Genomic DNA, 60,494 nt, shown 5'->3' on the forward strand with positions numbered 1-60,494 from the left:
TGACAGTTCCTGGCCCTCACTGTGGGACTAGCCTGGGCAGAATGTGCACCTGGCTGGGAAGGATAGGGGAGGCTGGCCTGGCGCTGGCTGACTTCACTGGTGTCCCCTGGCCCCCTGCCTCCTAAAGTTCCTTGGGCAAGCCTCCATTCTTCAGGAGCATGGGGCCCCTGGTTTCCTACACTCCATCACTCCCCAGGTCACTGTGATGTCACCCCTCCCCAGAGCCACATGTCCCTGAAGCCCAGGACCAGTATCCTGCAGGGTTAGGGATGGGTACAGCAGAGGTAGGGGTGGATCCTCTGCTCAGAATCTTCAAGTCAATCCCCAGGGGGCTGTGATGTGTAAGGTCACCATGGCAATGGAGTGGGGGCAGGGCACCGAGGGCATGGAGCAGGAGGACTATGGAAGCCACCAAGAAGGTGGGGGGCCCTGATCCATCGGGTCCCCAGGACCACCCCTCAGCCAGCAGCCAGCGCTGGGGAGTGGCCTCGGAGGGTCTCAGGGACCATGGATAAGCTCAGAATCCCTATACTTCAAGCAGGGGTTGTCATTGTCTACCAAGACCATCACTGATGGCGCCTGTGGCCCAGCCTCCCAGGCCCGCATCCCTGGGCCCATTTACCAGCTACTCCAGGATCCTGCTTCGGTTAGCTCCCAGTGCTGCTGTGAGCAGGCCTCCCAGGATGCCCCGAGACTCTCCTCCACTAGCATATCTTCAAGCCCCATTGTGGGAGCCCAACAACATCTCATCATGGAGGATGTGACCCTGACCTTACCAGAGTGCACACGCAGTGACAGCACCAGTGACATAGCCCAGTGTGGACCCTGCCGCCTTTGGCTTCAGGTGCAGAATTTGGCGGAAGGCAAGCCTCCAGCTAAGGTCCTGGTAGGCTGGTGCAAAGGCCCCTGCAGCTCCAACCAGATAGCCTCCTTGGGCAGCAGGAAGAGTCGGTGGCTACCCTTCCTCCTCTCAGGAGAGAATGGTGCTCCCGAAGCCCAAGGTGCTCTTCTGGCTCCAGCTCAGGATCTAGCCCAAGATCAGGACCAGGGTAAGTGTCCAGCTCAGGCTGCTGCCCTAGTTACACATTCTTTTTAAAATTTTTTTCTTTCTTTCTTTTTTTTTTTTTTTGAGATGGAGTTTTGCTCTTGTTGCCCAGGTTGGAGTACAATGGCGTGATCTCAGCTCACTGCAACCTCCGCCTCCCGGGTTCAAGCGATTCTCCTGCCTCAGCCTCCCAAGTAGGTGGGATTACAGGTGCCCGCTATCACACCCAACTACTTTTTGTATTTTTAGTAGAGACTGGGTTTCTCCACGTTGGTCAGGCTGGTCTCGAATTCCCAACTTCAGGTGATCCACCTGCCTTGGCCTCCCGAAGTGTTGGGATTATAGGCGTGAGCCACCGTGCCCGGCCTTACACCTTCTTTTCTGTCACTGACTCCTCCAATTCCAGCTTGGGCTACGACTCCAGCTCTGGATGTTACCCCAACCCCCACTGCAGTTGAAACTGACACCCATACCATTGATCACCCGACTGACACCACTGCAGTCACCAAGGGCCCATCTCAAGACCTCCTTCTCAGGAAGTGTGGCAATCAGTGGTCAACTGTCTTGGAGTCTTCCAAAATAGTCACATCTTGCCAGGACAAAGTGAATCTCCACTCTAAAGAGGAGCCTCCCATCCCAATGCCTACTCTAGAAGAGCGCCCAGACCATGCCCAGGAGGACGAGGTTACCAGAAGGAAGGTGCCAACTGAGGAGGCTGAGAACCCTGTGAAGAAACTTCCAGTCTCTACCTCCAGGCCAAGCAGCCCAGAGCCCCCAGTTATCTCCAAGTCCCAGAGGAGTAGCCAGGAGATCTGTAGCTCTCAGCCACAAAAGAGCTCCCCAATGTCTGTGACAATAGCAGCTCTAATGTGCCACTGTCTGCCTACCAAGTAACCTGCCACAAGCAGTCCCCATTCCAGTCTCCCAAGGAAGCCATGCAGATCCCCCTCTCCAGTGCCCCAACCTGCCAGCTTCGGGAAGCTGTGGAAAACCGTGTGCTGGTGTTTGATATGGCCACAGGCAGCACCAGGATGGGGCTGCTGTGCCATGACCCTGTGGGCTCATGGGCAGTGCTTGTGGGCCTCATGCCCAGCCACCCATCCATCTATGTCCCTGAAAATATGCTGTCCACCCAGCTGTTGGCCAAACCCATCCTGTCTCCTGACAGCAATCACTCCAGCTTTTGGTCTATCACACCCATGCTGTCCAGCCCAGTGCCCTGCAGCCTCTCATCTGGCAGCTACCGAGAGGTAGCCCTGAATCCCAAGGAGGCCAGGCTCAATCTGGAGTCATGGGACTCCCCTGGTACTGAGACACTCATCAGGGTTGGGATGCTCACTGGGCCTGTTCCACTGGGGATGCCCCTCCAATTTGATGAGAGGATACTGACCCATGTCCCTAATACTAGCTGGTCCAAGGCTGATGGTGAAAAAAATGAACCTAGTCATACCATCTGGATGCTAGACCCTTCCATGGCACCCTCTAGGATGCCAGATGCCTCCATAGTCCAGACCAAGAAACTGCAGTGGATGAAATCAGAGCCTGCTGTACCTGCCAATACCCAGGAAATGCCCAGATCCCTCCTCCAGGAAGACATAGGCAGCCACGAAGAGGACATTCCTGCTCACCCTGATAACTCTCAGGCCAGAGATGCTGGACAGGCTCTCCTCACTGGGCAGATCCTCCTTGCTGGACAGCCACCCCTACCTGAGCACCCCCTTACTGATCAATCCCCTCTCACTGGGCAGACACCCCTTGCTAGGAATCCGTCTTTATCTAAAGAACCCCCCATCACCAAAGAGCCCACTTTCAAGATGGTCCCCCAACCCTGGAGAACCTGGCCAGGTCTCCACCCAGGAAGATGAGCCCTTAGGCCTGCCTACTCATGTAGGGGTATTTCAGGTGCCCCTGACCCCTGAGGAGACCTGTATCTATATGAGTAGAGACAAGGTTGGCATCAGTAATACTCAGCACTCCATCATGCATCAGCAGCAACCTGGCAACTCCCCTAGGACCCAGGAGGAGCAGCTTCCCTTGATCACATTTACCACACCTGGCACTGGACGCAAGGTCTTGCCCATGGCCATGGTGGCCACTGAGCCCCAGAGTGCCCCATTGAAGCTGACAGCTGAGGATCTTACACACTTATCAGTGGTTGCACACCTTGGACTGCCCTGCAGGGCCTGCTATGAACTGGTGTCCACCACGGATGCTCTGCCAGTTCGGTCGCCAGTGCTCTGCTGCCACTCACTGGGACCCTTCCAGGACATGGCGGCCGTGGTGATTGATACAGGCACAGGATTCACCAAATGTGGACTGGGCTGGAGAGGACCATGTCCTCAGTGTCATACCCTCACGAGTTCAGCTGCTGCAGCACCCAGCCCAGGGCCAGCCACGGTATGCAGTGCCTGAAAACCAAGAGGGATCCTATTCAGTGCTGAACCGAGGTGTGGTCTATGACTGGGATGCACTAGAGGTGCTATGGCAGCACCTGTTCTATTGCAGGCTGGGTGTGCAGCCCGAGAAGTTGGCTGTGCTCGTAGCCGACTCACCCATCTTACCACACACCAACCGAGAAAAGGTGGCTGAAATACTCTTTGAGCATTTCCATGTCCCAGCCATGCAGACAGTGCATCAGGCCCTGCTGGCGCTCTATGCTTATGGACGTACCACTGGGCTGGTGCTGGGCAGTGGCCATGGCACTTCCTAGGTGGCACCCATCCTCACTGGGGATCTGGCCCCACTTGACACCTACTGGCTGGATGTGGCTGGTGCTGACCTTACTGACTACTTGGCCCAGCTGCTGCAGAGAAGTGGCCACTCACTGCCCCAGGCAGGACTGATCAACCAGATGAAAGAGGCCTGCTGCTACGTGGCCATGGATGTGGCAGCTGAGATGGCCCAAACCCAGGCGCAGGCCCAGGTGGACTTTGTGCTTCCAGACAAGCAGGTTATCACGCTGGGGCCTGAGCGCTTCTGCTGCCCCGAGGCCCTCTTCCAACCCAATCTGATAGGTCTCAACCAGCCGGGCCTTCCACAGCTGGCCCTCCTAAGCATCAGCCGGTTGGAGGCCATGCAGCAGGAGCAGCTACTGGCCAATGTGGTACTGGACGGTGGCAGCACACTCGTGAGTGGCTTCCCCGAACACCTGAGAGAGGAGCTGGGCCCTGGTGCCGCTGTGCTGGGGTCTCCCCACCGTGCAGTTGCTGCCTGGCTTGGGGGCCCCATCATGGCATCCCGGAGTTCTTTCCAGAGCCTGTGGCTCAGCTGCTGGGAGTATGAGGAAGAGGGCCCATGGGCTATCTATAAGTACCAGCTGTGAGCACATAAAAGTTCTGGTTCTGCTTTCTTTAAGCACTGTGGCATGTTTCAGCCACAGGGTGGTGTGGGAAAAGCAGGAGTCCAGGCATGGGGTCATGGATGGGGTCCCTGGCTCTCCCAAGGCATGCCCTGCCTCTGCACTCTGGAACTCCATGGGCCCTGGCAACCTACCCTTTCTAGACAGCCCCGGTGCCCCTTGACTGGCATTGGCTCTGATCTGGCCTGACCTTTACTGCACCCCAAGGGCAACCACAGAGAGTGGCTGCTGTGGGTTTTGCCCCGTTGCCCTGACGACGAGTGCAATTACCCTTGATTGCCAGCTTGTTGCCATGGCAATTTCAAACATAATGTAATAACCCACACAGCCTGGAATGAGTCACAAGGTGGGGGGCGGGGGGCAGCCCCCTCCCCTGGCTCCAGAGGAAAAGACTGCTTGCCCTTCCCCATTGTGGGCCCTCTTCTGGGGGCTGAAGCCAAGCAACTTGCACAACAGTCAGGCAGTTTCAAAGATGGCTGGGGGCCTGGGGTGGGAGGGTTCTGTCAGAGTTCGGGCTTCTTGGGGAGCTGCACTGGTAATCTAGGTACCTCCTAGAGTCTGAACCTTTGCTGGAGCTCTATGCTGGGTTAGCAGGGGCTTCTATCAGCCAGCCAGAATCTAAGGGCATAAGAGTGCCGGCCTTTGGCACCCTAGGGTAGGGAGTTGGGGGCGCATATAAGTCCTGGATCCTGGGTAGGAGGCCCAACCTGAGCTGGGGAATGAAGCTCTGTGGATACTAAGGCTCGCACCTTATTCTGCCCCTCTGACTTTCTAGCTTTGGTGGGAGCCAGAACTATGAACTTGGGCCCTCTTCTCCTCCTCAGCCTCCCAACCTGGCAGCCCCTGTCTTCAGGATACAGGCCTCCTTAGGAGGGTCCTCATAAAGGCTACTAGGCAATGCCAATCTCGATTGCCTCTGCTCTTGTTCCAAACTCTGGTCTGTGCTAAAGGGCCTCCTGCCATCCCTCTGGCCAGTGGAGTGGTGAGAAATCATGTCCCCTGACCCCATCTGGCTTTGAATAGTGGAAGTAAGAACAAAGCTCAGCATTGGTCCAGTCCCTGCCCTGGAAGAGCTAAGAGGATGGCATTCAGCTGATGTTACTATCTCCTGCTTGAAAGGCAGCTGGAGGTTGAAGCCAAAACATTGAAGCCAGTCCTACCCTGCCTGTGCCTTCCTGTCTAGGGGCTGAGGGATAAGCCATGGCTCAATCCTAGCCCTGGGTTCTTGTCTTCAGATTGCCCTCCACAAACGGCAAAGACTTGTCTATCTTCACATACACCAGAGATCAAGGGGCTGCTCTGGTGGGGAGCCTGAAAACAGCCAATGGTGTAGGGTCAGCACAGACCCTGCCCACCCCTGGACATAGTCCAGCCCCCTTCCCATGTCTGGCTCTCAAAGCCTGATTCAGCCTCCACAATCCTGAGACTTGTGTCAGGCAGGAAGGGGACTGATAACTCCAGGGACCAGCTACAGCGTCCACACACACGTGCCAGCAAGCATGCCTGGGTGCACAAAGAATGCAGACACACGTGCCCCTGGGCACCATTGCATGCACTGTGCTGTTGCATCTCCCTCGGCAAAAGAGAACATACACACACGTACACGTGTGCACACACACCCTGCCACGTGCTCTCACCCACATGCACAGAGCGTGCTTAGGACCAAGAAGAGGTGGAGTACTGCCAGCAGCAGGCAGGGCGCTAAGGAGCCACCCCTTCCCCTGCCTAAAAATCCCCATTCCAGCTTCTCTTTGACCCCCGTGCCTGGATAGCCATGACCCTCAGGAAAGACAGAAAACGTGTGTGTGGCATGTGTGGGGTCAGCAAGCCACAGCTTGGCTACACCATAAAACTCAGAGACCCATTGTTTCAAGAATAGTGGGCAGATGGCAGGAAGGACTCAGTGCCAGGCCATTCATTCATTCTGCAGACATCAGCCGAGCATACTGAGATGAGAAACGGGTTCTGCCTTGCAGATACCCAGCCCGCCAGGAGATTCCTACCCAGTGGTGGGGTGGGTCCCATAACCCGAGACCACTCAGAGCCCAGGGACCCCAGAAGTGGTACCAGCCTGGCCTAGAGGAGGTAACCCCAAGCCAGGGAGGAATGTGAAGGGCTCAGTACCCCCTCTGGAGGAAAATTTTGAGGAACCTTGTTTGAGGCGGTCATTTCCTAAGCTAGCCTTCCAGTCTGAGCCCCAGCCCCAGCTTCTGGACTTGGACAGTCCCTCCTGTCATCAGCCATGGGTGGCCATGCAGGGGAGCCTCAAGATGGCTGAGGGTTTGGGGATGACCCCAACTCCCTCTCCCACAGCAGGGTCAAGAGGCTCACTGGGAGGAGTGAGGTGGGATAAAGCCCAGCTCCAGACACTGAGAGGCCTGAGTCTGGCTTTCAGATACTGGCCTTAGGATGGTCCTCAGGTCTTGTGAGGGGTGTGGGTCAGGCTTTGGGTGTGTGAGCCTCACTGACAAGGGACAGAGAAATGGCCGAGGACTTCCTTCAAAGCTTCCTCCTAGTGGTTCTGAGCCTCCTCCCTCTGATTAGCACCCAGGCCAGGTGGGATACCTTGGTGCCACAGTTCTCCTGTGTCCCCATATCCCAGGCCAGGCTACTAGAGTGATGCAACTCATGAAGTGTTTGAGAGTTATTAGACTGAAAAGAAAGCAGAGGCCACACCATGTCACAGGTGACTTTTATAGTTTGGGAAGTTTGGTGCCACACAGGAGCGGGCTGACTCTGCCTGCCACCCTCACTGGGACTTATGGTTGGGAAAGACTCTGGCCTTGCAGGAGTTGGGGATGGGGAGGGATAGGAGACTTTGCTACCAGAGTCTAGGGCCCTCACTGTTTTCACACTGACTACCTGCAAACACACACCTCTGTGTGTTTACTGCTCCTAACTAGGGGATGCCAGTCTGTAGGGGAGCCTGCCCTAGCCCGACTGCCCATCTGGTTTTTCTAAGTTGGTCCTGCCTTTGGGTCGGGTTCGGGGAGCTGGGCAAAGCCCCGGTTCCCTAGAGACTAATGACTGGCAAGCGATCCTATGCAGCTCCAGGACTCAGGCTTACCCCCAACTTTCCACTCCCCAACCCTTACATTGGGCATAGGAGGCCTCCTCCGGCCCCAGGCTGAGGGCCTAAGGGAGCCGTTGAGAACCTTGGCCAGGGCTAAGCAGGGCAGTGCCCACCAGCACCGCTGCCATCCCGCGCGCGCCTGCTCTCCAGTGGGATTCTGCCCTTAAGGCTCCGCCAGGGTCGGGGCGGGGCCGGTTGGGAGGCCCCGCCCCCAGCCCGCCCCCGGCCCGGGGTGCGAATCCGGTGCCGGCAAGCGGCTGGCGATGCTGGAGGTTCGCTAGCCGAAGCGGCTGCATCTGGCGCCGCGTCTGCCCCGCGTGCTCGGAGCGGATTCTGCCCGCCGTCCCCGGAGCCCTCGGCGCCCCGCTGAGCCCGCGATCACTTCCTCCCTGTGACCAACCGGCGCTGCAGGTGCGGGGCGGGCCGGGCTGGGGGCGCTTCCCGAACGCTGGTTGTGGGGCCTTGGGGGATTGTTTCCCTGGCTCGAGGTTCGGGATGCAGAGTGTGCGGGGGCGCAGCGAGGGCTCGAGGTCCTGGCGGGGTCAGAGCGCGCGGGCTTTGCAGATTTGGGGGACGGAGTGCGGGGTCGGGCTAAAGTTCCCCACTACCTCGGACGGCTTGGGGGTTCTGGGGGGAAGCTTCTGCGGCTCGGAATTATGAAAAGATTAACCCTCGAAGATTCGTGGTCCCCCGTGAGGATAGGGGCCGAGAGCTGAGCCGTCCCTCCCCGTTCCCAGAGCCGCCTCCAGCCCCTCCCAACTGTCCCCGGGCCCCTTCCCTCCCGCTTAGCAGTCACTAATTTCCATGACAACGGAGAGTTCTTTATGGGCGACAACCCGGAGGGGGCTGGGCGGGGCTGCCGCGGGGTGGGGGAGGAAGCTCCAAGCCCCTGGGGACCAGCAGCTCCCCAGCCAAAATTCAGCTTCCAAGCCTTCACTTGGGGGCCAGCCGGGGGTCCAGTGCATGGACCCACGTGCACGGTGGGGGTGGGGGCGCACATGTTCCTGCTGGGAGGTGCGGGGCTTGGTGCTCACACGTGTGCTTTCCGCATGTGTGTTGCTGTGCCAGCGGGGGCGAGCCAGCAGCACTTGAGAAAGGGGTCAGGGTGGCACCACGGTGGGGAGCAGGGCCCCTGGCTGGAGGTGGCTGGGATAGTGACAGCGTGAGCTTCTGCCTTCCCCAGCTTGTACTGTCTGGCAGAGACCCTGGGCTCTTGAGCCCCAGCCCCCTCCCCGCATAGCTCTGCCAAATTGCTTTTGTCCGCACCTCCCAGGCAGAGCCTGCTCCACCAGGTTCCTTCCTAAGGATCAGGGCCCTCTGTCCCACACTAAAAGCTCAGAGTCTGCAGTAGTCCAGTCCCTGTGCTGTACTCCCCTTACCCCCAAGTCCAGGCTTTGAGCCCCCAGAACTACCTTCAGAGACCTGGTGCCCTCCCCCACCCTCAGAGTTGATTCCTGGCAGCTCCAGCGACTTCTGAGCCTCAGTTTCCTCAACTGGGGAACTGGTGTCTCCACTCAGAGTCAAGTTGGTTTCCAGGGTGGGGCAAGGGTCTCCCTTTTCTAATATTTGGTGTGGACCCTTCAGGTGCCCTCCTAGGCTGGCTGTTCACATATCTCTGATGGCCGTACTCTCCAGCCCCATGCCCTGGCCACCACTCACAGGCAGGCAAGCAGTCCTCTGCCCTGGGAGAAGGCCAGATTCCATGGTTTCCATTTGGGGAAACTGAGGCATGGGGTGGGGAAGGGCTGTGCAGTTATCCTGTTTCTGGGTTGCTTGTGGTGCCGTTTCTGGCACTCATGGCAGGATCTGCTGTTGGGGGTTGGTGAGAGGGGATTAAGCAGAGCTGTAAGAGGGGCTCTGGGGACCCAAAGCCTGGAAAGGATAGCAGATGGGGGAGGGGTTGGCTGGGAGGGTCTAAGTACAGCTGGGCCAACTGAGAAGAGGGACTATAAAGGGAAGCAGCCAGGCATCCGAGCCTCATTTCCATCCCCCTATGCATCTGCCTTCAACATGTTGGACCAGCTTTACTTAAGCTGCCGTGATGGCAGAGAGACGGGCTGGGAACTGTCCTGACTGGGGGGCTGCAGCAGCTGGCCTCTTCCCCACCAACATGCTCCAAGGAGCTGGCCTCCTTTTGGCTGTGCCTCCTACGCCAAGTCCAGTGTATGTTTGGGGGATACAGGAGGGTGCAGTTTCGAAGGTCCTGGTACCATGGATAGCTCCTGGCCCAGGGATTTAGAGCACATCGCCATGGAGGCCTTAGGGCTCTGCTGGGCACCCATCCGCCCCCTTCAGAACTCCTGTCCACCTCCCCTTTCCTGCCCTTTGTGCCTGTGTCCCTTTTACTTTGTCATCTCCTTGCTCCTCTTCCATCACAGGTTCTGTCTTTGTCTGTGTCTCTGCCCCATTCTCTTTTTTCTAAATTCTCTCCATCTCCCCACCTCCCCTTTCTTGATGGGGACCTGGGTCACAGAACCTTGAAGAAGGAGCCAGGCTAAAGTCTCAGGAAATTCTTGAAGAAGGGACCTGACCAACACATCTCCCCTCCCCCTCCTCTTGTTTTAAAACTTCCATCACCATAGCAACCCTTTACTCTAGTGCCTTCCTCTGCATTTCCCCTCCTCCACCCACAGGGAAGCAGAGCCTCCAGTGGATTCTCCTTCAGGGGTTCAGAGATTTGGACCCCAAGTGCTTGGGAGGAGACAGCTAGCCTTTGGCTCTGCCTGCATGTTGAGAGCTAAACTGTCGGGATGTAGCACTGGACTGCATGCCCACCCCCAAGACTGGAGAGACCTCCCCACAATACTCCCTCATTAGATGGGCAAAATTCAGCTGTAGGAACTTCTACCATGATTTAGCTGGAGCCTGAGGCTCAGTCAGGGCAGCACCTTGACCGGTCCCCTGAAGCAATTGGATGGTGGTCTAGAAGCTTGGCCCTTGTTCCTAACAGACCTTGAGTGAGGTCTTCAGCTCCCCTGGTTCTGTGGGTGACACCTCAGCTGTGAGTTAAGCAGGGCTTGGGCTTCAGCATGTTCATTGCAGCAGGAAACCCAGCCCCAACCCTTGAGAGAGTAGAGCAGCAGAGAGGAGGGGGTGCCTGCAGGCTGGTGTTCACAGCTGCCACTAAATTAGGAGGTGTTGCCTACAGTTGTTGGGAGGCAGCTGGAGGCCTCTTGGGCCCCTCCTGGCCTCCCTAGATTTACTGCAAGCTCTGGAGCCCCACGTGGCAGGGAACCAAGGTAGCAGGAAACTCTGTTTATGTCTATGAAAGGTAGGGCCTGAACCAGGATGATCTCAGCGGAAGAGGGGACAGGACCCCAATGTGGGGCCTCTGGACCTCTTGGCCTTTGTCCCGTTTGGGCTTTCCCTGGGCCAGACTTGCCTAAAGATGCAGTAGAGTCCCTGGGGGACCATTTATCACCAGGGCACCAACAGAGCACCCCTCAGGATTGCTGGAGGCTCAATTCCCTGAGCCCAGTGGTCAGGCCCTGGGAGCAGGACGTAACTGGGGAGTGCTTGGCTCTCAGGCTCCATGAGAGCCAGCTGGAGGGCAATGGCGGCACCAGGGCCTGCACTCCCCACAAGCTCCCTTTGGGCAGCCCGTAGTGCATACTGTTCAGTTCCTCTGCAGAGAGTGGTGGGAGCCATGTCTCCAGGGAAACAGCTGTTGCGGAGCTCCCATGCCCTTCCATGGCCTAAATGTACCTGAGGAAGAGCTCAGATCCTGTGTTGCTGAGAGGAGAGCTCTCCATTGTTGGGTGTTGGGTCTGGGCCATGGGGGTGAGAAATACAAACCCCTTCCACTTGGCCTCCTCTCTTTCTGAGAGCTGTCCCTTGGCTGCTCCTCCCAGGTCTCCTTTGTTGCAAGCAGGTGCCCAGGGCTTGGTGCACACACCCGAAGCCTCCCAGGGAGCAACAGTGGATAGCAGATGGTGGAGTGGGGGTGGGCAGAGGGAATCAAGGTGCTAATTGAAAGCCAGGCCCCTCTTTCTCCTCTCTTTGCCCTGGGGCCAAGTCTGGGGCCCCAAGCCAGTATAGTTAGACTGGTGAGGAGGAGGAGGAGGAGGAGGAGGAGGAGGAGGAGGAGGAGGAGGAGGAGGAGGAGGAGGAGGAGGAGGAGGAGTGACTGGCTGAAATTTGGGCAGCCACAGTAGGGGGCAGGGGAGACAGATCTGTTCCCATCTCAGCCTTGAGGCTGCAGGACATGGCTCCAGGCTGACATTACGGGGTAGAAGCCTAGTTTTCTGTGCCTTTCATGAGACAGACCCCCATGACCAGCCCTGGACCCCAGTGGGCATGAATGCATATGCAGAGCCGAAAGCTGGGGCCAGGATCAGGGACAGTCATGCACAAAACCTCCCACCCACGCCACACTGGCAGAGCTGGGAGCTGTTGGAGTGGGGTGGGGGGTGGGGCATGGAGGTTGTGGAAGGTATCTCAGAAAAGGGCCATTTTGAGTCTGGCCTTGGAGCATCAGGATTGTTTTGGACAATGTGTTGCACAAACCACCTTATGATGTCAGAAATCACAATGAAAGAAGAGATTCAGTTCTGCTTTCAGCACCTCGCTCATGTGGCAGCTGCTCCACAGGAAAGCCAAGGTGGGCAGAGCTCTTGCCAGTGCCCACACTTCCTACCATTGAGTGGACACAGTTGAGCTGGCGAGTCACCTGTTGTTGGACATTTAGGTAGTTGCTGAATTTTTTTAAATGTTATAAATAACTCTGCCGTGACAAATAGGAATCTGACGGGAGGCTTTTGGGGGAAGGGCACTCTTGCCAGAGGGAATGGTGTAAGCAAAGCAACAGAGCTGGGGCACAGGTCCCTCCCAGCCTTCTTGGGATACTGCAGGCTAAGGTACCACCCTCCTGCCCAGTACACGGCCCTCAGTCTGAGATGACTGTTGCAGGCCCCCTCCCGCAGATGTCATGGTGTGAAAATGTGTGGCCGGCAATGGTAACTGGTTATGTCTCTGCTCTCAGCTGTGAGGATGGGATTCTGGCCACATGCTTCTCCCCAGTGGAGGAGTGCAGGGTTGTGGCCATGGTGGCAGACATGCAGTCAGTGAAGATCTTCAAAGCCTCTCCTTTGCCTCTGCTGTGCCTCACAAGACGGCTTAAACCCTGCCTGGAATAACGCTGATGAAATGTGTTTGTATTCCCTGAGCCCAAGCAACCCAGATGAAGGAATGATAGAATTTGTTCCCTAATGCTGAAGGCAAATCTGAGGGAGAATTTCCAGGGCTGTGACTCCTGGGAATCACAGCCTGGTGGCTGGCTTCTGCCTGGGAGGAAGCAAGTAGCAGCCAGGGTTGGCCATGGGGCTTGTTTGGGTCCTGGTCTTTGACTTTGGCTGGCAGGGTTCATCTTGCCAAGCTGCCTCCTCTGCCTCCTCCCTTCTCCACTACCTTGAGACTGTGAGTGCCTTCAGGTCGGGGAGCATCTAGGTACCCCCAGGCCCTAGCTCAGGCCCTGCACACAGCAAGTGCTAATTGGCATGGAGGGAAAACATGCACAGTCAGCAGAGGCAGAGCAATTTCAGCGCAGCGTCAGTGCAGAGCTTGCTGTAGCCCCAGTGTCACACTGACCGGGTATTATGGAGGCACACCCTGGCATCAGATCTGTGAAGGTCTAGTCACTAACCCCCCACCCCCACCTTTGAGCATGGGCTATGAGTGCCTTTTCCTTTGGACACTGGAGTCAGCCCACCTAGCACTACAGATGAGGATTGGGCTGTAATTGGCAGGGTTGCAGACCTGTGGGACACCGTGCCCCAGGTGTAAAGAGTGCCTAGTGCTCACTGAGCCAGCTATATCTGCTCTGTTTGGGGGCCTTGCACCTGGACCTGACAGCCCAGGTCCCCTGTGGGCCCCAGTGGGCATGCATGCATATGCAGAGCCGAAAGCTGGGACCAGGATCAGGCTTGTTTTGCCCTTCCTGCCCAGTACACCTGCATACCTCCTGGCAAATCTTTCCCTATGGAGTCCTAGTGCTGCCTCCAAAGCTTTACCTTGCCTCTCCACCCAGATTATCCCTCTGAGGCACCCAGATTATCCCTCTGAGGAATCACCCAAGCACTGAGCCTGAGTGCAGTATTTACTAAATTCATTGAAGTTATTATAGTAAAATAGTAAAAATTCGCACAGAAAATTAGTAAACAAAAGATATGTCTGCCCTTTTGACATCCAATTCTTTGCCAAGGAGAGAACTCTTATTTCCTTCAGTGTTCTTCCAGAAAAGAGTTTGTGAGGGTACATCAGTATGTAAACTTTAAAAAATTTACCCAAGCCAGGTGTGGCGGCTCATGCCTGTAATCCCAGCACTTTGGGAAGCTGAGGCGGGAGGATCACTTGAGCCCAGGAGTTCAAGACAGCCTGGGCAACATAATGAAATACTGTATCTACAAAAAAATTAGCCAGTGTGGTGGTGTGCACCTATGATCCGGTCCTAGCTACTCAGGAGGCTGAGGTGGGAGGATCGCTTGAGCCCAGGAGGTTGAGGCTGCAGTGTGATCATGCCAATGCATTCCAGCCTGGGTGACAGAACAGCCGGGCATGGTGCGGGTTCCTGTAATCCCAGATGCGGTGGGAGGATCGTTTGAGTTCAGGAGCTCTGGGCTGTCGTGTGCTATGCCAGTTGGGTGTCTACACTAAGTTTGGCATTAGTATGGTGACTTCTTGGGAGCTAGAGATCATCAGGTTGCCTAAAGGAGGGGTGAAGCAACCAAGGTCAGAAACGAAGCAGGTCAAAACTCCTGTGCCGATCAGTAGTGGGCTTGCGCCCGTGAATAGCCACTGCACTCCAGCCTGGGCAACATAGTGAGACTTGTCTCTAAAAAAAGAAAGAAAGAAAAGAAAAATAGGTCTTCCAGAATCCCCCCATGTGTCCTGATTCAATCATAACCCCTCCTTTTCTCTTAGAAGGCACCATTATCTGACTCTGCTTATTTCCTAGCTTTTCTTTATAGCTCTACTGCTGTGTTTGTATCCCCAGTACGGGTTTGTTCTGCCTGTTTGAACTGTCTATCAATAGACTCATACTATATGTATTCTTTTGTGTCTTTTTGCACTTAACACTGTGTAAGAGTCACCAGGTGGTTGGGTATAGCTGTAGCTCCTTTGTTTCCATTGCTATGTAATATTCCATTGTGTGACTCTATCACAGTACATCCTGTTGGTGGTGGTGTTTGGTCTGTTTTCAATTTTTGGTGATTACGTATATGACTACTATGAGCATTGTATGACTGTCCTGATGCACGAACGTGTGCACTTCTGTAGGCACGTATTTAGGAGTGCAATTACTGGTTCATAGGGTATGTTTGTTTGACTTTAGTGGTTTTACCAAATTGCTTTACAAAGGGGAGGTTGCCTTCTCCTAGCAGTGCTCACGTTCTTCATGTATCCACTAACACTTGTTAGCTCTAGACCTTCAGAGATGACTAGCAGGTGGGTGGGTGGTTATAGCCCCCTTCATCTGTAAAATAGCTGAAATTTAAATAAACTGTTTGATAAGTCTTTTTTTTGAGTGTATAGAATACAAAACTATTCCCTTATATATCAGTTTAATACATTTTTTCATATGTAGGCTGTTGTAGTTCAGGTAGCCAAGCTGAGTAGCTGGATGTCTAGCCAGAAAAGCAGGGGTAGGATCTGAGCCTGCCTATCCTCTAGCCCTTCCTGGTATGGTCTCTGCCCCTAGCTTGGCCTGAGCCAGGTTGGGGTCTCCCAAAAGCAGCCCCTATGTTGTGGGGAAGTGGAGAGTAGTACAGCTAAGCCAGACCCCACTGTGCCTACAGGTTAGAGCCTGGCGATGCCGTTTGGGTGTGTGACTCTGGGCGACAAGAAGAACTATAACCAGCCATCGGAGGTGACTGACAGATATGATTTGGGACAGGTCATCAAGACGTGAGTGCCGGGCCTGTCAGGCAGGGCTGGGTGGGCTGGTGGGCAGGGGCTAGGGAAGTGGGAGTGGAGTGCAGCTGATGCTAAGGCCAGGCCTGAGTGGGTGCCTGTCGGCTGCAGTGAGGAGTTCTGTGAAATCTTTCGGGCCAAGGACAAGACGACAGGCAAGCTGCACACCTGCAAGAAGTTCCAGAAGCGGGACGGCCGCAAGGTGCGGAAAGCTGCCAAGAACGAGATAGGCATCCTCAAGATGTGAGTTTGAGGCCTGGGATTGGGGCGGGGTGGGAGGCAGCAGGGAAGGGCTTAGAGGGCAAGTGGCCTCAGGCAGTCCCAGCCTCTGGCCAATTAGTCTGCTGTGGCCACTGTGGCAACCACAGCCTCTCCCAGGGGTTCATCCAGTCCTAACTACTGGCTCCCCTCCCTGTCGCCAGGGTGAAGCATCCCAACATCTTACAGCTGGTGGATGTGTTTGTGACCCGCAAGGAGTACTTTATCTTCCTGGAGCTGTGAGTGTGGGTCTGGGGACCCAAGATTCCCCAGCACCCAGGGCTTTCACCTGTCCCACCCTCTGCAGCTAAGGAAACCCCCTTTCTGGACCCTTGGCGTCCCAGGTCCCTGTGCCTTGCTCAGCCAGCTGCCTGGCGCAAGCAGCTCACCCAAGTGCTCCTGCCCTACCCCTGATTCTGCCCACGCCAGGCTCAGGGGCTGGTGTCCCTCAGGGCCACGGGGAGGGAGGTGTTTGACTGGATCCTGGACCAGGGCTACTACTCGGAGCGAGACACAAGCAACGTGGTACGGCAGGTCCTGGAGGCCGTGGCCTATTTGCACTCACTCAAGATCGTGCACAGGAATCTCAAGGTGAGGCCAGAGCCAGAGTCAAAGGGCCAGTTGGCAGCTGGGCTGGTGCTGGGGTGGGCAGCACCTCAGGGCCTTGGTCTAATCTCTAAGGTCCTCGTGGTGTCTTCTGCTCACCCACATGCTATTCTCACACCACAGCTGGAGAACCTGGTTTACTACAACCGGCTGAAGAACTCGAAGATTGTCATCAGTGACTTCCATCTGGCTAAGCTAGAAAATGGCCTCATCAAGGAGCCCTGTGGGACCCCCGAGTATCTGGGCAAGCAGGGGGTGGGGCAGGGGCAGGGGGATAATGGGGGGCAGCCTTTAGGGAGCTGCTCTGGGCACGGGGAAAATGTGCTCATCTCAGGAAGCTGGTGTGGATGGTACTGGACCTGGCTAGGCCTGATACTGACCAGCAGATGGACACTGTGTTTGTAGCCCCAGAGGTGGTAGGCCGGCAGCGGTATGGACGCCCTGTGGACTGCTGGGCCATTGGAGTCATCATGTACATCCTGTGAGTGGACAGATGGACAAGCAGGCTTGCAGTCAGATGGGGTGGGGGCATGTGTCTGTGGCCTTTCTGTGTGACCTTTCCCCCATGCAGTCTTTCAGGCAACCCACCTTTCTATGAGGAGGTGGAAGAAGATGATTATGAGAACCATGACAAGAATCTCTTCCGCAAGATCCTGGCTGGTGACTATGAGTTTGACTCTCCATATTGGGATGATATTTCGCAGGCAGGTGAGGAGGTGCCTGCCCAGCACTTGGTAGAACGCAAGGGAGTGGGGAGGGTGTCCTGCTCTCAGCTTCCTCTGTGGTATTCTGCTTCTGTCCCCCAGCCCATTTATCACCTCTAGACATTGAGATGGGGTGCCCATGACTATCCCCTCCTTGGTTTTGTCCACAGCCAAAGACCTGGTCACAAGGCTGATGGAGGTTGAGCAAGACCAGCGGATCACTGCAGAAGAGGCCATCTCCCATGAGTGGTGAGCAGGGTCCAGGGGAGGGTGGGAGAGGCCAGGGTCCCCCTCACACCTAGCAGCCCCATCTTTGAGGCCTAGAAGGGGTGCAGGCACCTAGAGCTCAGGCCAGCCCAGAGCTTCTGCCTGGTAGTCCCTGGATGCCTCATAGAAGGGCTGGGCAGAGTCTCCACAAAGGCTCATTCTCTCAGATCCAGACACACTTGCACCCTTTCCAGGATTTCTGGCAATGCTGCTTCTGATAAGAACATCAAGGATGGTGTCTGTGCCCAGATTGAAAAGAACTTTGCCAGGGCCAAGTGGAAGGTAAGGCTTGGATAACTCCCTTCTTGGCTCTATCCCAAGTATTCCTTCTGGCACTCAGTTTCTTGCCTGCATCACACCCCTGCAGCCACACACAAGCTTTTCTCAGGCCATCAGGTGTGGGTGTAGCCACTGTGATTACCCTAAGTAGGAGTGCTGAGCAGCTGAGTACTTGGCCCTGGGGTGGATGGAGGTGGCCAGGGGTACTATGGAAGGAGTTTGGTTTGGTCACTGCCAAGCAATGGATCCAGCAAGCCTCACCCTTAGCCTTTCTCCACTGTGCTCCTTTCAGAAGGCTGTCCGAGTGACCACCCTCATGAAACGGCTCCGGGCACCAGAGCAGTCCAGCACGGCTGCAGCCCAGTTGGCCTCAGCCACAGACACTGCCACCCCCGGGGCTGCAGGTGGGGCCACAGCTGCAGCTGCGAGTGGAGCTACCTCAGCCCCTGAGGGTGATGCTGCTCGTGCTGCAAAGAGTGATAATGTGGCCCCCACAGACCGTAGTGCCACCCCAGCCACAGATGGAAGTGCCACCCCAGCCACTGATGGCAGTGTCACCCCAGCCACCGATGGAAGCATCACTCCAGCCACTGATGGGAGTGTCACCCCAGCCACTGACAGGAGCGCTACTCCAGCCACTGATGGGAGAGCCACACCAGCCACAGAAGAGAGCACTGTGCCCACCACCCAAAGCAGTGCCACACTGGCCACCAAGGCCGCTGCCACCCCTGAGCCGGCTATGGCCCAGCCGGACAGCACAGCCCCAGAGGGCACCACAGGCCAGGCTCCACCCTCTAGTAAAGGGGAAGAGGCTGCTGGTTATGCCCAGGAGTCTCAAAGGGAGGAGGCCAGCTGAGTAGGCAGCCTGGTCAGGGGGGGCGGGGGATGGGCAGGAGGGTGGGAGAGTGGATGAGGGGCTTCTCACTGTACATAGAGTCACTGGCATGATGCCCTCGCTCCCCTATGCCCCCGCATCCCAGTGGGGCATACCTAGGGGTCACGGGAGAGCAGTCTCGTCTCCTGTGTGTATGTGTGTGAGTGGTGGGCAGGCCAGTGGCAGGGCCGGCCCCAGCCCCTGCATGGATTCCTTGTGGCTTTTCTGTCTTTTGCTAGCTTCACCAGTTTCTGTTCCTTGTGGGATGCTGCTCTAGGGATACTCAGGGGGCTCCTGCTCTCCTTCCCCTTCCCTTCTTGCCTCACCATTCCCCTAGGCAGGCCCTGCAGGTCCCACAGGTCCCACACTCTCCCAGGCCCTAAACTTGGGTGGCCTTGCCCTGAGAGCTGGTCCTCCAGCGAGGCCCTGTCAGTGGTCTTAGGCTCCTGCACATGAAGGTGTGTGCCTGTGGTGTGTGGGCTGCTCTAGGAGCAGATACAGGCTGGTATAGAGGATGCAGAAAGGTAGGGCAGTATGTTTAAGTCCAGACTGGGCACATGGCTAGGGACACTGCTCACTAGCTGTGGGGGTCCTCAGGAGTGGAGAGAATGAGTAGGAGGGCAGAAGCTTCCACTTTTGTCCCTCCTAAGACCCTGTTATTTGTGTTATTTTCTGCCCTTCCGAGTCCTGCAGTGGGCGGCCCTGTACCCTGAGCCTCATGAGCCTCTAAGGGAAAGGAGGAACAATTAGGACATGGCAATGAGACCTGGCAGGGCAGAGTACAGGCCCAGCACCCAGTGTCCCAGCCTTACTGGGTCCTTACCCTGGGCCAGACAGGGAGGGCTGATATCTCCTTGCTCTTCCTAGATGCCCACCCCCTACAATCTCAGTCCACAAGTCCTCTCCACCCTAGGGGGCTTGCTGCATGGCAATAACCCATAATCTGATTTGGGAGTTTGCCCTTTACAGGGGCAGATTTTCTGCTCAGTTCAACAATGAAATGAAGAGGAACTCCCTCTATTTCTACAGCTCACTTCTATCAGAGGCCCAGGTGCCTCAGAGCCACATTGAGTTGCTTTTTCTGGGATGAGGAAGTAGAGTTAAACTCCCCAGTTTCCTGAGGGAGGCTCCTGACAGGTGCCCTTTGTCAGACCCTACCACAGCCTGGACAGGCAGCCACACTGGTCCTCGCCGTTGCTCGGCACTCCGTGGTGGTCCTGTCCTTCTCCCTGCATGCCTGTGGGTCTGCTCTGGTGTGTGAAGGTCGGTGGGTTAACTGTGTGCCTGCTGAACCTGGCAAATAAACATCACCCTGCAAAGCCTCTGGCCACCCTCTCGCCTTTGCTTCCTCTGTCCTACTGGGGAGGAGCCCCTGGAAGGCAGTGGGGAGGGGAGAGGCTGGGAGCAGGTTCACAAGTAGTGGCTGGGAGTAGTAGTGAACAGTGCCCTGTGGATTTCTTGGGCTGAGAGTGAAGATCATCCTCACCACAGTGTATTCCTCAAAGGTGGTGGTGGTGGGGGGGGGTCTTCTGGATTCTAGAAATCCATGTGAGTAGTGGGTCTTGGGCTGCATTTGGACCAAGGAATACTCCCTGGGCTGAGAGCTCAAGTAAGGGCTGCTGTTTTTGACTCCTGTTGACCAAGGAGCCTTACTCTCGATTTAGGCATAGAGCTGGAATCTACCTGGGCCAGCCACCACAAGGACAGACCCTGCTCATAGCCAAAGATAGCTTGCCTGAGCTGGGGAGAGGGTGTAGGGTGAGCAATGCACAAAGATTCTATGCTGCTCTGTGTTGATTCCTTCTTTCTGTGAACACCTGTGCTTTCCACCTATGCCCCAAATGAAATCTCACTCTGGGTCTATTTCAGCTGGAGCAGATCAGCTTTATATTATGGGGCTATGCACAGGGTTTCTTCTGGGTAGAGGGAGTAACATTGCCACAGATACTAAGCCTAAAAACCCAAAAGTTGACTTACTCCAGCCCAGGTGGGCCTGGGTGAACTCACCAGGGATGCTGCTCTCTGTGAGGACCTCAAAGATAACCTCTGATGTGGGAATAATAAAAAGGATTTGTTAGTCTCTAGTCTTTGAAGCATCTGGGCCTCCAAAATTCCAACCCTACTACAGTCCCAAGCATAACTGATCCTCCTGAGAGCTAAGAGCTAAAGTCAGGGTACTGGCCCTACTGTCTCCAAACTCAAGGATAGTCATATCTTACTTGGATGAAGCCAAGGTTGGCCTGGGGTGACCTGAGGGACTGGGGCCTATGTGTCCATCTTTCCAGAATCGCCCGGAACTGAGGACTGAGAGGGTAGAGTATTTTGGTCTATGGGAACTATGGACCATAGCGCATGGTCCAGCACTGTCCAGAGCCCAAGGGACCCATCGGGACCATTGTTCTATTCCCTTGCGGCTGCGGTTTTCTCTGCCTTGGCCCAGTCTGCTTCGCGCCAGCTCTGGCGTGGGACCACAATGCGCTGCCTTGCCCTGGAAAAGGGTCCAGCTGGCAGCCTCGCTGCTCCCCGCCTTGATATAACGCTGCGCTCTCAAGCGGCAGGTCGAGTCCTCCCAGATGACGCCTGAGAGCGACGGCGCTCCGCCCAGGAGTCTCTACGGCCTCGGGGCTGCTAAGCCTCGCCCCTAGTTCCGCCCACCCGAGGATTTGCCCAATCCAGACGAAGTATTCACGCTCCGCCCAAAGTTTTGTGTTGTCACTTCCGGCACGCTCCAGGAAGTCGTGCTGCGGAGCCAAATTTGAAGCGAGCGGAGGCGCGGGGGCGCGTCTACGAAGCTGGACCTGTAGCAGTTTCTTTGGCTGCCTGGGCCCCTTGAGTCCAGCCATCATGCCTATCCGTGCTCTGTGCACTATCTGCTCCGACTTCTTCGATCACTCCCGCGACGTGGCCGCCATCCACTGCGGCCACACCTTCCACTTGCAGTGGTGAGTGACTGCAGTGTTGGGGCCCGGTGTTTGCCCGGGTACCGCTTCAGGGCCGTGAGGTGTCGGGCCTCCAGGCGGTCCATCCCCAGAATCCAGACAAGTGATGAGAACCTTCCTCCTAGACGAGGCCCCACGGGAGCTTCCAAACCTGGGCAGAAGTGGGTCAGGACAGGCTTTCTGGCAGAGGTGATAGCTGAGCTAAGCCTGAGGGGGACTAAGATGGCTCAGTGAAGATAGATGCTTCCTTGATCACATATACAAACAGATGTGATTTCAAAACCGTTAGCCTGGGCAAGGGTGAGCTTTCACCACGTCAACAAGTCCTTTTATTTCTTCCAGATAGAAACCTGCTAGGCTTCTGGCTACCCAAGAGGGTTTGCTGTGCCTTACTTGATGGTTTGGAATTATTCTACCCAGAGTCATCTCACTGTCCAGACACCCCAATGTATTCGCCATGTCAGCAAACCCGTTTAACACGGGGAAGGCAAGGAGATGCTCCCCTATACAGAGGTCCTGCTGACCGTGTAGGGCCATTCTGTTGAGTGTACAGCTAGTGGGGAAAAATTCCCCTAGCAGATATGGACAGGCTGGTTTGGACCTCCTAGCAAAAGAAATAAGGCAGCGTTACCCCTGGGAATGGTGGGTGATAATAATCACAGGGTCTTGTGGGGCTAAAGGCCCTAGGAAGCAGAGCGGCAGGCATGACCCTGATGGCTCCTGGCTTACTTGCAAAGCTTTGTTTAGGCCTGTGTTGCTGACAGCCTGAGCTCCATGCTGAGGGAGCCACTGCTGTTTGGTTAGACTAGAAATTAAGCTCGCCTCTAAGAGTACTGTACTTTATTTTCTGTTTGCCTACTCTGTTTTCTTCTATCCTTTTACTTTATTTATTTATTTATTTATTTTTATTTTATTTTATTTTTGAGATGGAATCTCGCTCCTGTCGTGTAGGCTGGAGTGCAGTGGCGCGATCTCGGCTCACTGCAACCTCCACCTCCTGGGTTCAAGTGATTCTCCTTCCTCAGCCTGCCAAGTAGCTGACATTACAGGCGTGCGCCACCACGCCCAGCTAATTTTTGTATTTTTAGTAGAGACAGGGTTTCTCCATGTTGGCCAGGCTGGTCTCGAACTCCTGACTTCAGGTGATCCACCCGCCTTGGCCTCCCAAAATGCTAGGGCCTATCCTTTTACTTTAAACTTTTCTGTGTCCTTGTGTTTTACATGTATCCCTTGAAAACAGCATTTATTTCTTTTTTTATATATTAAAAAGTACTTTAGCTTACCGCAAAGATCTTTATTTTATTTTATTTTGAGACAGGGTCTCACTCTGTTACACAGGCTGCAGTGCAGTGGTGCCATCTCGGCTCACTGCAGCCTCGACCTCTTGGGCTAAGGTGATTCTCCCATCTTAGCCTCCCAAGTAGCTGGGACTACAGGCGCCTGCCACCATGCTTGACTATTTTTTTTTTTTTTTGTATTTGTAGTAGAGATGGGGTCTTGCTATGTTGCCCAGGCTGGTCTCGAACCCACCCCTGGACTCAAGCAATCCACCCACCTCTGCCTCCCAAAGTGCTAGGATTACAGGCGTGAACCACCACACCCAGCCTGGGAAAACAGCATTTAGTTGGACTTTTAAAAATCCAGTCTGATAATCTTTGTATTTAACTGGACCATTTAGTCTACTTAAAATTGTTGCAATTACTGATTAAATGAAGAGTAAATATATTGTCTTTAGTGGATTCTGTTTTGTCTTGCCTATTATATCTTACTCTCTCCTTTCTTGCCTTGGTGGGAATTGGTTAAATATTCTGTATTTCTCCATTTTTCGCTCAGTTAGTTTGGTCGTTATGTACCCCATTTCCATTTATAAGTGGTTATCCTAGAAATTAAGGTATGTATCCTTAACTTACCAATTTCAAGGTTAATCAATACCTTTCTCATTTTCCCAGGCAACTCAAAGAGCTTAGAATACTAACACTCTCTTCCCACTTCTACATTATTATTGAATATTTTAATTGTGTGTATGTGTGGTATTTTTTTTTTTGTTGGTGGTGTTTTTGAGATAGAGTCCTGCTCTCTTGCCCAAGCTGGTCTGCAGTGGTGCAATCTCTGCTCACTGCAGCCTTGACCTCCTGGACTCAAGCAATCCTTCTGCCTCAGCCTCACAGCTAGCTGGGGCTATAGGTGCATGTCACCATGCCCAGCTAATTTTTGTTTTTTGTAGAGACAGGATTTCGCCATGCTGCCCAGGCTGGTTTGAAACTCCTCTACTCAAGCGATCCACCCTCCTTGGCCTGCCAAAGTGCTGGGGTTTACAGGCATAAGCCACCACAACTGGCCAATTGTATGTTTTTAAGTAAAGTTATTGTTTGGAATAATTTTTTTTTTTTTTTGAAACAGGATCGTGCTGTGTCGCCCAGGCTGGAGTTTATAATTGTTTCTTCTTGCAGGATTGAACTTTTTTTAATGTTCTTCTTTGTCCTTCTTTGTCTCTTGTAACTTTAATTCAAAGCCTATCTTGTCTAATTTTTTTTTCTTTTTTTTTGAGATGGAGTCTCGTTCTGTGGCCCGGACTGGAGTGCAGTGGCGCAATCTTGGCTCACTGCAACCTCTGCCACCTGGGTTCACGTCACGTGATGCTCGTGCCTCAGCCTCCCAAGTAGCTGGGATTACAGGTGCACACCACCGTGCCTGGCTAATTTTTTTTTTGTATTTTTAGTAGAGGCAGGGTTTCACTGTGTTGGCCAGACTGGTCTCAAACTCCTGACCTCGTGATCCGCCCACCTTGGCCTCCCAAGGTGCTGGGATTACAGGTGTGAGCTACCATGCCTGGCCTATCTTGGCTAATTTAAAGTCCATTTTATCTGCTATTAGTATAGCCACTTCAGCTGTCTTTTGGTGACTGCGTGGTATATCTTTTTTCATCTGTTTTATTTTATTTTATTACTGTTTTTAGAGACAAGGTCTCGCTACATTAGCCAGGCTGGTCTCAAACTCCTGGCCTAAAGCAATCCTCCTGCCTTGGCCTTCCAAAGTGCTGGGAATACAGGTGTGAGCCACCACACTCGGCCTTTATCCAACTTCTAGCTTCCGTTGTAGCTATTGAAGTCAGATTTTAGTTTATCAGTTACTCCTTTAAGCATACTTTGGAACATTATCCTCAGACTCTCATTACCTTTAGAATTTTCTTTGATTTTGGCTTTCTGCAGTTTTAGCATAGTGTATCCAATATGAATTTCTTTTTACCTTTTTTTTTTTCTTTTTGAGACAGTCTTGCTCTGTTGCCCAGGCTGGAGCGCAATGGGACAATCTCAACTCACTGCAACCTCCACCTCCCTGGTTCAAGCAATTCTCCTGCCTCAGCCTCCTGAGTAGCTGGGACTAAAGGCATATGTCATCATGCCCGGCTAAATTTTGTACTTGTAGCAGAGACAGGGTTTCACCATGTTGGCCAGGCTGGTCTCGAACTCCTGACCTCAGGTAATCTTCCCACCTTGGTCTCCCAAAGTGCCGGCATTACAGCCATGAGCCACTGTGCCTGGCCGAATTTCTTTTTACAAATTCTGCTTGGGATTCATTAGATTTCTTTTAACGTGTAGAGCAATTTCTTTCTTTCTTTCTTTCTTTCTTTCTTTTTTTTGAGATGGAGTCTCGCTCTGTTGCCCAGGCTGGAGTGCAGTGGCGTGATCTTGGCTCACTGCAAGCTCTGCCTCCCAGGTTCACGCCATTCTCCTGCCTCAGCCTCCCGAGTAGCTGGGACTACAGGCGCCTGCTGCCATGCCTGGCTAATTTTTTGTATTTTTAGTAGAGATGGGGTTTCACTGTGTTAGTCAGGATGGTCTTGATCTCCTGACCTCGTGATCCGCCTGCCTCGGCCTCCCAAAGTGCTGGGATTACAGGTGTGAGCCACCGCACCTGGCTGTGTGGAGCAATTTCTTTAATCAGTTCTGGAAAATTATCAGCCATTATCTCTTCATATATTGCCTCTATTCCATTAGCTTTTTTATCCTGTGTTATTATTTATTTTTGAGGCAGAGTCTCACTCTGTCACCCAGGCTGGAGTGCAATGGTCCGAACTCGGCTCACTGCAACCTCCACCTCCTGGGTTCAAGCAATTCTCCTGCATCAACCTCCCGAGTAGCTGGGATTACAGGCGCTCGCCACCATGCCCGGCTAATTTTTATATTTTTAGTAGAGACGGAGTTTCGCCCTGTTGGCCAGGCTGGTCTTGAACTCCTGACCTCATGATCTGCCCACCTCGGCTTCTCACAGTGCTGGGATTACAGGTGTGAGCCACCGCACCTGGCCTACCTAAAGTCTTTGTGGGCATTTCTTCTGGTTTGTTTTCATAGTGCTTTTTTTCTTGTGTACCTGTTTACTTAAAAAAATGTTTTTTTGGCCGGTCGCGGTGGCTCACGACTGTAATCCCAGCACTTTGGGAGGCCGAGGCTGGTGGATCACGAGGTCAGGAGATTGAGACCATCCTGGCTAACATGGTGAAACCCCGTCTCTACTAAAAATACAAAAAAATTAACTGGGTGTGGTGTCACGCGCCTCTAGTCCCAGCTACTTGGGAGGCTGAGGCAGGAGAATCGCTTGAACTCAGGAGGCGGAGGTTGCAGTGAGCCGAGATCATGCCACCGAACTCCAGCCTGGGTGACAGAGCAAGACTCTGTTTCAAAAAAAAAAAAAAAACAAAACAGCAGGCTATTATCAACTCTAGAAACCTCCTTATATGCTCTTCCAACCCCTACCAACCCCTCCCTCCACGTCCCCATGTTAAGATAGCTACTGTCTTGACTTTGAGAGCATAGATGAATTTTGCCTACTTTTTTTTTTTGAGACGGAGTCTCACTCTGTCCCCCACGCTGGAGTGCAGTGGCGCCATCTCGGCTCACTACAACCTACACCTCCCAGGTTCAAACAATTCTTCTGCCTCAGTCTCCCAAGTAGCTGGGATTACAGGCATGCGCCACCACACCCGGCTAATCTTTCTATTTTTAGTAGAGACGGGATTTCACCATGTTGGTCAGGCTGGTCTCAAACTCCTGACCTCATGATCCACCCGCCTCGACCTCCCAAAGTGCTGGGATTACAGACATGAGCCACTGGGCCTGGACTGCCTACTTTTAAACTCTGTGTAAATAGAATCATACAGAATATAACTTTTTGTGTCTGGCTTCTCTTCCTCAGTGTTATGTTTTTGTGATTTATTCATAATATTGTTCTTAGTTGTAGACTCATTTATTCTTGCTGTGTAGTATTCCACTGCTCCTGGTTACTCTTGATTATATGTTGTACATGGTATTTGAAAACTTACAGGAATTTTAGCTGGGAGTGGTGGTGCACTCCTGTGGTCCCAGCTACTCGGGAGGCTGAGGTGGGAGGATCGCTTGAGCCTGGGAGGCGAAGGTTGCAGTAAGCCAAGATCACACCACTGCGCTCCAGCCTGGGTGACAGATTGAGACCCCAACTCAAAAAAAAAAAAAAAAAAAAGAAAAAAGAAAAGAAAAGAAAATGTACTTATAGGAATATTTGAGGCCAGGATAATGGTATCATTTTCCAGAGAGGACTTACTTTCTCCCTGGTCCCTAGGAGTAGGGGAGTCTACTAGTAGGAGACTAATTAAAGTTTAAGGCTTGAGCTTTGCTGGACCACCTGCATAGATGATGCAAAGCTTGGCTGTGTTTTGCTTTTACCACTACTTACTTTTTTTTTTTTTGAGATGGAGTCTCGCTCTGTCGCCCAGGCTGGAGTGTAGTGGCACAATCTCAGCTCACTGCAAGCTCCGCCTCCCAGGTTCACACCATTCTCCTGCCTCAGCCTCCCAAGTAGCTGGGACTACAGGCGCCCGCCACCACGTCCGGCTAATGTTTTGTATTTTTAGTAGAGATGGGGTTTCACCATGTTAGTCAGGATGGTCTCAATTTCCTGAACTTGTGATCTGCCCACCTCGGCCTCCCAAAGTGCTGGGATTACAGGTGTGAGCCACTGCGCCCGGCCACTTTTTTTTTTTTTTTTAATTAAAAATTTTTTGACTGGGCGCAGTGGCTTATGCCAGTAGTTTCACCACTTTGGGAGGCTGAGGTGGGAGGAGCACTTAAGCTCAGGAGTTGAGACCAGCTTGGGCAGCACAGTGAGACCCTGCCTCTATTCTGTAAAAAACAAACAAAAAAAAAACCAAAAAATTTAATTAAAAAAATTTTATGGCTGGGTATGGTGGCTCATACCTGTAATCCCAGCACTTTGGGAGGCTGAGGCAGGTGGATCACTTGAGGTCAGGAGTTCAAGACCAGCCTGGCCAACATGGTGAAACCCTGTCTCTACTAAAAACAAAAATTAGCTGGGCGTGGTCACACATGCCTGTAATCCCAGCTACTTGGGAGGCTGAAGTAGGAGAATCGTTTGAACCAAGGAGGCGGAGTTTGCAGTGAACCAAGATCGCGCCACTGCACTCCAGCCTGGGCAACAGAGCAAGACTCTGCCTCAAAAAAAAAAAAAAAGTTAGGAGTACACAGTAGGTATAAATATTTATGGGGTTTATGAGATATTTTGATGCAGGGATACGCTGTAATAATCACTTCAGGGTAAATGGAGTAGCCATCACCTCAAGCATTTATCATTTTTTTGTGTTATAAACATTCCTATTCTTTTAGTTAGTTTAAAATGTACAGTAGATTATTGTTGACTGTAATCACTCTGTTGTGCTATCAAATACTAGATTTTATTCATTATATCTAACTTTATTTTTGTACCCTTACTTACTTTTATTTCTGGTTGATCCTCACCTTGAAAGTGTAGTCTCTGGGATTCCAGCTTAAAATGGGGGTGTTATCAGAGTCCTCATCTCTGAGGGCCCCTGAGCTTTGACTATCGTCTCTCCCAACCCCAGTCAAAGCCCAGAATGTTGCCTGAAGGACAGCTTTTGGCCAAGCCAACAGGGCCAAAAAAAGGGCCAGCTGGTTGGAGTCCTGAGTACCCGTCAGGCCTTGCGGGAGGTGCTATAACTGCCTATGCTACTGTCCTCTTATTTGGGCAGGCATTGGGTCAAGGAGGAGCAGAACAGACCCTTTCGTGGTCAGAATGTTTGCCTGGCTTATGTCCCCAGACAAACCAGGGCTCATCAATCTATTGTTCTGCTTTTCATTCCAGCCTAATTCAGTGGTTTGAGACAGCACCAAGTCGGACCTGCCCACAGTGCCGAATCCAGGTGAGAGTATTGGGGTGGGACCACCTCAACTGAAGAGATCTCCTTAGCAGAGAGCAGGAATGTGAAAAGAGCTCTGAAACTGCAGTATCTCTGACCTTTTTGGACCCTCCTGGTTTAAGGCCAGTTGAGTCTCACTTGTGCCCTTGAGTGGTTGGGAGGCCTGCTTACACTCACAGGTAGCTGGCAGATGGACTTGTTGCCTGGCCAGTTTTCACTTGGGTAGATTTGGCTGGCCTCCTTCCCTGTCTTTTCATCAATGACTCCGCACCTAGAGTTCAGATATCTTTTGAGCACTTAACCATGTAGGTCTCTATTAATATGACTTCAGTGACCACAAAACCAGCAGCCCCAACTTGGGGTACCTGCAGGAGTAAAGAGGTCTTTTGACTCTAAAGGATGTACTTTGAAAAATTAGGTCTGAGAACAGGCCTGACATGCATGTCAGGCAGGTAGTCAGACCCATGTACAACACTCTCCTCCTTGCGCATGGCCCAGCTACACAGTCATATTCTTATCTTGTTCTCCTATCCAGGTTGGCAAAAGAACCATTATCAATAAGCTCTTCTTTGATCTTGCCCAGGAGGAGGAGAATGTCTTGGATGCAGAATTCTTAAAGGTACCCAGAATTTATCTGATTCTACTGAACTCCAAGCCTTCTGGGAGTTCTCTTTCTTTCTTTCTTTCTTTCTTTCTTTCTTTCTTTCTTTCTTTCTTTCTTTCTTTCTTTCTTTTTCTTTTTTAAGAGACAGGGTCTTACTCTGTTGCCCACACTGGAGTGCAGGGGTGCAATCATAGCTCACTATAACCTTAAACTCCTGAGTTCAAGGGGTCTCCCCACCTCAGCCTACCTAATAGCTAGGACTATAGGGGTGCACTACCATGCTCGATTAATTTTTTTTATTTTATTTATTTATTTATTTATTTTGAGATGAAGTCTCACTCTGTCACTCAGACTGGAGTGTAGTGGTGTGATCTTAGCTCACTGCAACCTCTGCCTCCTGGGTTAAAGCAATTCTCCTGCTTCAGCTTCCCGAGTAGCTGGGACTACAGGCACGTGCCATCATACCCGGCTAGTTTTGTGTTTTTAGTACAGACTTTAGTACAGACCTTGTTGGCCAGGCTGGTCTCGAACTCCAGACCTGAAGTGATCCACCCACCTTGACCTCCCAAAGTGCTGAGATTACAGGCATGAGCCACCGTGCCCAGCCCTAATTTATAAAAAAAAATTTTTATAGAGATAGGGCCTTGCTATGTTACCCAGGCTGGTCTTGAACTCTTGGGCTTGAGCAATCCTCCCACCTTGGCCTCCCAAAGGGCTGAGATTACAGGCATGAGCCACTGTGCCTGGCCTGGGAGTTCACTTTCTATTTCCACATAAGTGGAGGGTTCCTGGAGTATGGAGATGAAGTTATAGAGGTGAGACTTGGTACAGTTTTCAAGGTGGGGACACAAAAATCAGAGGACAAGTGATGAGACACAGTCATCAGAGAAATGCACTGTGAGGGAGGAGGGGAGCTGTTTGACTGTAAACTCTCCCCTTGGGATTTCAGGTCAATTCCAACCTGAATTCTCTCCTGCGGTCTTGTCTCCTCATGTTTTAAAGAACCTATAGCCATCCTGTACAGCCCACTTTGCTGCTTGGATAGTTAGTGACAGATTAGAAAACTCTTCTACTCCCCAGCCACGGGAGATTTTTGGATTCAGTGTTCCCTAGCCTGCCTGTGCCTCAAAATTGCCTGGGGAGGCTGGGCGTGATGGCTCACGCCTGTAATCCCAGCAATTTGGGAGGCCAAGGTGGGCAGATCACTTGAGCCCAGGAGTTTAAGACCAGCCTGGGCAACAGGGACCCCATCTCTATTAAATAAAAAAAAAAGAAAAAAATTTGCCTAGGGAGCTTGGTATAAAGTCGGATGCCTGGGCCTTCCCCAGACCAGAGCTCTTGGAATCAAGATTTGCAGCTCAGGTGGGAATGGATATATTAGGGGAAAGTGGGTAGTTTCCCTCCTATACGTCTACTGCTTCCCCTCCTAATCTAAAATTTAGCTTTTTGTGTGTGCAAGCAGGCTGCGTTGGCAGAGAACTCTTGAGGAAGTTGGATTGGGGTTCACAAATGATCCCTGGACTCTGAGGGTTAATTTGCTAGGTATCTGTCAGATCAGAGTTCATTTGGCTCTGGCCCCAGGGTGTCATGATGTCCTTGGAACCTCACTGCTTCAGGAACGTGGAGCTTTTGTGCTTAGAGCAAGCATGTTCATCGTCATGGTAACTGCTCCCGGTTTTAAGTAGTGTCTTGCCTGTGATGAAAGCAACAAAGGCAGTTTCATTTATTTCCAGCTTTCAAAGCCAGGTTTGTGAGACAGGTAGCAACATCTTGGGTAGTTTGGAGCAAGGGCTTGGAAGCCCCTGCTGGAGTGTGGAAGAAGCCAGGGGACTATGGGCAGTGGTGCAGCAGCCATGGCCTGGTATCTGTTCTCAGGCAGCCCTTGTGTGCTCTTCCTTACCCACCACTTCCACTCCCAGCTGTTCAGCCTATACTAACCAGCCCAGCCACCAGAAGCTCTTGCCCCCAGAGTCCTGGGTGGAGAGTTTGACAGCAGGGGCTTGTTTACCTACTGGGCCTGGGCCATACTATTGGTCACATGTGAAATTCTGAGTTTTCTGTTGACCTTAGACGAGTGATCTACAGTAAGGTTTGCCTGGATTCCATCTAGCTACCACCATAGACCCTTGGTCAAGCGTTTCTGTTTTGTAAAACCTTGGCTTTCTTTGTTATAGAGCAGGCACTTCTCTTGCTCATGGGGATGTTGAGTTCTGTGGCATCCTGAATAGGAACTGGGTTCAATTCTGCCACAGCTTCTCAGTGATTCTGTGGCATGGCTGTGAAACATTTGCAAGGGCTTTGAGAGGCTCACTTGATCCTCACAACAGTCTAGTTAGAGACTAGACACATGGGAGGTTTCATCCAGGGGTACAAGGCTGTCCTGCCGTAGCTACCTCTATTGGATCCTAGGTCTGGAAGGTCTGTGGTACACAGAGCCAGTTCAGAGCTTGGAGGAAAGTCAACTATGAATCAGGAAGACTCAGGGTGGAGAGGAGGAGTAGTCGCCCAAGGTCCTTGGCCATTCCTATTGTGTGTCCCTGGTGAGGCAGTTGATGCCCAGAGGGAATGAGACCAACACAGAGCAACGAGGCCAAGGAAGTGATAGAAGCTTCTGCTATGGAGACTGATCATAGGGGCCCTACTTTACTTCCCTTCCACTATTCTACCTCTTTACCTGTCCTGGGGCCTTGCGCCTGAGATTGTTTTCCTCCATCCTTTTCAAAAGGGCACATAGAGCTACAGCAGTGCTTATCTTTCCATTGTTAGCTTAGCTTGGCCTTGAGGCACTGCAGGATTCATGCCCTAGAAGGCCTCATTGTTCAATCCTGGGGCTCCCCACAGCCTTATGGGAGACCACGTGGAGGTCAGCTATGATGCTTTCCTGCTGCTTATTGTGGGTATTGCCTTTCAGAATGAACTGGACAATATCAGAGCCCAGCTTTCCCAGAAAGGTGAGTTAGCAAGAGACAAGGGGTTCTGGGAAGCCCCTGACTTGGATGCTGGAGGACGGGGGCCCTAGGAGGAAGGTTTCAAACCGTTTGGGAGAGCCAGGGCCTTTCCCTGCTTTGTATGTCCAAGAGTCCTGCTAGCTCTTGTGGTGGGCAGAAAAAGAGAGGGAAGGGAGGTGACTGAAGCTGTTCACCTAGACCAGGTGAACCTCTTGTCTCTGAGTACAGCTTCTTGCCCAGGAACCAAGATGGGAGGGGGCTACCTGATGGGACTGAATATCTTTGGGAGAGGGCTCAGCTGCTGAGTTTGGCTGGAACCTGCTTGAGTCCTGGGATGATGAACTAACTGGACCCATGGGGGGTAGGGAGTGGGCAGTAAAATATTTTCCTAAGTAGTTCAAGCAGCAGAAGGTGGGCTTTTCCCTGAATGAAGGCTCTGACTCAGCTTCTCTGGTTTGGCACATACCAGAGAAAGAAGCGGGCCACCCAGCTTTCAGGCCTGAGCCTTGTTTCTCACCTGCCTAAGGGATGAGGCACTGAAGCCAAGGGCCCAAGTTCTTATGCTGATGGATGGACAGGACTTTCCCTTTCCCCCGCCCTCTACCCCTGCTCCAGACAAGGAGAAACGAGACAGCCAGGTCATCATCGACACTCTGCGGGATACGCTGGAAGAACGCAATGCTACTGTGGTATCTCTGCAGCAGGCCTTGGGCAAGGCCGAGATGCTGTGCTCCACACTGAAAGTAGGTCCTCAGGTTTTATGTGTACAGAATTGGTAGGGAGGTATTGCCCCAGAACTGGACTCCCCATTCTGGGCTTATCTTCTGGTTCTGCTCCAGTCAATACCTTGGTTTGGGGAGTTGTAAAATAGAGGCAAATCACTTCTTCCCCTTGCCCTCGCATACTGTACCCATCCATCCGATAAGAAAAGGGCCATATTGGCTATACTTGTGGGTTTTGTACTAGGTAGTTTGAAGAGGCAAGGCCTTCCCAGTACCTCACAGAGGGGATGCTCAACTAAGACCTCAGTGAGGCTGGGCCATATTTCCAAAAGTGGTTCATACTCTACTGATGAGGCCAGCCTGAAGAACCTTCCACTAGCACTCCAGTCCTTGGCTGGGCTGCTCTCCTGAGCCAGATCAAACAGCATCCTAGGGAGGAGCAAGGGCCTTTGAAGTCAGCTATGCTGAGCTGACCAGCCAGATCAAAGCCTGCAGAGTGAACAGCCTTAGACCCAGATGAATTTTGCATCAGCCTGGGTTGGTGAGCCTCTTGCTCTCCAAGGGCATGAGAGGCGATTGATCTGAACCCACGATTGATATTCTGGCCTTGTAGGCAGGAGCAGTCCTTGCTGGATGCCATTTGAAAGGGAAAGGGAGCCATCCTTGTGAATAGACAAGGCCCCAGGATATTCATTGTCTCTGTTCCTGCTTTGGGGCTTGGCTGGATCACATGGTCTTGCTGGTGGGAGGAAGCAAACTGGCACCTGGCTGCAGAGCAGGAGTCTCTCATGGTATTCTCAGGTCAGAGACAAGTGGTCTTAGGCCGAAGGCAGCCTGGTCAGCTTCCCCTGGCTCAATTCTTCATTCTTGGCAACTGTCCATGGGTCTGGGTGGTGGATGGTGAGGCCTGGGTTTGTGCTCTGGACTTCTTCAGCCGCCTGCACAGCATGTACCATGAGGCCCAGACCACTGGACCTTGGCAGCCCACAGTGGGCCTGTAAATGCTGGCAGTGGGCTGTGCCTACTGTAAGATACCTTTCAGGAGGAAGCAGGCAGGGAGGTGAAGAAGCAGCTGGCTTAGAGCCTTTTAGCAGAAGAAGCACAAGCGAGAGTGGGACCCAGGAGCTTTACCTCCTGGGGTTTGGGAGTACATGGTTATCAGCATTTTCAAAACATAAGCTGCAGAGAGTTCTGGAGCAGAGTTTTCCTAGTGACTTTAGCAATGGCTCCTGAGGGCCTCCAAGCATCAGGTATGGGTGTATTTGCTCTTCAGAAGCAGATGAAGTACTTAGAGCAGCAGCAGGATGAGACCAAACAAGCGCAAGAGGAGGCCCGCCGACTCAGGAGCAAGATGAAGACCATGGAGCAGTGAGTTTGGAGCTGGGTCCTGCACTGTGCCTTTGCCCCCAGGGCCTGCAAGCGGTACAGTTCTTAGGACTGCAGCAGGGAGTGGGATTGGGTCATGTCCGAGGCTCAAATCTCCATAGGCCGTGGAGGGCTCAGGTCAGCTGGGTGTGGGCACAGATCTTAGCCTCTATGAACTCTTCCACCATTCCAAGGAATGGGAGCCCTTGCCACATTCCTCCCTGTCTCTGTTGCCTGTGGCCAGATGACCTGGTGGGTCTTTCCCTCCAGGAACCTCTCTCCAGTAAATCCCTGACCTTGAGACCCTCTTTCAGCACCTCTTCCCTCTCAGCAGCATCCTTGGAGCTATGCTCATCTCTGCCATAGGGCCTTTCCTTGGGCACACCCACCTACTAAAGCATCCTAGCAGCCTAGCCTGTTGCCTTAGCAACGGCAGCAAAGGAAGGCAGAGCTGCACTGGGTACCTACCCATCAGCCTCCAGATTGCAAATGCCGTGGGCCGGGTGTGTTTTTCAGGATTGAGCTTCTACTCCAGAGCCAGCGCCCTGAGGTGGAGGAGATGATCCGAGACATGGGTGTGGGACAGTCAGCGGTGGAACAGCTGGCTGTGTACTGTGTGTCTCTCAAGAAGTGCGTACTGTGGCCCCTCTCAGCAAACACAGGAGATAGGCCATGGGTCCCCAGCCATGTCATTGCTCCCCATCTCTTGTAAAGTAGATGGAGCTAAGGGGCAAACTCTGGAGCCATGCTGCCTTTGTTTGAACCCTGATTCCACCTCTCAGCAACTATGTGGCCTAGTGCCAGTTTCTTGGCCTCTTTGACCCTCAACTTCCTGAATGGAGATAGTAGTAGACTTGCCTCATAGGATTGTTGAGGACTGAGTGTGAATCTTAAGTGCTGTTTCTAAGGGAGTTGACCTAGCTCTCTGGGCTATAAGCCCCATTGTGATTGATATGTAGAGCCTGTTCCCCATTAGCACTATGATCCTGCCTGGCTTGGATCAAACTCTACTCATATTCTTCACTCTGGTGGGTGTAAGGTTGGCAGGAAGGATGCAGGGCCACTTAGCTGAGAGGCATAGAGGGTCCAAGATGCCTCCTTTAAGACCAGGTGGTTTAGGGGGCCCCCTAGTGAGACTGGGGCTTTCTGCATGCCCTCTCAAGTCACCAGTGCCTGCAGGACAGGCAGGAGGAAATAGTCACTTCCTTGCAGTCTCTGCAGGACCCTCCACAGTGCCACCTGTTACTTATTGGGCTCAGGTGTCAAAGTAGGAATGAGAGTGAGTTGAGGGGTTGGGCAGTGCTTTGTGTTAGATTAGTGCTGTGGCTCAGTCTGACCTGCAGGTGTTCTTTTCTGGCATCTCTTTCCATGGCCATGTTGCAGAGAGTATGAGAATCTAAAAGAGGCACGGAAGGCCTCAGGGGAGCTGGCTGACAAGCTGAGGAAGGATTTGTTTTCCTCCAGAAGCAAGGTAACTTAGCAGTGAACAGAGGTTGAAGGAGAAGTGGCTCTCCTTTTGTCATGTTCATTCTGGTCTCCTGAGCAAGGCCGTGGGACCTGATGGCACAGCTGACTCCCTGGGGCAGCTGGAGGACTTACAGAGATTTGTTACCAGTCCTTACTGGGCATTGGCCTGAATATGTGGCTTGTCCACTAGAGGTGGACAGATCACAGAGGTATCCCCCAACATGTGGACACTGATGCTCTCCTCTGCTCTTCCTGGCTCCTGGGTACCTCTCGGCTGGCTGGAGAGCACAGGCCCCAAATGTGACAGTGTCAGAGGCCTATTTTTGTACCACATCTGGAGTAGGAGGGCTCCTGGAACCTGATTCGGTCAGCACAGCTGCTTTTACTTCTGGCATGGTGCATCCACAGGCTGCAGGATGTAGGAAGCAGCCTTTGCTTCTAGGCAGCTCCGGATGTGCATTGCCAGACTGAGGCCTAGCATCAGAGAGCTGGGATCTCTTCCCATATCCCTAGTCTCTTCTGGGCTACCTTGATCACTCCCTGGGGAGCAGCAGGAGAGGGCAGGGCACAAGGCTACCACTTGGCTTGTCCTTCACTCCCTACACTTTCTTATAGTTGCAGACAGTCTACTCTGAATTGGATCAGGCCAAGTTAGAACTGAAGTCAGCCCAGAAGGACTTACAGAGTGCTGACAAGGAAATCATGGTGAGGGACTTCCCTGGCTTGACAGGAATGAGGGGTGGTTTGTGTGCCCTCCCAGAACAGGGCTGGGCTATCTTTGCCCAAGACCCTAGCACCAGTCAGTGGTGGTTCTGGGCCCCTGCATCCTCCTGGGTCAGGGTGTGCCCCTTGGCCCTGGTCCAGACTGGAGCCTAGGCCTCCTCAACAGAGGGCAGATAGAACCATGAGTCTTCCCTCATAGTCTGTCCTGCACTTACATCCCTGAGGTCCCTTATCAGAGGAGGGGCTCTACCTGGGGCTTGGCCTCCTGAGCCTAATGATGAGTTATCAGGCCTTGCTCTGTTCCCAGTGGGCCAGCCTTTCATGCATGCTGCTCATGTCCTCTGCATTATCTCTGGACTTGATGCCTCAGCCATTTCTCACACACTTTTCTTTCCCTCCGCAAGAGCCTGAAAAAGAAGCTAACGATGCTGCAGGAAACCTTGAACCTGCCACCAGTGGCCAGTGAGACTGTCGACCGCCTGGTTTTAGAGAGGTTTGTTGAGCCTTGGGCAGTACAGGGGTCACAAGGTGGGAGAGCTTTCTGGTAACAGTCTTTACTCCTCCTGGCTTTGGTGGGGTGGGTGACCTTTGTGGACCTGAGGTCTGCAGACAGCCTGCCCTGGGAGCCAGCCAAGACTTAGCTGGCAAGCAGCCTTGAAGCAAATTAGGCTCTGACACAGAGAGGCCAGAGAAGGCCAGAGGACCTAGAAGTGGTCTGAGAATAGGACAGGAGCACTGACTGTCTTGGGGCCTCCTGTTTATGGAGTAGCTCCCCACGTGTATCTGTCCACCCCAGATTTTGAAACAAATATGAAACCACTGTAAAATAATTCCGCTAGTGCCAGAAGTGCGTGCTTTAAAGCTGCCAGCAGAGGGAGCCAAGAGGCAGAAGGATTGGTGTCCCTGCAAGCATGGGCATCCATTTCTGCTCCTGGGAGTTTCACAGAAGCAGACTAGCTGACAGCATCCTCAAGGCTACCTCCTGCCTGCCGAAAGTCCCCAGCAAGGACCCAGACAGAAAGCACACAACTCCTGTCAGTGGCCCCAGTCTTTTTTTTTCTTTTTTTTTTTAATGGAGTCTTACTCTGTTGCCAGGCTGGAGTGCAGTGACACTATCTCAGCTCACTGCAATCTCCGCCTCCTGGATTCAAGCGATTCTCCTGCCTCAGCCTCCTGAGTAGCTGGGATTACAGGCGCGCACCACCACGCCTGGCTAATTTGTATTTTAGTAAAGACGGGGTTTCACCATGTTGGCCAGGATGGCCTCGATCTCCTGACCTCGTGATCCATCTGCCTCGGCCTCCCAGTGTGCTGGGATTACAGGCGTGAGCCACTGCGCCCGGCCCAGTCTTTAATCTTTTTTTTTTTTTTTTTTTTTTAGATGGAGTCTCACTCTGTTTCCCAGGCTGGAGTACAGTGGTGGGATCTCGGCTCATTGCAACCTCCACCTCCCAGGTTCAAGCGATTCTCCTGCCTCAGCCTCCTGAGTAGCTGGGATTACAGGCGTGTGTCACCACGCCCAGCTAATTTTTGTATTTTTTGATAGAGACGGGTTTCACCATGTTGGCCAGGCTGGTCTGGAACTCCTGACCTCAAGCAATCTGCCCACTTCGGCCTCCCAAAGTGCTGGGATTACAGGCGTGAGCCACCGTGCCTGGTTGCTTTTGTTTACTTTCTTTAGCTCTTCAGGGTGCTGGAAGGCCTGGACTCCTACAGCAGGTCCTTGATGAGTGCCCACTGCATGGCAGACCCTGTCTATTCTCTTGGAGCTTATGTTCCAGTGGGATAGATGAGCTAGGAGTTTAGATGGCTAAGCCCACAGCCCACTAGCTATATATTACATTATAGAATCTGGTCTGTAGCTCCCAGTTTGGGACGGGCCCACCTCATTCTGAGTAAGCTTCATGCCAGGGCCTGCAGCCCATCTTGGTACAGGGAGGACAACAATGGTTTCCCTTGGCTTTCAGGCCAGCAGGACACTAAACTTGACAAGCCTTCTTTTGTAAGCTGGGCTGGGCTTTTCATCAAGCCACATGAGGATGACTTCATTCATTTTTGTCTCCAGTATTTTTCTGGGCATAAATATTGAAGTGGTTGGCTGGGTGCCTTGACCCATACCTGTAATCTCAGTGCTTTGGGAGGCCAAGGTGGGAGGATTGCTTGAGTCCAGGAGTTCAAGACCAGCCTGGGCAACATAGTGAGACCGTGTATCAAAAAACTTAAAACTTAGCCAAGCATGGTGGCACACACTTGTAGTTCTAGCTACTCAGGAGGCCAAGGCAGGAGGATCACTTGAGCCCAAGAGTGATCAATTGAGCTATGATTGTGCCACTGCACTCCAGCCTGGGAGACAGAGTAAGACCCTGTCTCTCTCGGGAAAAAAAAAAAAAAGGCCAGGCGTGGTGGCTCACACCTGTAGCCCCAGCACTTTGGGAGGCTGAGGTGAGTGGATCACCTGAGGTCAGGAGTTCGAGATCAGCCTGACCAATACGATGAAACCTCGTCTCTACTAAAAATACAAAAATTAGCTGGGTGTGGTGGCAGGCACCTGTAATCCCAGTTAACTCGAGAGGCTGAGGCAGAACAATCGCTTGACCCTGTGAGGTGGAGGTTGCAGTGAGCCGAGATTGCGTCACTGCACTCCAGCCTGGGTGACAGAGAGACTCTGTCTCAAGAAAAAACAAAAAAAATTATGGTGGCAGGTCTGTTTGTTTTTAGCAAAAGCCCTTCTTTTAACTAGGCATTACGCAGCACCAGCACAATCCATTCTTGTGTTTGTTTGTTTGTTTGTTTGTTTGTTTTGAGATAGGGTCTCATTCTGTTGCCCAGGCTAGAGTGCAGTGGTGTGATCACAGCTCACTGCAGCCTCGACCTCCTGGGCTCAGGTGATGTGATCCTCCTGCCTTAGCCTCCTGGGTAGCTGGGACTAAAGTGCTGGGATTAGGAATGTGAGCCACCATGCCCAGCCTAGGCACAGCCTCTTATAAACTCATAGCCTCAAGCTCTCAAAAATAGTTGTTGAATCATCAGCAACAGCATTGCCCTGTCTTCTTTGTGTTCTGATGGCGAGACCCTCACAACTACAAGTGACCTCAAAGACTCTGCCTCTACCTTTCTCCTGTGACTGCTAATGTGTTACTACAGAGGTCTGGAAGAAGTCTTAAGTTTTCTTGGGCCACCTATTCGGGAGGCTCAGGTGAGAGGATCACTTGAGCCTGGGAGGTCAAGGCTGCAGTAAGTAATGATCACGCCACTGCACTCTAGTCTGGGCGACAGAGTGAGACCTGTCTCAAAAAAAAAAAAAAAAAGTCATGTCAAGGAAGATGGAAGAGTAGAAAGCTCCAGGAATCCATCTCTCCATGGCAACCGTTGAGCTGGTTGAAACCATCGGAAGTAACCAGTTTGAAAATCTGGTCCAGTAGAACATTTCCAGCATCCAGGGGAGAGGTTGATGAAGAAGCTGGTAAACTTCAGTAAATTTTCACTGTTCTCATAGCAGCTCCACCTCCTGGGCTCAAGTGATCCTCCTGCCTCAATCTCCTGAGTAGCTGGGATTGACTACAGGCATGCACCACCACGCCCAACTAATTTTTTGTAGAGGCAGGGTTTCACTTATTGCCCAGGCTGGTCTTGAACTCGTGGCCTCAAGCGATCCTCCTGCCTGGGCTTCCCAAAGTGCTGGGATTACAGGCGTGAGCCACCGTTTTTCTTTTCTTTTTTCTTTTTTTTTTCCTTTTCTTTTCTTTTTTTTGAAACACTGTCTTGCGCTGTCGCCCAGGCTGGAGTGGTGCAATCTTGGCTCACTGCAACCTCCGCTTCCCTGGTTGAAGCAATTCTCCTGCCTCAACCTCCCCGGTAGCTGGGATTATAGGCACGCACCACCATGCCCAGCTAGTTTTTTGTATTTTTAGTAGAGACGGGGTTTCACCATGTTGGCCAGGCTGGTCTTTAATTCCTGATCTCAAGTTATCTTCCCACCTTGGCCTCCCAAAGTGCTGGGATTACAGATGTGAGCCACCATGCCTAGCCATCACCATTTCTTAATTTAAAATTAGGAAAATTAAGAAATCTCTGGCTGGATATGGTGGCTGTACTAAAAATACAAATATTAGCCAGGTGTGGTGGTACACGCCTATAATCCCAGCTACTTGGGAGGCTGACGCATGAGAATGGCTTGAACCCAGGAGGTGGAGGTTGCAGTGAGCCAGGATCGTGCTACTGTACTCCAGCCTGGATGACAGAGCGAGACTGTAGCAAAAACGAAAACAAAAAATAATTAAGAAGTTTTTTTTTTTTTTTTTGAGACGGAGTCTCGCTCTGTAGCCCAGGCTGGAGTGCAGTGGCGCGATCTCGGCTCACTGCAAGCTCCGCCTCCCGGGTTCACGCCATTCTCCTGCCTCAGCCTCCCGAGTAGCTGGGACTACAGGCGCCCGCCACCACGCCCGGCTGATTTTTTGTATTTTTAGTAGAGACGGGGTTTCACCATGTTAGCCAGGATGGTCTCGATCTCCTGACCTCGTGATCCGCTCACCTCGGCCTCCCAAAGTGCTGGGATTACAGGCGTGTGCCACCATGCCCAGCCAAGAAGTTTCTTAAGTTTTTTAAGAAACTTCTGCCAGGCGCGGTGGCTCACGCCTGTAATCCCAGCACTTTGGGAGGCTAAGGCGGGCGGATCACGAGGTCAGGAGATCGAGACCATCCTGGCTAACATGGTGAAACCCCGTCTCTACTAAAAATACAAAAAATCAGCCGGGCGTGGTGGCGGGCGCCTGTAGTCCCAGCTACTCCAGAGGCTGAGGCAGGAGAATGGCGTGAACCCGGCAGGCGGAGCTTGCAGTGAGCCGAGATCGCGCCACTGCACTCCAGCCTGGGCGACAGAGCGAGACTCCGTCTCAAAAAAAAAAAAAAAACACACACAGAAACTTCTTAATTTTTATAACTTTTTACTGCAGCAGTATTTTTTATTGTAGTAAAATATAAACAAAACTCATTACTGTAACCATTTTTAAGTACATTTCTGTGGCATCAAGTACATTTACTTGCTGTGCAACCATCACCACCATCCCACTCCAGAATGTTTTCATCTTCCCAAAGTGAAATTCTATACCCATTAAACAATAACTCCCCTTTCCCCTTTCTCCTCAGCTCCTTCACTTACCATGCTACTTTCTGTCTCTATCAATTTGACTACTTTAGGAGCCTCATATAAGTGGACTCACAATATTTGTCCTTTTATTACTGGCTTATTTCACTTAGCATAATGTCTTCAAGGTTTATCCATGTAGCATGTATTAGAATTTTCTTCCTTTTTAAGGCTGAATCAGTAATCATATTTAATTTTTTTTTGAGACAGGGTCTTGCTGTGTTGCCCAGGCTGAAGTGCAGTGGCACGATCTCGGCTCACTGCAACCTCCACCCCCTGGGTTGAAGGGATCCTCCCACTTCAGCCTTCCAAGTAGCTGAGATTACAGGCATGTGCCACAATGCCCAGTTAATTATTTAATTTTATTTTTTGTAGAGACAGAGTCTCAATATGTTGCCCAGGTCAGTATTGAACTCTTGGCCTCAAGCCATCCTCCCACCTCAGCCTCCCAAATTGTTGGTATTACAGGCGTGAGCTACTATGCCTGGCAGTATTCATGTTTTAAATTTGCAAGCATTCTTTTTTGCTCTTTGAGTATGTCTGTTTTGCAAAGCATCATGTTCTTGTTTTATGGTCTCATATTTCTGTTTGTCTCAGAGTCAGTGTTTGTGCACCGTGGACTTTCTCCTGGGCTACCCTCCCATACCTGGTGGTCCTTGGCTACTTTGGAGGCCAACCTATGTGGGTAGGGTTTGGAGGGGATGTGCAGACAGCTGGCATCATGTTGAGTCTTACCTGAACCCAGGATGCAGAAGGCTTTACTATTGGGTCCAATAATATTGGCTGCCCTAGGTCATTGTACATGGTTTGTTTAGTGTCTTTGAGAAAAGCTCTTCTATTTATTGGCCCAGGGCAGCAGCCTGACTGCCTAGTGTTCTACCAATGCAGATTAGGATGGGGTGGAGCCAAGCTCACAATTTCATCAGTGTTCCAGTTTTCAGGCCTGTTTCATGCTTTTGCAAGGCCCTCCCTTGCCTTCATGGACCCCCTCCTTGTGGGTTCTGGCTGCTGTGTCAGTCTCTTGTCCCCTGGCCATGCTTTGTCTCCCAGAATTTTTTGGAAATCTCTGGGGGCTGATGGTGGTTGCCCCTTCTACTTGTTGCAGTAGGATTACCCTTCATACCTGTCATTTTAGGGAGGCATCAGCATGTAGCCACCACCCCCAACTACAGAGTCAGTGTTAGGAAGATCTCTCTCATGGGCCCCAAGGGCCCCTGAACTCCAGGCTAGAGACAGCCAGGGAGACCTTTCCTTAGGGTAAGGTAAGGCCGCCATGAGTTCATGGAGGAGACGTTGACTAATCCCATGCCACGCAGGCAATGGGCTGCTCAAGGCCTTAGCTCTGTTCTGGAAAGGGGAACTTTGAGTGTCTTGCCTGGCCCCCTGAGGCCTCTGGCATGAAGCCCTGTAAGTTGACCATGGGTGGGTGTCCCAAGGGTGATAGTGTCACTCAGGAGGGCCTCAAGCCAGCCTCAACCAGTGAGAGAAGGACTACTGAGCCCTAGGTTCTTTCTCCTTGTAGGACAAACAGAAAGTGGGAAGGAAAGAAAGTGGACCCCTGGCAGAAAGGGAAATAGGCTTCAAGCTCATAAAGGAAGAAGAATATAGAAACAGTCTAAGACAAGGCCGGGCACGGTGGCTCACGCCTCTAATCCCAGCACTTTGGGAGGCCGAGGTGGGTGGATCATGAGGTCAGGAGATCGAGACCATCCTGGCTAACATGGTGAAACCCCGTGTCTACTAAAAATACAAAAAATTAGCTGGGCGTGGTGGCGGGTGCCTGTAGCCCCAGCTACTCGGGAGGCTAAGGCAGGAGAATGGCTTGAACCCGGAAGGCGGAGCTTGCAGTGAGCCGAGATTGCACCACTGCACTCCAGCCTGGGCAACAGAGCGAGATTCCGTCTCAAAAAAAAAAAAGAAACAGTCTAAGAGAAGAAGAAATGTGTCCATATGATCCAGATGTGGATATGCGGAGTGAGGGAGGCACCGTGAGAACCTCCAGAGTCTTGAGTTTAGTATTGTGGATGACCAGGAGGTGCAAGTGAATAAGCCTGGCTTGCCTTGAGCTTGGGCACCACTAGGCAATGCCTTAGGGGATGGCTGGGAGTAGAAAGTCCTGCCTTGAGCCACCTGGAGGGTAAAATTTACAGGACTCAGCGAGATCCTGCCTGCCTCTTGAGTTTACCTTTCCTAACCTGAGCCTCAACTTGCTGGGGTTGGTAAATGGTGACAGAATATGGATACTGCAAAAAAGTTGGCATGAGTGGTCCTGGCTGCCGTGGTTCCCAGAGGAGGAAGCAAAGCAGCCAGCCTAGAGTTGGTTTGAGGTGGGTTTGTGCAGCCTTCATTTTCACTTGCAGGCGGGGACAGAAGTAGAGCTTCTAGGGTCCTGGACAGGGAAAGGAAGAAATAGTCCAGGCTACCTGGATTGCTTAGCCACCCAGATCAATGCAGGTAGCCTTCCTCCCTCTGATGGGTACACCCCAGTGGGAGTGGGATTGTGGTGCAGCTCTGAAAAGTTCCTGAGGAAGGAAAGCGAGAAGGCATCTTTGGAGCTACCCTTGCCATTCCCCAGGGTTCTCCTTGTATGACAGGAGGTGGGGAGCCCTGCCAGGTCTGGGTGGGCTGGAAGAATCCTGTCGGCTGTAGTTTTTAATAGAATAAAACTTCACTCCCCCCCACCCACCCACCCGTTATAAAAGTAAAAACACACTCATTGAGAATTTGGAAAATAGGGAGTTATCATAGAGGTAGTTACAGTTGACATGTAGAATATTTCCTTCTCCTTTTTCTGCATGTGGGGGTGGGGCTGGGAGTGGTGGGGGGGGTGCCAAATCATGTAATTGCACTATACATGGAGTTTTGTGTGCTTTTTAAATTAAATTAAATTTAAACTTTTTTTTTTTTTTTTTTTTTTTTTGAGACAGAGTCTGGCTCTGTCGCCCAGGCTGGAGTGCAGTGGTGCAATCTCGGCTCACCACAAGCTCTGCCTCCCGAGTTCAAGTGATTCTTCTGCCTCAGCCTCCCGAGTAGCTGGGACTACAGACATGAGCCACCACGCCCAGCTAATTTTTGTGTTTTTAGTAGAGACGGGGTTTCATCATGTTAGCCAGGGTGGTCTTGATCTCTTGACCTCTTGATCCACCCGCCTCGGCCTCCCAAAGTGCTGGGATTACAAGCGTGAGCCACTGTGCCTGGCCGAGAGTAGGGCTTTCTTGAGGGGTGGCCTTGAGTCAGGAGTGGGCTCCAGGTCCCTGGAGCTGAGTTATCTCTGATGCTTCAGGAGCTGTTGTCCTGGGTTACCACTGTGGCCCCAAGTAACCAGGTCATCTCTGCCTTCAGCCCAGCCCCTGTGGAGGTGAATCTGAAGCTCCGCCAGCCATCCTTCCGTGATGATATTGATCTCAATGCTACCTTTGATGTGGATACTCCCCCAGCTCGGCCCTCCAGCTCCCAGCATGGTTACTCCAAAAAACTTTGCCTAGAGAAGTCACAGTGAGTGGTAGTCCCTGGCACTGTCCATGGGCTGGTAGGGGGATAGCTAAGACAGCTCTGCAGGCCCTGTTCTGTTACCTCTGAGTGGCTGATGGGGCAGTGAGGGCTGCCTAGGCTTGGCCATGGCTTTGGTTCCAGCTACCTCTTGTTCCCTCACCTGAGTGCTCAATCTGTGCAAACCCCTTCTCTTGTCTCATTATTCCTCACCATCACCTTTCAAGGCAAAGGTATTGGAATGCAAGTTAGAGAGAATGCAGGGATGCCAGAAGGGGCGGGTCTGGGCTGGTGGAGTTGGAGAGGGTGCTCCCAATACCTTGAAGGCCTGCCCACGAGAGTCTTGAGCCAGGGACTCTGAACTTCCTCTTCTATGTTTGCCTCTGAGGCTCATGCCTGAGGGAGCATCATCTCAAACCACGGAGCCCAGGGCCTTACCACCCAAGGGGGTGACCCACAGGGGCAGGCATGAGAAGCTGTCCGGAACTCCAGTGGGGCAGGTGGAACCTGCTCTGGGGTACAGTGGGACCAGAAAAAGGGAGGCTCTCTCCTTGGCCAGGTTTGCCAAGTGTAATTCACTGTGGAGACAAGGACTATACTCATTCATACAGGTACTGTTCAGGTGAGGCTGGTCAAGGGCTGGGCAGGTTTCCTCTTATTCAAAGACTTTGTACAGAGAGAAAGAAGAGAAAGAGAAAGAAATTGAGATGCTAGACAGTGGAGGTGGAAGGGAGCAAGAGAGCAAGCTAGCTGGGCTGTCTTACCGCCCAAACCTCAGGGGGCATGGGCACCCCTGTTGTAGAGGGCCAGGCCTGGTAGCAATGAGAAACAAACCTAGGACCCGTGAGCTGTAGTCCTCAGGGATCCTGTCAGTGTCTGCTGTGTACTCTGGCTTCCTCCCATTGCCCCTCTTCCGCTATAAAGGTTGAAGGTGGACACCTGGGTTCTTCAGGCTGCCAGGCCTTTCAGAGACATTTCCACCACCTTCATGGCCTGTGGAGGTAGTGAAGGAGGTAGTGAAGTTCAGAGTCCCTAACTCAGCTCGTCCTTCCTCGAGCTTTGGTTGTCATGTAGCCTTACCACAGGCCGTTAGGGCAGGAGCAGAGGAGTCAGTCACCAGGCCCTGATCCCACTCTTGTCCTTATGGCTTGAGAAGCCACAGGGCCAGCCTTAGATCACCATCTTTTCACCCACCAGGGAAAATGCCAGGAGAGGGTATCCAGCTGCTGGGTTCCCCAGGAATTGGATGGAAATACAGTTTCTGGCTCTGGGGCTGGGATTGGGAGGCCAGGGCCTGGGGCCATGCGCTATTCTGCCCCAGGCCCTTCTTAGACACACTCTCTAGGGAGATGGCTTGGCCCTGTGTTCTGAGAGGATTTTGTGGGCTACTTTACTGAAAGGCTAACTTACTGAGGCTCTCGTGGAGGTAGTGTCCCCTCTCTGGGAAGACAGGACTAGGCCTGAGCTCATTAGATTTCTTTTGCTCATATCAGGGCATGACTGGCTTTCCTCCCGTGGGTGGTGAGTCGATTGGGCCCTTCAGCCCCATACAGAGCCTGGGACATGGTGAGGTGCCCAAGGACTTGAGGAGCATTGGAACTTGGCCTTGAGTGGAAGCCACAGGATTGGGACATGGTCCAGTCATCCCCAGTCATCCCTGTCTCTGCCACCCTACTGGCTGTGGCTGTCCAGCTGTTAACAGACCTGCACTTGGGGTGGGATCACTGAGGTGCCTTGCCCGGAATGCAGTTATGGCAGCAGCAGTGCCACACGGTAACTCCCCAAGGGGTGTGTGCTGAGCCTGGTTCACCTGCCCCCATGTCTTGCTTACCTACCCCTTGCCTTCTCTCTCATTCTTGTAGCTCCCCAATTCAGGATGTCCCCAAGAAGATATGCAAAGGCCCCAAGAAGGTAAGAGCTTTCTAGAAGAAGCACAGTCTAACCGTTGGCAGGACTGGACTTTTGGGAGGGCATGGTCTTGCCAGAGCCTTGTCACTCCTGGTCCAGGACTGAGGTACTTCGGAGCCACCCTTGGGATTCTACTCATTATCCCTCCTGCCTCCTAGTGAGGCATCAGAGATCCTGATTTTGTTCCACCACCACTACCCTCCCTCCTTTGCTGACATCCAAGTCATCAAGTCTGGCCCTGGGGTCTTCCCTGCAGAAGTCCCAGCTCTCACCGGGTGGCCAGAGCTGTGCAGGAGAGCCAGATGAGGAACTGGTTGGTGCCTTCCCTATTTTTGTCCGGAATGCCATCCTGGGCCAGAAACAGCCCAAGAGGCCCAGGTCAGAGTCCTCTTGCAGCAAAGATGTGGTGAGTATGGCTTCCCACAGTGGCAGGAGCCAGCCCTCTTGGGTAGAAATGGGTGGCCAGCCGCCTAACCCATTAGCCTGGCCCACTCATCTCTTCCTTCCACCCTAGGTAAGGACAGGCTTCGATGGGCTTGGTGGCCGGACAAAATTCATCCAGCCTGTATCCTTTTTCTGTGATGTTGAGCTGAGCTGAGCTGTGGAGCCCATACTATGCCTCACCTATACCCCCAGCCTACCAGTGCCAACAGCCTCAGGTGTGCAGCGCTGGGCCTCATTCTGTGTACCAGGGCTGCCCACCCCCGGCTCTGAGCCTCTCTTGCCCTGCTTTGCAGTCCTTTCTCCAAGCCTCTTCCTTGACAGCTCCTCCAGACTGACACAGTCATGATCCGCCCATTGCCCGTTAAGCCCAAGACCAAGGCTAAGCAGAGAGTGAGGGTGAAGACAGTGCCTTCTCTCTCCCAGGCCAAGCTGGACACCTTCCTGTGGTCGTGAGAACAGTGAGTCTGACCAGTGGCCAGACACATGCCTGCAACTTGTAGGTCAAGGACTCTCCAGGCAGGGGGTTTTGTGGGCAGAGCCCCACTTTCAGGACCAGCCTGAGGCGTAAGGGCAGACAAACAGGTGAGGGTGAGTGTGACACCCAGAGACTGCTCTTCCTGCCCTCACCCTGCCCCACTCCTATGACTGGGAGCTGACATGACCAGCCCACTGATCCTGTGAGCAGGGCCTGCTCCTGTTGCCAGGCTCCTGTTTATAGCCATGATCAGATGTGGTCAGACTCTTTCTGGGCCTGGAGACCACGGTCACTTGTTGACTGTCTCTGTGGACCAGAGTGCTTGAGGCATCTCAGGCAGCCTCAGCCTGAGCTTCTACCTGCCTTTGACTTGCTTCTAGGCACAGGCCAAGCAGGGTGGGGAATGGAGGATAGCATGGGATGTATGGAGAGGATGGAAGATTTTCATGTAAAATAAAATAAAAAAAAAAAAAAAAAGAATCTCTTCTTCCTGGTTCTGAGAGTGTAAATTTGCACCAACACTTTAGAAAACTGTTTGGCATGACTTTCTAAAGCAGGAACATCACCTAGCCTCAGATCCAGCAGTTCCTTCCCTAGGCATATGCCTTCTCATGGGGCACAGGAAGACTCTAGCAAGAATGAGATCACTGCAGCTTTTCTCACAATCTCTAACCTGGGCACAGCCTAAAGGCCATAAGTAGGAAAGTGAATGAGTAAATGGAAATCTATCTATACAGTGTACTCACAGCAAATAACCAGAGACCACTACCTTCCGTTCCTACCCACGTTTAAACACTACCAGCCAAATTGCTAGCTTTTGACTTTTGGCTGCAAAGGCACTTTCTTTCTTTTTTTTTTTTTCTTTTTGCAACAGGGTCTCCCTCTGTCTCCCAGGCTGGAGTGCAGTGGCACAATCACAGTTCACTGCAGCCTCGACCTCCCAGGCTCAGGTGATCCTCCCACCTCAGCCTCCTGAGTAGCTGGGACTGCAGGTACGTGCCACCACGCCTGGCTAATTTTTTTATTTTTATTTTTTGTAGAGACAAGGTCCTGCTATGTTGCCCAGGCTGGTCTCAAACTCCTGAGCTCAAGCGATCCTCCTGCCTTGGCCTCCCAAAGTGCTGGAATTATAGGTGTGAGCCACCACACCCAGCCAAGGGCACTTTCTTCTAAAGTGCTTCCCTTCTTGACCCCCAGCCTGGGTGAAGTCCCCTAAATTTCCCTCTCCCACTATTAGGTAGGAGTTCACCTGTTTTTCCAGGACCCAGCATGGGCCTGGCACAGGGAGTAAGAGGCACAGGGAGTGAGTGAGTGCTGCAGTGGAGGTTGCCTAGCTGATCTCTAGCATATCTGGAGGAGTATGGGGCTTTGTGGCAAGGAGGTGCCATTCTTGGTTATGAGTTTTCGCCCCTCTGCAGCTGACTTGAGCCAAGGAGGTTTAGTGATGCGAAGCGAAGCATCAGGTTAAGAGTGTGGGGGCTGGCTGCTAGCACCGTCCTTACCAGCTGAGTGATCTTAGGTAAATTACCTGGCCTCTCTGTGCTCAGCTTTTTTTTTTTTTTTTTTTTTTTGAGACATAGTCTCAGTCTGTTACCCAGGCTGGAGTACAGTGGCATGATCTCAGCTCACTGCAACCTCCACTTCCCGGGTTCAAGTGATTCTCCTGCCTCAGTCTCCTGAGTAGCTGGGACTACAGGCACGTGCCACCATGCCCGGCTAATTTTTGTATTTATAGTAGAGATGGGGTTTCACCATGTTGGCCAGGCTGGTCTCGAACTCCTGACCTCAGGTGATCCACCCACCTTGGCCTCCCAAAGTGGTGGGATTACAGGCATGAGCCACCGTGCCTGGCCCGTGCTCAGCTTCTTTATCTGTAAAGTGGGGATCTGGGCCAGGCGTGGTGGCTCACACCCATAATCCCAGCACTTTGGGAGGCCAAGGCAGGTAGATTGCTTGAGCCCAGCAGTTCGAGACCAGCCTGGCCAACATGGTGAAACCCCATCTCTCCCAAAATTCAAAAATTAGCTGGGCATGGTGGTGTGCACCTGTAGTCCCAGCTACTTGGGAGGCTGAGGTGGGAAGATCACGTGACCCTGGGAGGCAAAGGTTGCAGTGAGCCGAGATCATTGCACTGCACTCCAGCCTGGGCGACAGAGCGAGACTCCCAAAAATAAAAATAAAGTGGGGATCTTTTTTGCGTATAGGTTAAGAACTTATGGCAGCTAGGTGAAATAAGCCAAACACAAAAAGACAACTATTGTATGATTCCACTTACATGAGGTGTCTAGAACAGACAAGTTCACAGAGACAGAATAGAAGTTAGCATGGGATAGAGGGAGGGGGCAGGGGAATTATTGCTTGATGATCACAGAGTTTCTGCCTAGGGTGATGCAAAAGTTTTGGAAATAGATAGGTGTGATGATTACCAAAAAATGAACTTGTGACCTGAATACATGGACATCTTGTGTTTGTGGATTGGAAGACTTAATATTAAGATGGCAATAACCCCCAAAGCATTCTACAGTTCAATACAATCCCTATCAAAATTCCAATGGCCTTTTATTTTTTTTGCAGAAATTTGAAAACTGATTCTCAAATTTATATGGAATTGCAAGAGGCTCTGAATAGCCAAAACATTTTTTAAAATTGTTTTAAAGAAAAGATAAAAGTTGTTCCCAATTTAAAAACTTAACTACAAAGCTATAGTAATCAAAAGAGTGTGGAGCCAAGGCATGCATAATGGTGGAATTGGAAGCTCTAGGGATTGGTTCCTGGATCAAAGCAACCATTGAGCTGAAAAGAGCAGTGATTGTAATCAACTGTTTCAGAACTCAGAAATGTAACAAGGGGGTTGCTGGATGAAGAGAGTAGTGTGAATCAAGCAGCTACTTCTCCCATTCCTCAGCCCCCACCCGGCTATGGGGATAGCAGCACCAGTTCTGAAAGCAGCTGACTGGTGCCAGAACAGGCATGGGAACCTTGCCCTCCAAAAATGTTGGGGTTGTGCGCTTTGATGGACCTGGAGGTACTCTGAGATGCTTGCCTTGGTTTCATTCAGCCTGTTAGATGCAATTCCTGCATTAATACCCCACCCCACCCCACCTTGGCAACATATCAGAAGATTTAAAGGACTCGTGCCTTTTTTTGTTTGTTTTTTAAGCCAGAAAATCTTTGTCAGCTCACTCACTAGCTGACTACAGAGATAATAGAGGCCGGGCACAGCAGCTCACACTTTGGAAGGCTGAGGCAGGAGAAATACTTGAACCTAGGAGTTCGAGACCAGCTTGAGCAAAATAGTAGGACCCTGTCTCCACAAAAAATTTTAAAAATTAGACAGGTGTGGTGGTGCATGCCTGCAGACTCCCCACTACTAGGGAGTCTGAGGTAGGAGAATTGCTTGATTCCAGGAGTTGGAGACTGCAGTAAGCAGTGATTACACCACTGCAGTTCAGCCGGGGCAACAGAGTGAGACCCTGTCTCATAAATAAATAAAAAATAAAATATTAGATTGGTGCAAAAGTAATTGTGGTTTTTACCATTACTTTATAAGAGATAACAAACTTCAGTGACCACACACACTTTGCATAAACAGTTTGGAAAAATCACAGATGGCTCCAGCCCTCAACAAGCAAAAATTTAGGCCAGGCACAGTGGCTCACACCTGTAATCTCAGCACTTTGGGAGCCCGAGGCAGGCAGATCACCTGAGGTCAGGAGTTCTAGACCATCTGAGCCAACATGGTGAAACCCCGTCTCTACCAAAAATACAAAAAATTAGCCGGGCGTGGTGGCACATGCCTGTAATCCCATCTACTCAGGAGGCTGAGGCAGGAGAATCACTTGAACCTGGAAGGCAGAGGTTGTAGTGAGCCGAGATAGCACCACTGCACTCCAGCCTGGGCAACAGAGTTGCCAGTGTCAAAAAAAAAAAAATTAACAATCCCTGAGGAGTGGGAGAATAAGATTTCCAGAGTTACCACAAAAAAATACTCAGAATATTCAGTTTTGGGTGGTTTTTTGTTGTTCCATTTTTATTGTTTTTTTTTTATTGTTTTATTTTTTGAGACAGGGTGTGTCACCCAGGCTACAGTCTCCCGAGTAGCTGGGACTACAGGCATGCGCCACCACTTCTGGCAATTTTTTTTTTTTTTGAAACGGAGTTTCGCTCTTGTTGCCTAGGCTGGAGTGCAACTGGCGCAATCTCAGCTCACTGCAACCTCTGCCTCCCAGGTTCAAGTAATTCTCCTGCCTCAGCCTCCCGAGTAGCTGGGATTACAGGCATGCACCACCACGCCTGGCTAATTGTTGTTGTTGAGACGGAGTCTCGCTCTGTCGCCCAGGCTGGAGTGCAGTGGTGCAATCTTGGCTCACTGCAACCTTTGCCTCCCAGGTTCAATCAGTTCCCTGCTTCAGCCTCCCGAGTAGCTGGGATTACAGGTGCCTGCCACCGCACCTGGCTAATTTTTGTATTTTTTTTTTTTTAGTAGAGATGGGGTTTCACCATCTTGGCCAGGCTGGTCTTGAACTCCTGACCTCGTGATCCACTCGACTCAGCCTCCCAAAGTACTGGGATTACAGGCGTGAGCCACTGCACCTGGCCTCATTTTGTATTTTTAGTAGAGATGGGGTTTCTCCATGTTGATCAGGCTGGTCTTGAACTCCCGACCTTAGGTGATCTGCCTGCCTCGGCCTCCCAAAGTGCTGGAATTACAGGTGTGAGCCACTGCGCCTGGCCTAATTCTTTTTGTAGTTTTAGTAGATATGGAGTTTCACCATATTGCCCAGACTGTTCTCAAACTTCTGGTCTCAAGGGATCCACGCACCTCAGCCTCTCAAAGTGCTAGGATTACAGGTGTTAGCCACTGTGCCTGGCCAGAATATTCAGTTCTCAAAAAAATCATAAAGCATATGAAGAAACAGGGAAGTATATGGCCCACTCACAGGGAGAATTTTTTTTTTTTTTTTTTTTGAGATGGAGTTTTGCTCTTGTTGCCCAGGCTGGAGTGCAATGGCACGTCCTCTGCTCACCACAACCTCCGCCTCCTGGGTTCAAGCAATTCTCCTGCCTCAGCCTGCCGAGTAGCTGGGATTACAGGCATGCGCCACTATGCCCGGCTAATTTTGTATTTTTAGTAGAGACAGGGTTTCTCTATGTTGGTCAGGCTGGTCTCGAACTCCCAACCTCAGGTGATCCACCTGCCTCGGCCTCCCAAAGGGCTGGGATTATAGGCGTGAGCCACCGCGCCCAGCCACAGGAAGAATTTTTTTGACAAACTATCCCTGACAAACTGAAGCTGAAAAGTAAATAGGTTTTCAGTGAGCCAAGATTGCGCTACTGCACTCCAGCCTGGGTGACAGAGCAAGACTCTGTCTCCAAAAAAAAAAAGAAGAAAAAAGTCATCACCAAACCACGGTCACCTAGATTTTCCCCTGTGTTATCTTTTAGGAGTTTTATAAGTTTTGTATTTTACATTTAGGTCTATGACCCATTTTGAGTTAATTTTTGTGAAAGGTCTAAGATGTGTCTAGATTTTTATTTTGATTTTTGCATATGGATGGCCAATTGTTCCAGGACTATTTGTGAAACGACTACTCTTTCTCAATTGAATTGCCTTTGCTCCTTTGTCAAAGATCAGTTGACTATATTTGTGTGGGTCTGCTTCTGGGCTCTATTCTGTTTCATTGGTCTATTTATGCTGACACCATACTGTCTTGATTTTCTTTCCTTCTTTTTTTTCTCTTTTTTTTTTTTTTTTTTTTTTTTTTTGAGATGAAGTCTCACTCTGTTGCCCAGGCTGGAGTGCAGTGGCGCAATCTCAGCTCACTGCAACCTCCACATCCCGGGTTCAAGCAGTTCTCCTGCCTAAGCCTCCCAAGTAGCTGGGGTTACAGGCAGCATGCCACCATGCCCAGCTAATTTTTGTATTTTTAGTAGAAACAGGGTTTTACCATGTTGGCCAGGCTGATCTCAAACTCCTGACCTCAGGTGATTTGCCTGCCTCAGCCTTCCAAAGTGCTGGGATTACAGACATGAGCTGCCACACCTGGCTCCCCCCCCCTTTTTTTTTCTTTTTAAATAGAGACCAGGTCTCACATGTAGCCAGGTTGGTCTCAAACTCCTGGGTTCAAGTGATCCTCCTGCCTCAGCCCCGCAGTGTTGGGATTACAGGTGTAAGCCACCATGTCCAGTCCTTACTGTCTTGATTACTGTAGCTTTATAGTAAGTCTTGAAGTCAGGAAGTGTCACTCCTCTGACTTTGCTCTTCTTCAATATTGTGTTGGCTATTCTTGGCCTTTTGCTTTTCCATATAAACTTTGGAATTAGACTGGGTGCAGTGGCTCACATCTGTAATCTCAGCACTTTTAGAGGCTGAGGCAGGAGGATCGCCTGAACCAAGGAGTTTGAAACCAGCCTGGGCAACATGGTGAAACCCCATCTCTAAGAAAAAATACAGGCTGGGCACTGTGGCTCACGCCTGTAATTCCAGCACTTTGGGAGGCCAAGGCAGGCGGATCATGAGGTCAGGAGTTCGAGACCAGCCTGACCAACATGGTGAAACCCCATCTCTAATAAAAATACAAAAATTAGCTGGGTTTGGTGGCGGGCGCCTGTAATCCCAGCTGCTTGGGAGGCTGAGGCAGGAGAATTGCTTGAACCCGGGAGGCGGAGGTTGCAGTGAGCCGAGATAGCGCCATTTTACTCCAGCCTGGCCGACAAAGTGAGACTTTGTTTCAAAAAAAAAAAAGGAAAACAACGCAAATTTTATTTTTATTTATTTATTCATTTTGAGACAAGGTCTCTCTATGTCACCCAGGCTGGAGTGCAGTGGTGTGATCTCAGCTCACTGCAACCTCCACCTCCCAGGTTCAAGCGATTCTTGTGCCTCAGCCCCCTGGGTAGCTGGGATTACAGGTGTGCTCCACCACGCCCATCTAATTTTTGGCATTTTTAGTAGAGATGGGGTTTCGTCATGTTAGCCAAGTTGGTCTCAAACTCCTGGCCTCAAGTAATTCTCCCACATTGGCCTCTCAAAGTGCTGGGATTACAGGTGTGAGCCACTGCGCCTGGCCATATCATCCAATTTTTTAAATGGGCAAAGATCTGAATACACATCTCACCAAAGAAGATATACAGATGGCAAGTAGGGATATGAAAAGATGTTTAACATCATATGTCATCAGAGAACTGCAAACTAAAACAGTAAGATAGCACTACTTACCTATTAGAATGGCTAAAATCCAAAACACTGACACCACCAAATGCTGGCAAGATGTGAAGCAATAGGAATTCTCATTCATTGCTGGTAGGAATGCAAAGTGGTATATAGCCATTTTGGAAGACACTTTGGCAGTTGCTTGTTTGTTTGTTTGTTTTGAGACCGAGTCTTGCTCTGTAGCCCAGGCTGGAGTGCAGTGGGGTGATCTCACCTTACTGCAAACTCCACCTCCGGGGCTCAAGTGATTCTCCTGCCTCAGCCTCCCGAGTAGCTGGGATTACAGATGCTTGCCACCACACCTGAACAATTTTTGTATTTTTATTTATTTATTTGAGAGGGAGTCTCACTCTTGTCACCCAGGCTTGAGTGCAGTGGCGTGATCTCGGTTCACTGCAACCTCCATCTCCCAAGTTCAAGTGATTCTCCTGCTTTAGCCTCTCGAGTAGCTGGGATTACAGGTTCCTGCCACCAGACCTGGCTAAATTTTGTATTTTTAGTAGAGACAGGGTTTCACCATGTTGGCCAGGCTGGTCTCGAACTCCTGACCTTAGGTGATCTGCCTTCCTCCACCTCCCAAAGTGCTGGGATTACACTGCGCTCGGCCCTGTATTTTTTTTTATTATTATTATTATCTGAGACAGAGTCTCACTCTGTCACCCAGGCTGGAGTGCAGTGGCCCGATTTAGGCTCACTGCAACCCCTGCCTCCCGGGTTCAAGTGATTCTCCCGTCTCAGCCTCCCGAGTAGCTGGGACTATAGGCGCACACCACCACGCCCGGCTAATTTTTTTGTATTTTTAGAAGAGATGGGATTTTCACCATGCTGCCCAGGCTGGTCTCAAACTCCTGAGCTCAGACAATCCGCCCACCTAGGCCTCCCAAAGTGCTGGAATTACAGGTGTGACCCACTGTGCCCGACATAGCCACTACATCCAAGGCATTTTTACAAAGCTAAACGTAGTCTTAATCCCGACATAGCCACCACACCCACGGCATTCTTACAAAGCTAAATGTAGTCTTAATACAGCAATTGTGCTTTTCATTATTTTCCAAAGACCAAATGATGTTTGTTTGTTTGTTTGTTTTTGAGACAGAGTCTTGCTCTGTTGCCCAGGCTGGAGTGCAATGGCGTGATCTCAGCTCACTGCAACCTCCGCCTCTTGGGTTCAAGCAATTCTCCCTGCCTCAGCCTCCCGAATTACAGGCACTTGCTACCATGCCCGGCTAATTTTTGTATTTTTAGTAGAGATGGGGTTTCGCCATGTTGGCTAGGCTGGTCTTGAACTCCTGACCTCAGGTGATCTGCCCGCCTCAGCCTCCCAAAGTGCTGGGATTACAGGCGTGAGCCACTGCGCTGGGCCCCAAATGAGTTTTTAAAAACCCAAAGCTAGCAAATGAGTTTAAAAAAATGATGTTCACACAACACTCAGTACATAAATATTTATGGCAGCTGTATTTATAATTGCCAAAACTTGGGAGCAACTTCAATAGGGGAAACTATGTGTGTGTAGAGGAAGGGGTCTATAGGAGCTCTCCATGTAGATGCTTATCACTGGACTGGAGGCAGCAGCTGCTATGAGAAAAGTGAAAATTTACTGAAGTTTACCAGCCTCTTCATCAACCTCTCCCCTGGATGCTGAAAATGTTCTACTAGACCAAATTTCCAAAATGGTTGCTTCAGATAATTTCAACCAGCTCAATTTTTGCTGTGGAGAGATGGATTCCTGGAACTCTCTGCTCCTCCATCCTCCTTGATAAGACTTTATTTTATTTTGTTTTTGAGACAAGATCTCACTCTGTCACACAGGCTGGAGTGCAGTGGCATGATCATGGCTTACTGCAATCTCGACCTCCTGGGCTCAAGCGATCCTCCCACCTCAACCTCCTGAATAGCTGGGACTAGTGGTGCACACCACCACACCTGGCTAGAGGGTTTTTTGTTGTTGTTTGTTTGTAGGGACAGGTTCCCACTATATTGCACAGAGCGGTCTTGGACTCCTGGGTTCAAGTCACCTTCCTGCCTCAGCCTCCCATGGTGCTGGGATTACAGGTGTGAGCCAGCATGCCCAGCTCAACATGACTTTCAAACAACACATCCTTAAACAATCAATAGGTCAAAGAAGAAATCAAAAGGGAAATTAATAACACTTTGAGATGAATGAAAATGAAAATACACCAAAATTTGTGGGATGCTGTAAAAGATGAACTGAGAGGGAAATTTATAACTGTAAAAACCTGTATTTTAAAAAAAGATCTGGCTGGGTGCAGTGGCTCATGCCTGTAATCCTAGCACTTTGGGACGCCAAGATGAGAGGATCACTTGTGCCCAGGAGTTTGAGACCAGCCTGGGCAACATGGTGAACCCCCCATCTCTACCAAAATAAATATACAAAAATTATCCTGGTGTGGTGGTGCAGGCCTATAGTCCCAGCTACTTGGGAGGCTGAGGTGGGAGGATCACCTGAGCCCGGGACACAGAATTTGCAGTGAGCAGTGATCATGCCACTGCACTCCAGCCTGGGCTACAAAGTGAGGCCCTGTCTCAAAAAGCAAACAACAAAAAGATCTCAAATCAGTAATCTCACTGTATACCTGAAGGAACTAGAAGAACAACAAACTAGGCAAGGTGGTTCACACCTGTAATGCCAACACTTTAGGAGGCTGAGGCAGGCGGATTACTTGAGTCCAGGAGTTGGAGACTAGCCTGGCCAACATGGTGAAACCCCAACTCTACTAAAAATACTAAAATTAGCTGGGCATGGTGGCACGGGCCTGTAGTCCCAGCTACTCAAGAGGCTGGGGTGGGAGGGTTGCTTGAGCCCAGGAGGTTGAGGCTGCAGTAAGCTGTGATCGTGCCACTGCACTCCAGCCTGAGTGACAGAGCGAGACCCTGTCTCAAAAAAAAAGAATTATAAGAGGATATGATGAAAATTCTATGCCAACAAATTATATAACATAGTCGAAATGGATAAATTCCTAGAAACACAAAAATTAAACAAACTGTCTCAAAGAAGAAATAGAATACCTTACTATAACTAGTAAGGGTATTGAATCAGTCACACAAAATCTCAGCCGGGCACAGTGGCTCACGCCTGTAATCCCAGCATTTTGGGAGGCCGAGGCAGGCAGATCACTTGAGGTCAGGAGTTCGAGACCAGCCTAGCCAACATGGTAAAACCCCCGTCTCTACTAAAAATACAAAAATATTAACCAGGCGTGGTGGCGCATGCCTATAATCCCAGCTACTTGGGAGACTGAGGCAGGAGAACCACTTGAACCAGGGAGGTGGAAGTTTCAGTGAGCCGAGATTGCGCCACTATACTCCAGCCTGGGCAACAGACCGAGACTCTGTCTCAAAACAAAAAAAAGAAAAAAAAAATCTTTGCTGAGCATGGTGGCTCACGCCTGTAATCCCAGCACTTTGGAAGGCCAAGATGGGAGGATCACTTGCTTTCAAGAATTTGAGGCCAGCCTGGACAACATGGTAAGACCCCGTCTCTATAAAATTTTTAAAAATTGGCTGGGCATGGTGGTGCATGCCTGTGGTCTCAGCTACTTGGGAGGCTGAAGTAGGAGAATTCCTTGAGCCCAGGAGGCTGCAGTGAGCCATGTTTGCACCATTGCACTCCAGCTTGGGAGACAGAGTGAGACCCTGTCTCAAAAAAAAAAAAAAAAGAGAAAAGAAAAATTTATTTGGCTTACAGATGTCTGGGCTGTACAAGAAGAGTGGCAGCAGCATCTGCTTCTGGTGAAGGCATTAGGCTCCTTCTACTCAGCAGAAGACAACATGGAGCTGGCATGTGCAGAGACCACATGGTAAGAGAAGAAGCCAATGGGGGGATGCAATGGGAGGATGGGGAGAGACACACTTTTTTTTTTTTTTTTTGAGATGGAGTCTCGCTCTGTCACCCAGGCTGGAGTGCAGTGGCGCGATCTCGGCTCACTGCAAGCTCCACCTCCCGGGTTCACGCCATTCTCTTGCCTCAGCCTCCCGAGTAGCTGGGACTACAGGTGCCCGCCACCACACCTGGCTAATTTTTTGTATTTTTAGTAGAGACGGGGTTTCTTTTTTTTTTTTTTTTTTTTTTTTGAGACGGAGTCTTGCTGTGTCACCCAGGCTGGAGTGCAGTGGCACGATCTCGGCTCACTGCAAGCTCCACCTCCCGGGTTCAGGCCATTCTCCTGCCTCAGCCTCCCGAGGAGCTGGGACTACAGGCGCCCGCCAACACGCCCGGCTAATTTTTTGTATTTTTAGTAGAGACAGGGTTTCACCGTGTTAGCCAGGATGGTCTCGATCTCCTGACCTCGTGATCCGCCCGCCTCGGCCTCCCAAAGTGCTGGGATTACAGGCTTGAGCCACCGCGCCCGGCCGAGACGGGGTTTCACCATGTTAGCCAGGATGGTCTCGATCTCCTGACCTCGTGATCTGCCTGCCTTGGCTTCCCAAAGTGCTGGGATTACAGGCATGAGCCACCATGCCTGTCCCTTTTTTTTTTGAGGCAGGGGCTGTCACCCAGGCTGGAGTGCACTGGCATGGTCATGGCTCATTGCACCTTTCACCTCTTGGGCTCAAGAGACCCTCCTACCTCAGTCTCCTCAGTAGCTGGGACTAAGGAAGCACACCACCATGCCCAGCTAATTTTTTTTTTTGAGATGCAGTCTCTGTTGCCCAGGCTGCAGTGCAGTGGTACAGTCTCAGCTCACTGCAACCTCCGCCTCCTGGGTTCAAGTGATTCTCTTGCTTCAGCCTCCTGAGTAACTGGGATTACAGATGCCCGTCACCAGGCCCGGCTAATTTTTGTATTTTTAGTAGATACGGGGTTTCGCCATGTTGGCCAGGCTGGTCTCAAACTCCTAACCTAAGGTGATCCGCCCACCTCAGCCTCCCAAAGTGCTGGGATTACAGGCGTGAGCCACCGTGCCTGGCCCATGCCCAGCTAATTTAAACAAATTTTTGGCTGGGCATGGTGATTCATACCTGTAATTCCAACAATTTGGGAAGTTAAGGCAGGCAGATCATTTGAGCTCAGGAGTTGGAGACCATCTTGGACAATATGGCGAAATCCTGTCTCTACAAAAAATACAAAAATTAGCTGGGCGTGGTGGCGCTGTGCCTGTAGTCCCAGCTACTCCAGAGGCTCAGGTGGGAGGATGGCTTGAGCCCAGGAGGCAGAGGTTGCAGTGAGCCAAAATGGCGACATTGCACTCCAGCCTGGGCAACAGAGCCAGACCCTGTCTCAAAAAAAAAAAAAAAAAAGAAGGTCTAAAAATAGATAGTGGTGATAGTTAGTTACACAACATTGTGAATGTACTTAAAATGTCACTTAAATGTACACTTAAATGTTTAAATGGTAAATTCTATCTTATGTATATTTTACCACAATTTAAAAATTTTATCTATTTCTATTTTAATGAGAGTTTTAAAAAGCAGGAATGGATATTGAATTTCCTTAAATACTCTTTGGAGTCTATT

The 60,494-nt window shown here is 51.4% G+C and overlaps 4 protein-coding genes across 11 annotated transcripts; all 4 read left to right on the top strand.

Moving 5' to 3' along the window:
* The first annotated feature begins 272 nt into the window (after positions 1–272).
* On the top strand, positions 273–4,859 carry LOC129481312 (uncharacterized). The gene is made up of 2 exons (XM_055276540.2): positions 273–844; positions 1,452–4,859. Exon 2 carries the CDS (start codon positions 1,981–1,983, stop codon positions 2,908–2,910), a length of 930 nt encoding a protein of 309 aa, XP_055132515.1. The 5' UTR covers positions 273–844; positions 1,452–1,980; the 3' UTR covers positions 2,911–4,859.
* Positions 3,403–5,211, top strand: LOC129481467 (actin, cytoskeletal 3-like). Its single transcript, XM_055276689.1, has 2 exons — positions 3,403–4,172; positions 5,179–5,211. The coding sequence occupies exons 1-2, from the start codon at positions 3,897–3,899 to the stop codon at positions 5,200–5,202; spliced, it is 300 nt and encodes a 99-aa protein (XP_055132664.1). The 5' UTR covers positions 3,403–3,896; the 3' UTR covers positions 5,203–5,211.
* A 2,477-nt stretch (positions 5,212–7,688) lies between these two features.
* On the top strand, positions 7,689–19,694 carry CAMKV (CaM kinase like vesicle associated). Of its 3 annotated transcripts, XM_055276702.2 has the most exons (12): positions 7,689–7,887; positions 15,270–15,378; positions 15,496–15,627; positions 15,807–15,881; positions 16,095–16,233; positions 16,372–16,492; positions 16,654–16,729; positions 16,820–16,956; positions 17,123–17,201; positions 17,414–17,501; positions 17,791–17,902; positions 17,996–19,694. In XM_055276702.2, the coding sequence occupies exons 2-12, from the start codon at positions 15,284–15,286 to the stop codon at positions 18,352–18,354; spliced, it is 1,413 nt and encodes a 470-aa protein (XP_055132677.1). In that variant the 5' UTR covers positions 7,689–7,887; positions 15,270–15,283; the 3' UTR covers positions 18,355–19,694. The 3 variants fall into 3 exon arrangements, with proteins under 3 accessions (XP_055132677.1, XP_055132674.1, XP_063492682.1); XM_055276699.2 differs by having other exon boundaries at positions 17,791–19,694; XM_063636612.1 differs by lacking the exon at positions 16,654–16,729 and having other exon boundaries at positions 16,828–16,956.
* Positions 19,695–21,086: 1,392 nt separating this feature from the next.
* Positions 21,087–48,283, top strand: TRAIP (TRAF interacting protein). Of its 6 annotated transcripts, none has more exons than XM_063610226.1 (15): positions 21,090–21,314; positions 28,464–28,521; positions 29,054–29,137; positions 32,034–32,073; positions 32,686–32,813; positions 34,066–34,160; positions 34,674–34,787; positions 35,541–35,628; positions 36,240–36,329; positions 36,752–36,840; positions 44,833–44,985; positions 46,842–46,890; positions 47,111–47,293; positions 47,402–47,452; positions 47,662–48,283. In XM_063610226.1, the coding sequence occupies exons 1-15, from the start codon at positions 21,217–21,219 to the stop codon at positions 47,782–47,784; spliced, it is 1,443 nt and encodes a 480-aa protein (XP_063466296.1). In that variant the 5' UTR covers positions 21,090–21,216; the 3' UTR covers positions 47,785–48,283. The 6 variants fall into 6 exon arrangements, with proteins under 6 accessions (XP_055132685.2, XP_063466296.1, XP_055132681.2 ...); XM_055276706.2 differs by having other exon boundaries at positions 47,144–47,293; XM_055276710.2 differs by lacking the exon at positions 36,240–36,329 and having other exon boundaries at positions 21,087–21,314; positions 47,144–47,293.
* The last annotated feature ends 12,211 nt before the right edge of the window (positions 48,284–60,494 follow it).

Source organism: Symphalangus syndactylus, chromosome 1, assembly GCF_028878055.3.
Source record: "Symphalangus syndactylus isolate Jambi chromosome 1, NHGRI_mSymSyn1-v2.1_pri, whole genome shotgun sequence".
Lineage (NCBI taxonomy): Eukaryota > Metazoa > Chordata > Mammalia > Primates > Hylobatidae > Symphalangus > Symphalangus syndactylus.

Bases quoted from the DNA above. Each gene is read 5' to 3' on its own strand.
- TRAIP (XM_063610226.1), top strand. From the start codon at position 21,217: ATGCCTATCCGTGCTCTGTGCACTATCTGCTCCGACTTCTTCGATCAC. The intron at 32,074-32,685 runs GTGAGTTAGCAA...CCCCTGCTCCAG, and splicing joins AGCCCAGCTTTCCCAGAAAG to ACAAGGAGAAACGAGACAGC. The intron at 36,841-44,832 runs GTTTGTTGAGCC...CTCTGCCTTCAG, and splicing joins GACCGCCTGGTTTTAGAGAG to CCCAGCCCCTGTGGAGGTGA.
- LOC129481312 (XM_055276540.2), top strand. From the start codon at position 1,981: ATGCAGATCCCCCTCTCCAGTGCCCCAACCTGCCAGCTTCGGGAAGCT.
- LOC129481467 (XM_055276689.1), top strand. From the start codon at position 3,897: ATGAAAGAGGCCTGCTGCTACGTGGCCATGGATGTGGCAGCTGAGATG. The intron at 4,173-5,178 runs GTGAGTGGCTTC...CTGACTTTCTAG, and splicing joins TGGACGGTGGCAGCACACTC to CTTTGGTGGGAGCCAGAACT.
- CAMKV (XM_055276699.2), top strand. From the start codon at position 15,284: ATGCCGTTTGGGTGTGTGACTCTGGGCGACAAGAAGAACTATAACCAG. The intron at 15,882-16,094 runs GTGAGTGTGGGT...GGTGTCCCTCAG, and splicing joins TACTTTATCTTCCTGGAGCT to GGCCACGGGGAGGGAGGTGT. The intron at 16,234-16,371 runs GTGAGGCCAGAG...CTCACACCACAG, and splicing joins TCGTGCACAGGAATCTCAAG to CTGGAGAACCTGGTTTACTA.